Here is a 60948-nt window from a genome sequence, read left to right as displayed (position 1 = left end):
TTAGGTCTGGATATTCTAGAATTTTGTGGAAACTCTCCGTCCTCAAAAAATTAGATTTGTTTTCTTCAGATCTAAAGAATTTTATTATTTGTAACATGTATATCCCTCTTTTTCTTCATGGTGCTCTTGCACCATCTTATTCTTATAACAATGCTGTAGGAAGAAGATGAAGAAAGTATGACAGCATTTTATTATTTATTACAGTATTTATTTAATATTATTGGTTCTGAGGTTGCAACACAGATGGGCCCTTATTTTACTTATTAATTAAATTTATATCCCAACCTTCCTCCCAAAGGAGCCCAGGGTGCCAACACCTAAAACAATAAAATTATAAAAAGAAATTTTCAAACATCCAGAACAGTTTTAAAAATTAAGAATTTCTAAAAGCATTGAAAAATAATCAAATTCCTTCATGTCTGATAATTTCAAGGTGGCTGTGGGTGATATCTTCCACCCATTGCCAAGTAATCAGGAATGTTTTAAATTTCCTCCTGAATGTTAAGAATGAGGGAGGTGGGTGCACCTCAGCAGGGAAGGCATTCCGCAATGTGGCCTGGCCATCTGGGAAAGATTTCTGGCTTCTTTGTGAATATGAAATAAAAAAGTGCAAATTCATTGTGCAATAAAATGACCATCAGATGAGGCACTGTCATCAAGGAGAGAGTGGTGTACGTGTTTGAGGGACAGCAACACACAGAGAGTGACCAAGACAGAAGGGAAAAAGAGCAAACCAGGAAGTGCATACAAAAAATAGTTTGTCCACAAGCAACTCAGCATATTAAAGCAACAAGGCAAGTTAGGTTGGTTATTCATTACCAGGAGCTACAATGTGTGCAGAGCCTCCCTACTGCCAGAGTACATTTAAAGAGAATAAAGGGAACGAGGAGGTGCAAAGATAGGGAAGTTCAGCTGGAAGCTCTCTCTGCTGTTTCTGTTTACCTGTTCTGTTGCTACAAGATTTTTTGGCCCCTAATGTGAGGATTCAGGTCTTTCTGACCGATCAGAAGAGGAAGTGAAAAAATTCCCCTGACGTGAACAATTGCACTTCAGTGCTCAGATTTCAGTCCTGATCGTGGAGCTGGAAGGCAAGGAGGAAACTCTTACGGTGAAGAAGACTTGGAGGGGGAGAAACAAAGAAGAGGACGCTTCCAGTGAGATCGTTTGCCTTTTGTACTAGAGGAAGGAGTCCTGGGACAATTTTTGAAATGACGCTGAATGGAAAAAATGGGTGTGAAGGGATCTTGAACGCTTCAGGGTAGGAAGAAGGGGACTGAAGGAATTCAGGCCACAAGCAAGAAGGGGACAGAATGGGGAACTGCTGTCAGAAATATTGTGCTTGTCTGGAGCCCTATATGCCTTGGCTTTTCAATTGTGGGACTGAGGATAAGTCTAACCCAACTACTACCAATACGACTGTGACGCCAGACTCCTCGGACACCACCGGTATACACATCCCAAACCCACCGCCTCTTCATCCATCAAAGCAGACTTGCAAATATGTAGCCCTGTTTGATTACCAAGCCCGTACAGAGGAAGATCTGAGCTTCCGAACTGGAGATAAGCTTGAAGTGCTGGATAAATCTCAAGGGAGCTGGTGGTTTGCGAAGCTGCTCGTGGAGAATGGGTCTGCTAAGCATGGACAGAAGCGGCAAGGTTACATCCCTGCCAACTATGTGGCTCCTGACCAGAGCATTGAAGCTGAACCGTAAGTTCTGAAATGTATATTGTTACATGATACAGCTGACATATAGCAATAGCTAGACAGAGAGCTGCAGGGCGTGGGGGTGGGGAATGACAGCAACTTCAGGTAACAAGGAAATTTGGAGTAAGAATAGTTTCTGTCATACAGACATAACAAATCAACATACTGTAGGTTGCTTCCAGATAACCTGTTTATTGAACCTTCATTCTGATTTGTATGCATGGAGATTGCAGACAACATCCTATCAAGCAATGGTTATCCCACATTTCCTAGTGCATTTTCCCATCACATTCATTGCCACAAAACCCTTTTTTAAAAAAAGCAGCACGTTTGTTGAGCAAAAGTGTCAAATCCACTTTAAGTGTATAAGCTGGTTTTGCCAATATGCAGTTGCATCCCACCTGTTAAATAATGACAATCTGAAAGTGGTAATTTAGTAATATCTTTTAATTAAAGCAACAGAGCAAAATAGTGACCTAGGTCAGATGTGATAATAAACCATGATTTATTGTGATGGGAATGAGCTGCAACAAGTCTTGGGGTTACACACTCCCAGATCCGCCTCTGGCAAGACTGTGAGGTGGAAATTTGAGCTGTTCACTTCCTTTTTAAAAAAATTAACCATAGGTTGTCATTTCATCCAAACCTGATAAACTGCAGTAAATATTTATTATGGTTTATTCGAAACAAGCCAACTTCAAATGATGGGATACAAAGCTGTTTTGTTCAATTAACCAGTTAAGAATAACTACAGTTTAGGATTTCATTGCGCTGCTAAACTGCAACTTGTCAAAAACAGAAGTGAAACTTTTGATCTCTACACGGCCACACCAGTACGGCGGAATCGTCTGAGTCAGAAGTTCTCTGTGACTTGTTTCCATCACAATAATGAAAGCCTATTGCCTACCAAGCAATGCTTAAGCTTTTCTTATTAACATATAAAGTCCTGAGCAACTCCGGGCCAGTTTACCTAAAGGACCACCTTCACTCTCTGTAAGATTGATTAAGATACTCAGAGGAGGCCTGTTGGCCACATAACAATCTGCAGATTGTCGTCTAGCAAAAACATATACCGGTAAATGGGCCTTTTCTGTGGTGGTGCTGTAGAAGCTTCTCCCACCCTCATTATTTGGGCAGCATCAACAGTAGCATGCTTCCAATGTTTACTGAAAACACATCTCTTTGCTTGGACATTTCCTGATCATCAATACTAGATTCTACAACCGTATATTTCTTGATATTCTGATAGCTGCATTTTGAAATCGTTTTAATGGATGTTTTCGTGTTGTGAACTGCTTCAAGATTTTCTTAGCAGTAAGAAATATAACACTATTTAAAATAAATAATAATAAAATATTAAGCCATGGTTTTTCATGACTTACAAACCATCACAGCACTGCTGAAATTGTGAAGTGGTGCAAGCAAATTGATAGGAGTTCATAGGATTGTATGCAATGCTGCTCTTCTTATGACAGAAAGCCCTTTGAGCCAGTGGAAGCTTCTAGTCAGCAGGCAAGAGGGGGAGGGGAGTGATATTTTGCATATTCACCCTCCATACCTGCATCCCCATCCCAAAATCTCCAGAGGTTTGAAACAGCATAAGGAGGTGGGTGCAGCGAGAACAGCAAATTGACAAAAAATAGTCTTCTTCTATACTTCTTGAGTATCACCCTTCATAAATAACATGGAGTTCACTTTAAGAGGTTTTATGTGCTAGAGCAGGGACAGCCTCAATATATGGTGGACTCTGACTTCCATCAACCCCCAACAACCATGGCCAGTGTTTCAGGGATGATGGGAGTTGTAGTCCAACAACATCTGGAGGGCAACCCATTGACTATCCCTGTGCTGCGGATTGCAAGAGCAGAGCAGGTGCAGGATTCTCTATAAGTCAGCATACTCGGAAACATCTGGGGAGAACTCATCAGTGTGCAGATTCAAGAATTTCATCTTAATATAGGGTTGCTATTAAAGGAATTAAAATGATAACTATCAACCTTAGCAGCTAAGCCTATCTATTTTAGACCTATAAAATATGAGGATTGTTGCTGTAGTTAAGAAAACTATAAACACACCACTGTATATTATTACACTGGAGAGATTTAATTGTAGCTTTATTGCAGCTTGTTTACATTACACCAAAGACAGTGTGTGATTTATATTTGCATGAAAAATAAATGCTGCAGTAGCTTCCTTAATTCAACTTACATTCGCAGTGGAACTCAGAGGTATGTACTGAAAGTGGCTTTGGGGGAAATACTCCATGGAATAGCAAGCAGATGTGGTGCCATGGCGCTGACACATGTCTGCTCTCTGTTTGGGCACATGTTACGTTGCCGTATGTTTGGGTAAAATATATTAGGTGCTGCACAAAAGCAGTTAACTACCATGGGGCCCAGCTTTCAGCTTTGCAATCTAAGATACAGGCTCAGGAGAAAAGAGGAAGAAGTTATGTCATAGAAGCTGCAGACCTTTGGTGAATCCTACTCCAAATTAATTTGGCACAAAGGTCATCTGAACTAGTAAATTGAATAAGGAACTGAAAAATACCTAGAAAAATTAACTGCCACTTTCTTTGTACAGCAGCTGAGTTGTGGGGCATTTTAAGGGCTAAGAGGATAAGCAGTGAAACTGGGTTACTCCCAAGAAAATGGGTACATAGGATTGCAGCCCCAGACAACAGTCCTATATCCAGAATCTTTGAATTAAGACACTTTGAATTTACAGGAAATTACAAGATACACACAGCACTGTCCTGCGAGTAAAACATGCTTCCATGGACCAGAGACCACTTTATCAGAGTAGCCTCTGGTCCCCTTCACCCTAATAAATCTGCTTCTTTTGTGTGCTGCAGAAAGATGCAGGTAAATGGACAGATGAATGTTGGCAATTTGTGGGCTGGGGATCTCTATACTTTTTTCTTTTTTCTTTAGTTCTGCAAAGGAAAAATGAACAGGCTTTCAAAACGTTTAATCTGGCATAATAGCTGGTTGGCACTGAATGCTATTGTCAGTCTCGGTGTGTTGCGACAGCTTGTTCTACTCCGTGCATCCAAGCTGCAATTCTGCAAGGCAAAAGTGTTTGGCCAGGAATGGTGGTGGCTGGGAGTGGAGTACTGGGCCTTGCCAACAGAAGGTTTGACTGCATGTGGAAATTGGGGGTTCTGCTACACAGTGCTGGGTGTGAAGGGTGCTAGAGAGCAATACAGCCTAGAAAAGACACATTGCTCACATATGGCAAAGGCAGGGAGAGATGGGAGACAGCTGCAGAAGCTATGTTTTGAGCCAAGTATAGTTTTCCATTGCTTACCTGAGTGGGGAGCTGACTAGGCACCTGACCTATTACCAAGGAGTGGGATTTGGTGCTGGATATTTTGAACTGGAGACCCAAGAGGACTTGCCAGAGATGTAGTCAGAGAAGCGTTAGCAACATGCTCAAATTTCTATGTGTATCATAAGGCCAGTCCATTCTTGCAAAGTGCTCCCTTCGTGTGCAATGTGACCTCAAAGGGGTTGCGTGTGAATCACAAATTGTGTAGGCTTGATCTACATATAAGTTCTGTACACCTTCCTAGATGAGAAGCTTAGGAAAAATGTAAAGCAGGGATGGGGAACCTGTGGCCCTCCAGATGTTGCTGGAATACAGATCCCATTATCACTCACTATTGGCTATTTTAGCTGGAGCTGATAGGGAATTTGTGGTCCCCCAATATCCAACTCCCATCACTAGTATAAGGAATGAAGCACATTTCAGTCTCTTAAATTCATACCTTTAAACATGAGTATGGGGTACATAATAGGCTTGTTAACTTTAAAGGCAAAGAGCATCTAAGGTAACTGTGCTCTTCATGCAGACAACATCCTGTTGGTCTCAGTAGCATGCTAGGGTGTTCTTGGTGCTGCCAGAAACACACCAGGTATGTATTGCTGGGTATTCCTGCAATGCTTGATACCAATTTGTGTGTGGGCTGATGATCACTTCATTATTTAGGGGAAAAAATGCTCATTTATGGGTGACCTTTTCGGTGGGAAAGAGGACCTTGCATTTTTTGAGCTCACCACTTTATTCACATATGGTATGCAGCTTTAAAAACACAATTGATAGGCAGTAAATGACTTTCACAAACTACACATAGCACTTGTGTGACTGTTTTCTTTGAAGGTTTTTTTCTAACCCAACTTATCAATATCACCTCCTCCGAGCTGCATCCCCTTGCGGGCAAAAGACAGCTTATAGAAGGAAATTCTGATTAGGTTTTTAAAGTTTGACCCTATGGTGCTATATATATATATAGAAAGATTTGTTGTTCTGCCAGTAAGCTTGTTTCCTCTCCAGTTCTCTTTCTCTGTATCTCCTTGGCAAATGCTTAAAATGATTTGGCCAATATTTTCAGCTTTATAATGAAAACATCTAGAGAGCTTATTTCTGAGCAATATGATTTTCTTTTTAATGACTCGAACTACAGTATAGTAGTTTCCAGCTCTATTAATACATGTAGTTTTATGATATAAATTAACTATTTGGAATGGTTGCCTTAACTATCCTAACATGCCTTGAATCACCAAGTTTTAATTTTAACGAGTAGTACTAGTCACACAATTTAAACTTTTGAGAATATGCTCTCTCTGCTTCTGTTGCTTGTCTATGCTTTGCTTTCGATTATATTCAGCACTGCAAACAGGAACCATGGAAACCAACCCATCACCTGTCCTTGCTCTTTTAGTGCCAATTGTTTTGCCTAAACACGAAAATGTCCTTCTGCCAATGTATTATGGACAACAAATGTTAGCCAGCTGTACTGTTAATTTTAATAACCTAAACCATGGAGGGAGGGCTGTGATTGAAAACAACCCCACTTTTGTTTTCTAACTGGCCACAAAAAACATAGTATCCCTTCAGGCTTGCTTTGTAATAAAGGCCTCTTTCACTGTTTCAGCCAACATTCACTGAAATATGAGTTTAAGTATCAGTTGAATGTTACATGTCAATGAGAAGGCAGCACAGGGCATGTGCACTGAGAATTAAGGTTGCAAAATCCTACAAGAATGTACCTGGAAGTAAGCCTCATTTATCTCAGTAGGGTTGACATCTGTGTAAGTAACACAATGATCTAGGGTGCAGACACACTGCACATTTAAAGCACGTTATACCCCCTCCCAAATAATCCTGGGAAATTTAGTTTGTCAAAGATGCTGGGAATTTTAGCTCTGTGAGGGGTAAACTATGGTTCCCAAGATTCGTTGGGGGAAATCGTGACTCATAAAGTGGTATAAGAGTGCTTTAAATGTATGGTGTGGACACGATATTTTACAGCAGAATATCGGCATTACAGAAAAGGAGAGTTTTGAGGAGGGATTTGAAGGAAGTAAAGGAGGCAGATCAAGGCATAAGGGTAGCAGAGGAGAAAGGGCAGAGTTATTTTGGGAAGCAGTAAACCTCTTAGTGGTGGAGCTGGATATGCAAATAACCCAGGTAGGGATGCACCATGATTTAGAGATAGCAGAGTGAAACAGCTGTTCCAAGGAAAGAAGCAACTTTGCTCCAAGTGAGTGAAATTCTGTTGTGTTAATTGTATGCATTATATAAAAATGTTTAGACTGGATAAGCACTGAACTTGTTTTCATTGTCCTGCAAATAAATCCTTTACAGCTGTGTGTCAACAGTGTATGTCAAGTGCTTCTTTCCATGGAAGCGTGTTAATATTCTGGTCATTCAAAGATTCCCTGTGTGGGCCACTCTAGTTTGAATATCTGGAGATAGGAAATTAAATGCGGGAATTAGAAGAAAGACTATGCCAGTTTAAAGAATTGACTTGTGTGTTTTTTCCTGGTGACTTCAGAAAAACCGAGTATTAAAAATGTTCAGATAGGTTTTGCTCACAGTAGATCAAAGAAATTAAGGAACTTAACTTAGTAATGTTCATTAATTTCAAGGAATATACTCTGAGTAAAACTTAGTTAAATACCACCCCAAATATTGTTGTTGCACTGATAAATAGAGATTGTGAAAAATAGGGATAACTTGGATCCAATTTGTAAGATAGTCTTAAATCTTGATGTTTATGAGAATTTCTGGAAACAGTGTCAACTTCTTAGATTGTATGTGACCTAAGATCTAGTTATGACTAAACGGGTCTGAAACCTATAAAGAATTACAGGTAGTTCAAGGACCTGCTATGCTGTAACATCAGAAAGAGAATCAAGAATGTTTTTTAACCAAATGTGGCATTTTCCAAATCTAAGGCTTTGTGGTTTAATATTAACAAGGCAATAAAAAGATTGCTTGACTGTAAAATACCCCTTGATCTTCTGTTATTACAGTGACATATAAAATAATTGATAGGCATTGAAGATTGTTATGCTACGGTAATTGCTGCTAAAATTATCTATGCTAAGCACTAGATGGACTGGGAGTTTCCCACCACTGCACAATGGAAAACTAAAGTGCACAAAAGAACAGGTTTTGAAAGATAAAGAAAAAGTGTAACATTTTAAATTAAAATTCACATGTTTCTTGATTATTGGTACAACAAAGCACGTACAGCAATTCACAATAATCATGCATTTAGTTTGTTATAAATCAATATTGATGATTTTTTTTGGTATATGGATGTGTATCATGCATATGTATGTCCCTATAGATCAGTGTTTCCCAACCTTGTGCCTCCAGATGTTTTTGGCCTACAACTCCCATCATCCCTAGCTAGCAAGACCAGTGGTCAGGGATGATGGGAGTTGTAGGCCAAAAACATCTGGAGGCACAAGGTTGGGAAACACTGCTATAGATTACACAGTAATGACAAAAAGAAAAGAAAAAAGAGTGACATTTGTATAATTTAGTAGCAATAAATGTCAGCTCCTATCTTCAACTGGAGGCAATATCTGTCATATATCCAAATGTACTTTGCCCTGCCTTGTAAACAACGATTTAAAGAAATAAAAAGAAATCAGCTGCATATTGACTTTAGGAGCATGATAACACCATCCTATGTATGTCTACTCAGAAGTAAGTCTGAATGAGTTTCATGGCGCTTATTCCCATTGTAGCATGAGAGCTTTTAAATCAGATGAAATTGCACAAGAAATTACTCTTTGAAAGAAGGCAATATGTTAAACCTGATTACGCCAACAATTGCAAGCAGGGCATTCAAAAAGTGATTGTCTGAAGAAAAGGATAACTTATGAATTCAGGTTGATATAATGTGATATGCTGGGCAACTTTTGTGAAGGAATTCAAGCTTCAAAGCATGTACCATTTGGATAAAGATTGGAGTAAAGCTATGAACGAGGATCTCTGTATAACTGGCGATGGGTGAGCACTGATGTGCCCATGACGTGGCCCTCTGAAAGAAAAAGTTGCCCCAGGACCTCTGGCCTAAGCTTTCCAACACTCTAAGAGGTACTTGAAAGAGAAAAATATCTCCAAAAACACCCTGTTGCCCACCACTGCTTTCCAAGATAGAACCTGTTTCCTCAGATCTCTGTTCTACATTCTAGCCCCAGGCTTGAACTGGTATTTTAAGGGGAAATATTTTTTTTCAGATGGAAAAAGTGAGATGAAATATGGAAATATTGAAGCCACTGCTTTTCTCAATGACTAGCATTGCCTCTTTGTGGATATGCTCTCCGTTTCCCTTCCCATACTCTTCCTTCTGTTTTCTGTCTTCACCTACACTGCGACCAAAAATAACTCTCCTTTATTAAGAAGCTTAAGTGGGTGGTAGTGATTAATAGTCTCTAGATGTCATACTTTAAATGCACAGATACCTCTTATTTGTTGTTACAATAATTAGGTTATTCAGCTGCATGGATTGGACCAAGAAGCATGATTCATAACCTTACACATCAACTGGATTATGTACAAAGAATAATAAATTATGCAGGCCAACATAGCTGTCTCTGAAAACTTGAAGGACTGGTTTTCTGCAGATCAAAAATGGGTTTTGATTATAAGTGATCAAAATAGTGTGTGATCTGTTTGCATACTTAAAAAAACACACCTCATCTTTAGTGGGTCCCTACTTCAGGCTTTTGTCTTTCCTCTGGTAATACTAAATGGCAGAAGTTTTCATAAAAATTCTGAAAAAAATCAAGTGGCATTGCTTAGTGGGTTTTTTTTTTAACGTTTTGCTTAAATCAGACTAAGGACTGATTCCTATGGTTCATGCTTTTTTGAATCAGTGATGACGCTACAGGAAATAGATGAACAAAGTTCACAATGAAATGGAAGGGCGTAAATTACCTGCAAATAGAGGTGATAAGTTAGGATAGTGCAAAGGTATATTGGCACAATTAATGGCATAAGATAAGAAAAAAGGGGAAGGATTACAATGTCATTCCATAAATGTGTTCACATTAAAAAAAATTTCCCCTAATTACCTGCATATGGAATCCTCCCTAAAATGAGGAACAATCAAATCTAGGGATTCTGGAGAATCCATTTTTCATTTCCACCCTAGACTCTTGAACTCAGTCCATGAATCTAGTCAAAATGAACTCTTGGATATGGGTTGGTGTGAAGGTTTGGGTTTAATGCCCTGCCTTGGACCACTTCTCTATCCAGGAACTGACTATTCACTCGGCTATGTTTAACAACAGCAGTGCGATATCAGGAATGATGGCGGTCGAGACAATAATCCTAAGGATTTTATCTGAAAATTATTTCACTTTGGGACATTCCCACGATGGATGAAATAATTTTCCAACTATCCTGCAGCCCCTCCAACAAGTTGAGGACAGAAGATTATGGATCAATGCAAGGGGGGGGGGCTATAATGCCATTTGTGTATCAGTTTCACTTTCTCTTAGGTTTGAGTTGAGGATACAGCCATTTGAAGTGGCAGCACTAAAAGCCCTGTGCTACATCACCCTGTAAAACTGTGGAGGCAAGTTCTTCCATTTGGAGTCCTGCTATATATGATGCCAGTGATGAGGTGCCCTGGATAGAGCAATGAGTAAGTGTAGACATCCTTGGCCTGTGTCCCTTCTGCTAGCAGCCACTAAGCATACAACATAAAAAATACTGCTGGTTCCCAGATATCCAGTCACATTTTAATTACTGCAGCTTCCCATTAAAAAGGCAAACCACCCTGTTTGTATGTAGTCACCAGTTAAATATTCAGCTGAAACAATCAAGAAAGAGCTGCAATGTGAGTCAGAACAATACACTCAACTAAAAACAAAACAAAAGCCATAACACCACAAGCAGTTCTTGATTGTTGGATTCCTGTTCAAAGAGTTTTGACTGGTGTGCCAGCTTCTAAGCTTTGATATACAAAGGGTCTCTCTCCGTCTCTCTCTGCCTCCATTTCAGCCACTTGACTTATAAATGATCTCTTTTTCTGGTATTAGAAGATAAAAGAAAAGCTGTAATGAAAACTCCCCCTCCCCACTTTTTTTTTACTTTGTGTACGCTTTGGTGATCCAATTTTAGCCGTGCAATTACATTTTATCTGTGTGAAGGCAACCCTACCATTAGCTGACAAAAATGTTCCCTGTGCTAGGCAAACAACGGCTCTGTTATAAATGCAGTTAAGATAGTACCTTTAGATTTCTGTTTGCGCCTTCTCCAAATATGCGTCAAGCCCTTCGAAACTGAATTCCAATACTAACAACTCCCTTCTCCTTCTCTGCATTGCGATTATGTTTTTGGCAATCACAATTTTCATTTACATTTGGGATGCATTTGTGTAGGGATGCCATTGACCCTGTGAAGGGCTAGACAGTTTCATCTTCGTTCCTTTAAAATGGGATGCAAATCTGGGACGCCATCCTTCAGGTTCACACTGCCATATGAGTCACGTGAACCACACAAGATTGCAGCCCCCCAGAAAAATGCTTTATCAGGCACAGCACACCAAAATGTGCATCCCAACCTCCTCTTTCGTGTGTACAGTGATGAATGAAAGCCACTTGAAACTCTACAGGGGGAAATTAGCAATACTACTACTACTACTACTTCTACTTCTTATACTACAGTGGTACCTCGGTTTAAGTACTTAATTCGTTCCAGAGGTCTGTACTTAACCTGAAACTGTTCTTAACCTGAAGCACCACTTTAGCTAATGGGGCCTCCTGCTGCTGCCATGCCGCCGGAGCACAATTTCTGTTCTCATCCTGAAGCAAAGTTCTTAACCTGAAGCGCTATTTCTGGGTTAGCGGAGTCTGTAACCTGAAGCGTATGTAACCTGAAGCATATGTAACCCAAGGTACCACTGTACTACTAATTTATTCTTTATATCCCACCCATCTGGCTGTGTTTTCCCAGCCACTCTGGGCAGCTCCTAACAGAATATTAATAATAATAACAAAAACATCAAAAATAAAACATCAAACATTAAAAACTTCCCTAAACAAGGCTGCCTTCAGATATCTTCTAAAAGTCAGATAGTTGTTTATTTCCTTGACATCTGACGGGAGGGCGTTCCACAGGGTGAGTTCCACTACTGAGAAGGCCCTCTGCCTGGTTTCCTGTAACCTCACTTCTTGCAGTGAGGGAACCGCCAGAAGGCCCTTGGCGCTGGGCCTCAGTGTCCGGGCTGAACATTATCATCAAGTTGATAAATGTGTACATAGCCATAGTTTTCGTGCCCTCATATCATCTTGGATCATCACATTACAGCATCCTGTTTGATGTATTGACTTGTTACCCTCACATTCTCATTGAAAAAATAGATACTCTTTCGTTGTTCGGTACCTGTAGGTACCAGTTGTATGAAGCAGTTTCTAAGAACACACTGATAGTCCTGCTCTCTGGATGTCATAGGCAGATAGGGATCTGTCCACTGCAATGAGAACTCTAGCACTTCTTTATTCTAGCGCCTCTTTCATCTTCCCTGCTCCATTTCTCTTAAAAGGGTGGTGAATATGACATTACTATTATAGACTGGCATCTCTGCAATATTATGGAGAAAACAATGAGGTGTTTTGTAGATTATAGTTTTGCGTGTACTAATAGAAACTGGATCTATAAATCAATGTCATGAGAGGTGGGAAGCTGAAAACTGTGAGTGAATCATGTAAAACTATTTCCTATTTGCTAAGAAGGCTGGACATGCCCTTATACTGAAGCCAACATTCTTCTGACTTCACTGAGCCTGTTATTATTTCCTCATTCCTCCTAGAAATGTTACTCATAGTCGAATGCTTGTTAAAATAAATAAGTCACTGTTGTTTCAAAGGCTTCCTTTTGGAATCCACTTTACTTCCTGCTATATAGTGTAAATTTGTCAATCAACTTTTGACCTTTACATGGGAAACTCTCACAAGTTTCACCTGCCTATCCACCTGCAGTGCCAGAATAACGCCATGACTTGTGATGCCCTGATCTCTAGTAGGCACCTATTGCTGGTATTGGGCCAGTTGGCATAATACAGCGAGTGTGCAGTCGCTGCAACAACTCATATTTTCCATGATTGTGCTTTTTCTGGCAAGGACAATACTTTAGTTGGGTATGGGGTGTGCTGATGTTGCTGCAGCTTGCCTGGATGTATCTGAGGAAGGGCAAGGTGGCAGCGAAGCTGAAGCTGTGCAGGTGCAGATATGGGAATGTTGGATTGGCTTTGCTGCTGCAACTTTACCGGGGTGTAAGAGGGCACTGGTTTCCATTCTGACCTGTATTTATCACACACAGCACTGTTTCCATTCCAGTTTGGCTTCCAACAAAAACAACAACGATGTAATTCACCTCACTGTCTTTTGTGGCAGACTTTTCTATATTTAACTATGTAATCAATTACTGCATTATAATAATAATATAATAATAATTTATTCTTTATACCCTGCCCATTTGGCTGAGTTTCCCCAGCCACTCTGGGTGGCTCCCAATAGAGTGTTAAAAACAATACAGCATTAAATATGAAAAACATCCCTAAACAGGGCTGCCTTAAGATGTCTTTTAAAAATAGGATAGCTGCTTATTTCCTTGACTTCTCATGGGAGGGTGTTCCACAGGGCAGGCACCACTACTGAGAAGGCCCTCTGTCTGGTTCCCTGTAACCTCACTTCTCGCAATAAGGGAACCGCCAGAAGGCCCTCGATGCTGGACCTCAGTGTCCGGGCTGAACGATGGGGGTGGAGATGCTCCTTCAGGTATACTGGACCGAGGCCGTTTAGGGCTTTAAAGGTCAGCACCAACACTTTGAGTTGTGCTTGGAAACATACTGGGAGCCAATGCAGATCTCTCAGGACTGGTGCTATGTGGTCCCGGTGGCCACTCCCAGTCACCAGTCTAGCTGCCACATTCTGGATTAATTGCAGTTTCCAGGTCACCTTCAAAGGTAGCTCCATGTAGAGTGCATTGCAGTAGTCCAAGCGAGAGATGCACCACTCTGGCGAGACAGTCCGCGGGCAGGTAGGGTCTCAGCCTGCGCACCAGATGGAGCTGGTAGACAGCCGCCCTGGGCACATTTCACACCATTCATTTCAACTCCATGGAAACACAAGGCAAATGGGGGAAAGGGCGCTAATTGCACATTGTTTGCAGACTGAAAGCAGCAACAGTGTATATTAATTGTATTCACTGGACTGATTTCCGTTCTAGACGTGGGACAAATCGGCAAACATCGACAATTGGCACTCTAGTTTCTGTTCGAATTCCCAGCCATTCCTAACCTGCACAGTCCCAACCTCACTGCTGCACTGCCCTAACCCTGTCTAGACAGAATGGACCTATGAAAGAACCTATGTGAAACTGGCATGGATCAGAAAAAGGCTAATCCGTCAATTCCTAGAGGATGGTTGGCTGAAGACATAAAAAATGCTTAATGGCTTGGTTTGTTTGATAATAGGAACCATCAGCCATGCCGGCATGGAGGGGGCAGGTGCAGGATGACAGGGCGGAAAAATGTTGGGGTGTAATGTTTGGCACTCCCTCCTGCTAAACTCAGGTTGTAAACGTGTAGAATAAATCAAATTTCTTAAAGACACTAGTCTCCACTGGGCCTCATTTTAAAAGAACACAAACCCTGGTTAAGTTCCAATTTTGCTATCACTCAGCAGAGATTGAGGTGACCCCAATACCATTTGGGGGTATGGCCTTTCTCCCTTACTTAGGCCATACACTAATAGTCATCTGTCCCATCAGCAAAGAAAGAGGCAGATAAGGTACAATCCTGGTCCACCACCATGTCCTGCTTGTTTCTCTTTGGGCTGGTTCTCTCCATCACAAAAAGAAATATTATATAAGAGTGATTAGGTATATAATTTGGAGTAAAGCTTTGTTCTTAGGTCAATATTGTTCTTAGGTCAATAGCAATATTTTGTACTGTCTAAAAATGTAGTCAAACTTTGTTTAATCTGTTTTGTGATTTGTTTGGTTGTGCTACTTTGTAAATCTTTTAAATCAACTACCACATACCCAGATGAAAATCAGCAGTGAGGCAGTAGCCTTTTTCTGCTGCTGCTGTTAAATAATAATAACTCAAGGCACCTTACAGATAAAAACAAGAATCTCTAAAAACATAGAAAAAGCAATCATTAAAAACACTGAAACATTAATAGAATTAAAACTGTATCCATTTTACCTGATCTCCTATCACTGATGTCACTGAAGCTTAACTTGCCCATGGGGCAAATGTACCACTGGGACTGTGGCATTGGCTCTGCTACTGTGTTTTCACCACGCTGGACCTTGCCCCTATCCCTCTAAGTAATATGTAGTGACACTGGTGATGGGAGTCAGGCAAAGTGTCATCACCCTGCTGACCACTATTGATGAAAATTAATGCATTACCCAGCATTCCTCAATTACATTTATGGTTAATAGCAGCTTCATAACTTTAGTATCCTTGAACTCTAAAATCCCTCTCTAAATTTATTAATGGGGCTTGTTACTGATGAGCTTTGTTAACAGATTCTAAATTGGTCATTTTAAGTATTGTTTTTATTGCAATGTTTGTTTTCTATTATAAAGGTACTCTGGGCTCCTCTTATGAAGAAGGGCAGGATAAAAACCAAATGCATAAAGAGTAACCTTTGCATCCATTCAATAATGCCATTCGTTTTGTTTCCAGCTGCTCTTCAAGTGCCCAACACAAACATAACTTTGGCCATTAACTAGTTCTATGGCTTTCTTTCTGTTTTAGGTGGTTTTTTGGTGGTATTAAACGAGTGGATGCTGAGAAACGGCTGCTATATCCTGAAAATCAGGATGGAGCTTTCCTGATCAGAAACAGCGAAAGTCTAACGGGTGAATTCTCCCTTTCAGGTATGATTACTATTTTCTCTTTCTTCTTTCTCCTGGTGTGTGTGTGTGTATACACACATATACATATACATATACATATAGACACACACACACACACACACACACACACACAGAGAGAGAGAGAGAGAGAGAGAGGAGTCTTGATCTAATTTCTCCTGGGTTTGTTCATGATTATTTCTTTCACAAAGGTACATGAACTGGCAATAACTGCTAGAACTTAATAACTTTTTAAAAGTATTTTAAATTGGGGGGTGGGGAGAGGTTTGCTTATAATTGAATATGTGAACTAACAGTGCCAGCCTCTACTTACCTGCTCTTAAGTAAGGGCTCTGTATAGGGCTCACCCAAAACATTTTGGTACCTGCAGTTGAGGATAAGATGGCAGCTTCAGCTTTCCATCGGGAATTTTTTAATGTCTAATGTTTTACTTTTTTAATGTGCTGTAAGCCGCCCAGAGTGGCTGGGGAAACCCATCCAGATGGGTATGGTATTATTATTATTATTATTATTATTATTATCTTCCATATACTGAAGTCGACTAGACTAACATTTGAAACTTATTTCAATCCATCATAATCTGAGTTTGATACTCTGAAGTTGGGGGAAGGAGCAAAAATTCTGATCCAAAATTAACAAACTCAGTGAATGATACATTTTTATTGGTAGTCTTTACATCTCCCCTTAATATCACACTTGCCATAAAGTAGCAACAGTGGTTCCTCAATTTGCCGACTGTGGTGGTGTCTGAAAGTAGATATAATTCAGTAGCACAGTGTTTTTCAACCACTGTTCCGTGGCACACTAGTGTGCCGTGAGATGTTGCCTGGTGTGCCGTGGGAAAAATTGAAAAATTCGAAAGATTTAAAAATAAAGTATTTTATAATTTTTCATATTTCTGTTTACTTACTATTTCATAATAAATTAATTATAAAATACTTTCTTTGTGTTTATTTGATTCCTATTCAAGAGAATTACTTTATATATAGTCAATATAGGCACAGAGTTAAATTTTTTAACATTTTCTAATGGTGGTGTAACTCGTGATTTTTTTTCATGAAACAAGTGTGCCTTTGCCCAAAAAAGGTTGAAAAACACTGCAGTAGCAGAATCAGGACCAGCCCTACCAATAGGCAGAATGAGGTGACCCCCTCAGGCAGCAGATGTTGGGGAATCGCAGCAGCAGCTACCTGACTATGTCCTAGGGCAGAGCTGTGTGTGTCAGGTGGTCTGTCCTGAACCCCTACAGTTAGTTTGTGGACTCAAATGTGGTAGAAGACACGCTCCTGTTGCCAGAATTGAAATAAGTTTTAAATGCTAGTCTAGTCGACTTCAGTAGATGGAAAGGTGAAGCTGCCATCTGATCCTCAACTGCAGGTAACAGTTGAGGGTGAGGCCTATGCAGAATGACTCCCATCTGTTCTTCCACTTCTCCTCATGCACCCTCTAGCCCCACCATCCATATGGAAAAAGACCCCTAACATACGTAACCTTCAAATTTGATCTTCATTCAGATTCTCTGTATAACAGTACCATAAAAGCATATGAATTCAGTGCATGACTAAAGACTTGGGGGATAATCTAAAATAATATACTCCGTATGACACCTATACACCCTCTAATGGTAATCTGAGATAACTGCAAGCTTGATAAAGCTTGACTGCTTAAGGAAGATAGGGCTAAATATTCATTTAATATACAATTGCTGGTGGTTAGAAACTCAGTTTACATGAAGACCCCTAAAGATGCCTGCCAGCTATATGCAAATAGTATAGGCTGCCAGTTGGGCACATGTAATGTGGAATGAGAGCTCCAGTCACATAGACTCCATCTATGTGTACACCCTGTACCTTTAAGATACATTTGAAACCCATTTTGTCTCTCAGTGAATTCTGGGCAATGTAGTTTATGCCTCATAGAATGAAAATTCCCAGCAATCCTTCACAAACCACAGTGCCCAGAATTCTTTGAATGTGCTTCAAAGATATAGTGTGTACACACCTGCCACTCCTCTACTGGCAGTCATCGAGGTCCGAGGTTACGATGAAGTTGGAACTAAACATGGCATTTGATGCCATACATTATGCACATTGCCCAAATAGTGCATGGCCCTTAACAGCTATGACCTCCTGGCATTTGGGAGCTTGGGTGAGCATAAAGCCACAACGCATAAAGATTTTTAAAAAATTGATTTAATATTTAAATCTATGAGTCCTCTTTGGGTTATAAATAGGGCTACTGTACCCCAGAGGTGTCTAAAAATAACTCCTATTGGAAGTATAATGTGCAGTAATGGTCAGCTTGCCATTCTATAATGACAGAATCATGACATTTTCCTCATCAGACAAGAATATACACATGTGTGTCTCCAAGATTAGTATGCATATAAAATATTTTGTACTATTTTATTAAGGCACCATATGGTACCACATGCAAGTAATACATAATGGTAAATAAATAGGGATATAAAGGTCTTACAGAGCAAGCAAAATTATAAGAAGTCAATGTAATTTTATTCTGGGGTAAGTTATCCTTATTTCAAGCTTCATTCAATAGCATGGCTATTTCCAACTGAGGTAGCCCATGGCTGGCAGAGGGAAAAGAAACCTTTGAAACAGAGTTTAACTTTGGTGGGGGGTTCCCAGTTGCATCCACTAGAAATATATGTGTATTATTATTATTATTATTATTATTATTATTATTATTATTATTATTATTATTTATTCACAATGCCTTCCTTAGGGGAAGGGTTGTAGCTCAGTGGAAGGGGATCTGGTTTGCTTGCAGAAGACTTCAGGTTCCATCTCTGGCACCTGTGGGTGGAGTTGGGAAAAGTTCCCTGCCTGGATGCTGGAGAGCATCTGCCAGTCAGAGTAGACAACACTGAACTAAATGGCTCAAAATCCTGACTTGGAATAAGGTAGTTTTTCCTCTGTTCCTTCGTTTTTATTTTTCTAGTACGGGATGGGAAGGTTGTGAAGCACTACCGAATCCGACGTCTGGACAATGGCGGCTTTTTTGTGACGAAAAGGAAAACTTTCCCAACCTTGAATGCTTTTGTCAGATACTACAGTCGTTCCAGCGACGGGCTGTGCGTAAAGCTTGGGAGGCCATGTGTAAAGGTAGAGCTAACTCAGGACATTTTCCTTTCAAAATGGAGTGAACTTTTGATGATTGAATTGATAAGTACTTAACCCTCTTTCCAGCCATGATAATAGTTTAAGAAATCATGCATAACTGCACCGTGATATGGGATGGCATATCAATGATAATGAAAACAAGAGAGCCATGCAATGTTCGAGAAATAATTGTATGGCCTGGGGGAGCACATGCCAGCATGTTACTTATGAAGTCACAGTATAAACTCATATTGAGATGGAATCGCCACCCTCATAACTCTAGCTGTCTATAAGTACTGACTGAAAAACAAGAACTCAGAACCCCATCAGATTCCTACAGGCAATATTTTGTTATTCTAAAAGCTTGCCTAGTTCTCTCTATCTCTTATAATAATCTTTCATATTTTAAAAGAAGTATCAACATTGTCCTCCTCTGAACCCATTCCAATCTGTCTACAAAGTTGAAGAGACCACAACCAAAAGCAAGCCCCCCTGAGACAAAAAAACAACAACACAACTCTGATTCACATCAGAGACCCTGCTATGTGCCCATCTATGAGAGCCATCAATTTGGGGGGTATGGGGAAAGGGCTTCCTTGGCAGTGACCCCACAACTGTGAATTGGCTTCTAAGCAAGATCAGGCAAGCCTCTCTCCACCCACCAGATTTTCAAGCAGCATCTGAAGGACATCTGTTCTCTGCCACTGTTATGGAGCAGTTTTAAGTGGGCTGCTAATGTGGCAATGTTGTTTTATGCTGTTTATACTGTGTTTAACAGCTGTGCTGGGCAGACTGTAGCTTTCATGTGTTGGCAAATGTTAAGGTTTGGGGCTGTTTTATAACTGAAAGTTGAAAAATTGCACTTTGCATTGTTGCTCTATGCTATGCTTGCTGCTTTGTGAGGAGATCCTTCTAAAAGCAGAATTAAAATATATTTTTAAAAAGTAAAGAAATAAGTCAAACTAAGATGGAACATACAACAGTGTTGCCTATGATTGCACAGCTTTTGCTTATCCTTGACAAAAGGTCCTATCTCCTGAAAGCAATACAGATTGCATGTAAGTGAAAGAAACATTTTCAAATAATGTTGATTTTCAAACAGTGTTAATTAATAATAAAGGTTTTGTAACTGTAACTTGGGCAAGTACCCCTTGATTTCTATGGACTGTATTGATTCTGCTACACAAGCTATGCATTTGGATCCATACATTATATCGGGGAATGGGGGACACAGCAGAATGGACCCTACCCTTTCCTGTCAACATGTAATGTAAGAAGCTCCCAGAGTGTGCAGGTCTGTGCCACTCCCTACAATAACATAAGTCCTCAGAAAATGGGCCAGTACTGGCGTATCGCCAGTGTGGTGGCACAGGAGAAGGGATGGTGCCGTGGCTTCTGTGGTAATGTGAAGAACCCAACGGTAAACAGTGACAGTCCATCTGTCACTGCCTGTTTCTGCCAGTTCACACTGCAGGGGACCATTGTGGAACCAGGAAAAGGTACCAGCTCTTGATATCTTTTAAAGTGTCAAAATGATGCTTCCCTGTTTTTTTTAATTAAAAAAATAACATAGAAAATGGAAGTAGCTCTGGCCTTTAGGGTCTGCTGTCCGAAGCAATAGTTTCCCTCTGCTTCATCATTAAGACCGGACTTTCCTGTTTTCACAGAAGGAAGTGTCATATAAAGAAGCACATGGCTGCTTGTGGAAGTTCTCTTTGGTTTACTGCCCCCCGCATTCTGTTTAGCAGACACCCTCTTAAATCGGTATACTTGCATAGATACAGTTTTTTTGGGTGTGTTTTTTTAAAAGAAAAGCACATAATTTATGTGTGCCATTTTTAATCCTATGCAGACAGAAGTTCCAGCAACCTATGATTTGTCATACCAAACTGTGGATCAGTGGGAGATAGACCGAAATTCCTTACAGCTCTTAAAAAGACTAGGTTCTGGCCAGTTTGGCGAGGTCTGGGAAGGATTATGGAACAATACCACACCGGTGGCAATTAAGACGCTAAAACCAGGTATGTCGAAGAACACCTCTGACTATTTCGCCCTCAAAATCTGCATAAAATCTAAATATAGTCTTGATTTCAGCAAGATTTACTTCAATGTATGGATGGTTGAGAGCACTGACAAACAAACTGAAAATGCTATTTGTAGCCTTCATTGTGTATACTGCCTTTCCTTCTCATTCAAACATTGAATTCGATTATTCTCCTAGCAATTTTTATTTTGTTTTTGGTGCAAAAGATCTTACACAATCAAGAACGAAGGACAAATAGATTTACTGTGGGAGTAGATGATGAAAATAAAACTGGTTCAACTTCTGCTCATGGCAGATATTATTTTAAAGCATATAATGGTTCTTTTTCTTTATGTTCTTGAAAATGCACCCAGAATCGCAGCTATTTACTGTTAAGATTAATTTCCATCAGTCTATTTCCTCCATTCTTTTAAAAGCTCTTATGTACAAGGATATCAGTCTGAAGTGCCTTCTTAGATATGTGCATGAGCTTTTGCAAAGCCAGAGGGTCTTTTTCAGTTCTCTATCCAAGCAACAATTTTTCCTTCTTGCCTTGTGTTGTGAGTGCCTTTTTAAACTTAGGGGAGTGAAAGCTTGTGATGCAATATGGCGTCTGGAAAAAATATCCACTACAATCCTTTTTAAATTTATTTTAGGGGATTTCTCTGAACCTGGTGGGGCGAGGGCTCATTTGGGCTCTTTTCACCTATTTGATAATCATACGTTTGGGAAATCTAGTTGCTTCATTGGTGGCAATTTTCTGTTTTGCCAGTTATTTAGCCATGCACTGAATAGCATAAAGCAAGCCACTTTCCCAGTTACGAAGTAACAATATACCACACATAAGGATAAATGAGAGAAGCTTGCAAACACCATGTGGCATTTACTAGGACTAATAAGGCAGCTGTGATCATTTGCACTTACATAGCATCAGTATCAACAGATAATGATTTTAGGAATGCAGTATAATAGTGTTGTGCAATTGTATCTGCATTCCCTATTCAACAGACAACATCTTCTATTATGTAGTTACTTATTCTCGAAAACCTAATAAAAAACATTCCAAAAAAGGTGGAAATGGAAAAACAAATGCTAATGTAGCCATTTCTAGTGGCATCCCTAAACACGCCACCCATCAATCATGACATTGCGCACTGATGTTGTTCCCCATGCAAATAAGGAACCAATCAACACATAGCTGCAACATCATGATTATATTGGCCTAGAGCAGGGGTGGGAAATATCAGGCCTGTGGACGTCTCAGTGTGGCCCCCACAACTCTCCCCAAACCACTCACTCCAAACCCTTCACTGGTACAGCTTTTGCACCCTCCAGAATTGCTTATGCTGGAGTGTGTCATTGAACTCTGATAATGCTTCTTGTTTGCCTGGATGGTAAGTAGAGAGGGGTATCTGGCTGTATGGAGCCCATTATAGTTTCCAATTCCTCTCAATCATAAATTCTCTTAGATCTATTTGCGGTGCTAAAATCTGATTAGTGACATGACATTTTAGGCAGAGCGATGGTGCAACTGAAGCTAGTGGCCACAGGATTTCACTTTAGTTTTTATTAAAGAGAAAAGCAAATAGCCACTGTCCTTTGAAAAAAAAATCACCTGAATACTGACAAGATTTACTTAAATTCTCCTGGCAATATACGGTACATGGGGGATTTGAAAGTAATATCAGACATATTTGTTCAAACCGTGTATATCATGTGTTGTCTTTTTAAAATTGATTGCATTAACAGGCCTGAGAAAAACATCTATTTGTTTTAATTCATGTCTTTAAAGCACTTAAAGCACTTTATTTAAAACTTATCATAAACATTTTCTAAAATTTATTTTCATGTTGGCAGATGATTGGAAAGGCACCTGTCAAAGACTTGTTGAAATATATGCCCTTTATTGTACACAGTGTTGGTCTATTATAGAAGTGTAATAATAAAATATTTATTGTGAGGTAGTAGAGGAAATAATTTATCCATTTAATAAAAGATAGCATAGGGAAATTATTTCTAGGAACACTGATGGTTGCAATGTTGTACAATTAAAGAGTTTCATAAGATAAAACTGCATTTACTCCAAACCATCCTCCCTACCCAAGATTGGTTAAAAATTGATCTTTGATCCTGCAAATGCTGGATTAAAAGTCTAAATGATTAGTCTGCAGCCTCTACATTTCAGAAAGGGCTTCAATTAACCTCACAGAGAGAGGCACAAGATTCCTAATTAAACTGGCAGCAATCTTCATAAAAGCAATGCAGTCCCATGAAGCATTAAGATATTTTATTAATACATCCATGTTGGGTTTGGATTCCCCCCCCCCCCCAAAAAAATGCTGCCAGATGAATTTGTAAGACAGGTTCACCCATCATGTTGTAACAGCTATTTATATGTATGTTGGCACCAACTCTGCTGCTGGATGCAATTGCTGTTGAATATTTTCCAGAAACCCTTTAATTTTCCAGAAGCTCTTTTAAGAAAGGGGTGGATGGGTTTCAGACAAAATAATGCCTTGCGAGAGTAGGCTGCATTCCATACTGACTGTCCAATGGATATTTAGCTAGAGACATGACCAAACAACACTCTCCTTCTTGTGTTACCCATTAACTGGTATTTAGACTGCCTCTGACACTGGAGCCAGTGGTGCCATCACAACTAGTTGCCATGAATATCTGTATCTGTTTAATCCCCCTTTAAAGCTGTCCAAGTGATTGGTGCTCACTGCATTGTGTAGCAAACTTCCCAGTTTAATTAACTGTGCTGTGTGAAGAACTAATTCCTTTTGTCAGTGCTGAATCTCTATTCACTTTTATTGGTTGATCCCAGGTTCTAGTAGGATGCAGAAGGGAGGAAACAATTTCTCCCTACCAACCTTCTCCACACTTTCCCATCATTTTATATACCTCCATCATGTCCCCTCCCTTAATCACCTTTTCTTTCTGAACTATAAAGCCCCAAATGTTACAGCCTTCCCCCATAATGGCGTTTTTCTAGCCCCCGATCATTTTGGTTGCCTTTTTCTGCTTTACAATATTCTTTTTGAGGGGCGGGGACAAGAAGTGTACAGTTTTCTGAGTGTGGTTGCACCGTAAGGCAAATTGGCACTTTTATTTTCTATTGACTGCCAGCATTGAGTTTAGTATAGCATTGCATTTTCCCTTCTATAGCTGCACTACTTTTGTAAGTCCTTTTCAAGTCTTAACTCCGTCTGGCAAGTTTACTGCATGATAGGTGCATCAGAATCTTGTGTTTTGCCCCTTTGCTGATAAGGTCAATAATTCTAAGTAATAAACATGCTCTATTCCAAGGTATAATGGGCTTCAACAATGTAGCTTGGAAGAAGCAAATCATTATTGCTTGGGTTTGTACCTAGAGGGATTGATCTGATGCAGGCAACTTAAGATGTTGAAATTATTGCACTGTTTCTAATCATGGTTACATTTCTAGTATCCGGGAGCAGCAGTTAAACCAATAAAACATTGTGACTACCATTTCAGTCATAAAATGACCAATAGTCTTTATAATGGGCAAAATAACCCGCTATCTACAGTTATTAGAGTTATTATTTTTGTATTAAAGCCAGGGAAAATTACAAAACCTGTGTTTTCCTTTGTCATTTCACTTGCATGAATTCCTTACTTGAATTTGCACTGATGTACATCGTACTTTGCAAAGCGAAAGGCAGCAGCACTCGTCATTTACACAAGACTGCGGGGCAGACAAGGATGGCCCTTAGTAACAGGGGCTAATTTTCTTTTGTTGCTGTTCTCATTTCAGGTTCAATGGATCCAAAAGACTTCCTCAGGGAAGCACAGATAATGAAGAATCTGAGACACCCAAAGCTCATACAGCTCTATGCTGTTTGCACTTTAGAGGATCCAATTTATATTATTACAGAACTGATGAGACATGGAAGTCTGCTCGAATACCTCCAGAGTGAGTAGGAAACATTTCATTTAGCAATACTGTGTACTGCTTGTAGTATAGCAAATGCGCTAATAAAAAAGAGAAGGAAAAGAGATGAGCAGCTCAATAAACTCTGACTGGCTGTAGCGATTGGTGGGGAATCCACAAAATGGCCAGGTGGTCTTTTTCTATGTTTAGATAGACTATTTACATTTTTAAATTTATTTATTTTTTCTTCACAGTTCTTACATTTGAAACAATAAAATAACTTTTATTCCAAAACATTTGGAATAAATCAATTTGTCCCTTTCTCTTACCCATCCATCCCTTTTTGGAGGGAATATTTTTTCATATGTGTTGGGCATGTGAAAAGATTACAGTCTCGGTCCAGTATACCTGAAGGAGCGTCTCCACCCCCATTGTTCAGCCCAGACACTGAGGTCCAGCTCCGAGGGCCTTCTGGTGGTTCCCTCACTGCGAGAAGTGGCAGAGGGCCTTCTCGGTGGTGGCCCCCGCCCTGTGGAACACCCTCCTACCAGATGTCAAAGGAAAAAGCAACTACCAGACTTTTAGAAGACCTCTGAAGGCAGCCCTGTTTAGGAAGCTTTTAATATCTGAAGGACTGTTGTATTTTAATATTTTGTTGGAAGCCGCTCAGAGTGGCTGGGGAAACCCAGCCAGATGGGCAGGGTATAAATAAAATATTATTATTATTATTATTATTATTATTATTATTATTATTATTATGATGGATACTGGGAAGTGATTTATAATGAGATGGAAAAAATGTTTAAAACAACCTTCCCAAAAAGACCGGAAGCATTTTTGTTAGGAATGGTGCAGTCAGAAGTTGCCAAGTGTTACAGAACCCTATATATGTACGCAACAATGGTGGTTTGCATTCTGTTAACCCAAAAATGGAAAGTGAGAGAGGTCCTGAGTAAGGTTGGCAACTTAAGCCGATAGAATATGCAGAACTAGCAGGTTTAATTAAGACTAAGAGAGCAAGAAACATATCTATTTAAAGAGAAATGGAATTTTTTTGCTGAATGTATGGAAAATAACTACACATTTGAAAACACTGGTAGCATTAAGATAGATTCAACAGTTTAATAACTAATTGAATGATGTAAAATTGGAAAACTGACAAAAATGGACATTGTAAAATATGCAGGCATAATAGGTAAACAAAATGAACCAGGGAAGGGGAAGAAGAGAAGTCATGGAATATATGGTACTATGTAAATGTTTATTTTGAGATGTTAAACGAAAACTTAATAAAAAATATTTTAAAAAACCAAATAGGGTTAAAAGAGAAGAGTGAAAGAGAGAACAGAAAAGCAAAATTATTTTATAAATATATATATGGATGCGGGTGGCGCTGTGGGTTAAACCACAGAGCCTAGGACTTGCTGATCAGAAGGTCGGTGGTTTGAATCCCTGCGACGGGGTGAGCTCCCGTTGCTCGGTCCTTGATCCTGCCAACCTAGCAGTTCAGTGGGAAGGTAAACGGCATTTCCATGTGCTGCTCTGGTTTGCCAGAAGCAGCTTAGTCATGCTGGCCACATGACCCGGAAACTGTACGCCGGCTCCCTTGGCCAATAAAGCAAGACGAGCGCTGCAACCCCAGAGTCGGTCATGACTGGACCTAATGATCAGGGGTCCCTTTACACACACACACACACACACACACACACACACACACACACACGGCCTGTTAGTCTGTTATCAAAATTCTTCATTAGCTGCTGCCAGGTAAACAGAAGTTCCACATTCCTTCTCAATCACCAAAGAACCCTGTCAAAAACCTCCAAGCTTCTCCAGATCTTCTGCTTTCATTTGGGCCACTCTTTCATTGGCTGCAGGAGTCAAAGACAAGTGATCTGTAGCTGGTCTTGTTCCATCTTCGCAAGATCTACCCCTTGGCCATCTGCACTGCCCTTTGAACCCAAGCTGCTAGAGTCTCACTTAATCCCTGCATCTGAGGAGTGTAGCTTACAAATACAGGGGTGGATTTTGAATATTGCATTAGGTTCAGGAGCCTGCAGACGTGAGCCCAAACTACACTGCTGTATGACGCTGGAGCTCTACATCCCCAAAGCTTACCTTTGCAAGCAAGAACTGCTCTTATTTCTTTTGCAAGCAGCATAACTTCACTGAGACTGTTGGAACGTGTTGTGAGGATGATATTGCACCTTGTTTGCTTTTTCTTTCCTGTACATGGCTATCCCATCACAGATGGTCTGTAAAATGCATGCAGGTTTAAGTACTGATTAATTGACTACTTTTCCTTAACATGCAGCAGATTTAAAATAGATTAACAGGAAATGATCTGTGGGGTAGTTTTCAAAGGCAAGTTAATGACCGATTTGGACTTTTCATTTTATTTCTTATCCACATTTCTGTATTTCTGTTTTTATATATTCTATCCCCACAACACCCCTAAGGTAGTTTAGATGAAGAAATTCTAAGAATTAAGCAGGGATTTGAACCCCGATCTTCCCGATCTTGAGTCCAGTTCTCACATCACTGCTTGCACCATACTTCTGCCTATCACTTGAACGTGCATTTGTGGAAAAAGTTGCTTTCATCACATGGAAAGAGGTGATGAGAGTGAAGCCTTTTCTTCATGCTGTGTTTAAAAGGTTTTGGATGGTGCACCCTTGTGAGTCATATTGTTTGAACTGTTTGTCAAACAGTGCTGTGAAAGTATCTGTATTATGGTGTGTTCTTTCCTTGTCACCGAGATAGCATAACTAGCCCCTACACACCTGTGATTAGGAATGAAGGCTTCCAAATCAAAGCATGTAACTTTTAAGCATGCTTGGGCCTTGTCAGCTCATATTTTAGATATCAAGGTCTTCTACGCTTGTCTGTCCTGTCAGAGAGGTGTGTTGTCTTCATAAGAAAGAGACGTGTGGTTGCCTTGAAAATTACAGGAGAGTCATTGTACAAACAAAAGATAAAAACAAAGACAAATAGCCTGTGAACAGATGTGCTCAGGAGCAGTTCTGACGCTGTTCTTTCAGAATTTGGATTAGACATAAATAGTAGTCTCTATAAAACATTGCCTTTTAGGACTTAAAGTTCATGTGTAGAGAAAATGCATGGGGTGGCAGCATGGGGTGTGCAAGCTCACCCCCCCCCCAAAACAATTGTTTCCATTGTCCTCCGACACGTGCAGGGTGACTGTGCAAAGTGGGAAGCCTTCTGAGTTTATGGAGGCCCTGCAACCATTTTAGAAGCCTGCTTCTCTAAAATTCAGGGGTTTTTAGGGGTTTTTGAATGTTTTATGTAGTTTTTATGTAGTTTTATGTATTTTTTGTAGTTTTATGTAGTTTTGTGGTAGTTTTATGTAGTTTTAATGTAGTTTTATGTAGCTTTCAATTTCATTGTTCCACAAGGGACAATGACAATAAATATATTGTATATCGTTTCATATATCATATATCGTAGCCACAAGGACAAAGGAGAGGCCTTGGGGGACCTGTCCTTAACTAGTAATTATGCTCCTAGACATGCTAGTAGCATCTGCAGCTTTCTGTGCCTTCTGAACTGAGCTGAGAAGCAGATTAAAAAAAACTTCACAGTTTATGCTCCTTGGGACCTAGTTCTGATTCAGGTACTGTACTATAATGCTCGGCAAGAAATTATTTCTGCAAATGGCCAGAAGCATAGCTTCATGTACTTTTCTTTGTGAAGTAAGTTCTGGTTATTTCTTCTCCCTTCTTAAATGCAAGTAATGGAGGGAATTGCTTGGGGATGTGGACATACCTAGCCAGAGAGGGAAGCTAGCAAGTGGGAATGGGACTTGCAGCATTTAAACCAGACCGAAATTTCCAGGACCAACTTGAACCAGGTGAAGAAGAAGAAGAAGAAGAAGAAGAAGAAGAAGAAGAAGAAGAAGAAGAGTTTGGATTTGATATCCAGCTTTATCACTACCCAAAGGAGTCTCAAAGCGGCTAACATTCTCCTTTCCCTTCCTCCCCCACAACAAACACTCTGTGAGGTGAGTGGGGCTGAGAGACTTCAAAGAAGTGTGACTGGCCCAAGGTCACCCAGCAGCTGCATGTGGAGGAGCGGAGACACGAACCCGGTTCCCCAGATTACGAGACTACCGCTCTTAACCACTACACCACACTGGTGACACTTTTTGAATCTGTGGGGCAATTGTATTCCATTGCCCCCATTCCAATTTTGTCCCATGTATACTGAAGAAACTCAAGAATTTCCAGACAAAGTATTTTCTCACAAAGACAAACTTCTCATTTACTGTAAGTCTCCACATGTGGATCCATGTGATAATGGAAGTAAAATGCAGCCCTGCTAAATTGCCATCCCGTTGTATGACTTTCAGGGAAATCTAACTTTCATGCTCAGAGACGAGTAATGTCGCAGCAGTGCATGCACATCCTGAGAGCCCATTTAAAAGTGCAAACCTTTAAATCACATAAGCAGTACTATGAAGCAGACAATTTTCTCATGAAGAGTTTGAGATCTGTAGGCTGGGCAGAAAGTAAATACATGAAACATCACTACTTTGTGGATGTGCAAACAGTTATGGATGGAAAAGCTACAGAGGAAAAGTTGCTTCTGCAGTGTGCAGAATGTATAGCAAAGAGTAAGTTGCATTTCAAGGTGAAATAAAATTGCCATAAGAAAGACACAATGATAGATATTTCAGGTTCTTGTTACAAAGGACAAATACTCTCAATTAGGTAATGGTTGCCAAGGAGAGCCTATGCAGGTTTCTGTTCGCTATGGAGACCTTGCCTTACATAATACGGTGTTCGTAATGTTTCAGCTAGACTTGAAGATAAATCTTAACAGTTGTTGAGCAGCACAGTCCTATCCATGCTTATTCATAAGCAAGTGTTATTTATTTCATTGGGACAAGGCTTGTAGTTTCCACAAGTGATGTTAAGGTTGTCAGTTTCCTCATTTGGTCTTGCAGTGCGCTACTTGTGCCTGCCAGAGAGAAATGATAGAAAATTGGCATTCTAGGGAATTTTTTTTCTTTGATTGACAGATGTGGCAAGGGAGACTCTAAATGTGTGGGACTAGTGCCTTGAGTGGCTGCCTTTCGGCACATACCAGGGGAAGGATAGTATCTGGGGGAATCATTGAGGATGGCATGAGGAACAGCAGGTGGAATATACTTGCTCCTGGTGTTATTATATTCCATATGAAATTTTGCATTTTGTACAGCCAATATTATACTGTATATGCTGCATTATAATTGCAATAGAAAAGTGAGATATAGGAGCCTCTATAGCCGCACGTCACCTCTCCAGCCGGGAAAGCGGCACGGGGCTAAAGCAGCCCCCCGCGACCCTCTCCCAGCTGGAGAAGTGACGCGCAACTATGGCAGCAGCCTCTCCGCTGCGCCTTTCCGCTGCTCCCTGACCTGCTCTTTGGGGCTGGTGGTGGGCTTCCCCCTGCCAGCCCCAAAGAGCAGGTCAAAAGGAACCTGAAGCCTGGAGAGCGAGAGGGGTCGGTGCACACCGACCCCTCTTGCTTTCCAGGCTTCCAAGGTAGCTGCCTTAAACGGCACCTTGATTTAGAGCGGGAAAACAAGAGGGGGAAATTCTCCCCCTCTCTGTGCAGCGCCTCCTGCCGCTTCGCTGAAGGGGCGCTGGGCAGAGAGGGGGAGAAATTTTTTTTCTTGTTCTCCCCGCTCTAAAACAAGGTGCGTCCTATGGTGTGAAAAATATGGTACATATTAAATCTAAAACAAAATTAAGGTAAATACAATAAAAGCCCAGCATCACATCCATGAGAGTTTCACTGTTGTCTTCTCTCTCCTGTGCTAATTTTAGAATGCAAATCTTTTCTCTGTATTTGATGGATAATGGGGGAAAGTGTTGAAAAGTTTTTCAAAGTAGCACTAATACAATCCTTGACTTTGTTTTCCGAAATCACATTGTCGTCCCTGCTGACTAGCTGTCTCAGGCCTTGGATATTCATAACCTGTGCATGCATAATCACCTTACAATTAATTCACAGATGATGCAGGAGCCAGGATCCGTTTCCCACAACAGGTGGACATGGCTGCTCAGGTTGCCTCAGGAATGGCTTATCTTGAATCTCAGAACTACATTCACCGTGACTTGGCAGCCAGAAATGTCCTTGTCGGTGATCACAACGTTTACAAAGTAGCAGATTTTGGACTTGCACGAGTTTTCAAGGTAGGCTGTAGTACAATTTCACAATTTACTTCAGTCACACTTCTGTATCCTGCTCTATGGTTAGTCATGATCCTGTTTGAACTAGGTCTTTGAGAACCCCTGATTTGTTGAATGGTCTATGTGAATGTATTTTCTTAATGTTGTTTTGTGTTTAAGTAATAGTTTTTTTGGGAGGTGTTGTTGTTTTATATTATTTGTTTGTCACTGTATATCTTATATTATTACTTGTGAATCACTCTGTGATTATTATTATTTTTTATGAAGAGTAGCCTGTGAATGAAATGATAATAACAGTAACATGGGAGTTCTTTTCTTTTTTAAAATCTGGGGATAAGTATACTCTTCCTTTGCTCTGTGTTTTTTTAAAAATTGGTACACTGTGCTCTAGCCAGAACGGTCAGCTCTGTATTGGTTCTGCTCCGTGATTTCGCTCAGTGTTTCAGCTCTGTGATTCAGCTCATCTCAGAGGGTGGCCGCGTCTGGCTGTGCTCTGATGTCCATCGATCCCACCTTCGTCGCCAGTGTTAAGTTGTGGGTTGACATAGTAGACGACACAACGACTTCTCCAAGTAGCTCTTTATTTTGTAAGCTGGAATAGAACTGAACAGCAAACAGCTCAGCCGGCCTGCTTTTATAGGCAGCTGGCTGTCAACATTGTAGCAAGAACAACCCAGGGTTTCCCGCCTAAAATAACTGACGTGGACCTGAGTGAAAACTACATACACAATACTCCTGGTGGCCTGGGTGAGAACTTCAATACATAACACCTGGAGATCAAGAAAATGAAATAAAGACATGCTGTTTGCAGCAGCACCTGCAGTCTTCATTTAAAAATTGAGAAGCATCCTAATGTGCTCCCAACTCTCAAGCAATAAAAGTCTTAGAAAATGGGTCTCAGGAAGGAAACAGACTAACCTCTGAAAACCTCAATTACAAGTAAACAATTCTCCATTTATTCTCCAATGCCTGTCAGCTTACTTTGCCTAAATTAATTGGTGCCACTCTGAACCAATATATTAATTTAAATCTTTCCCAAGTCTCAAGCAATAAAAGTCTTAGAAAACAGGTCTCAGGAAGGAAAGAGACTAACCCCTGAAAACCTCAATTACAAGTAAACAATTTTCCATTTATTCTCCGATGCCTGTCAGCTTACTTTGCCTAAATTAATCGGTGCCACTCTGAACCAATATATTAATTTAAATCTCTCACAGTCTGTATTTTTAGTCCTGGAACTGTTTAAGTGATGATTATCAAAGTCAATGGCCCTTTGGTGCCAGCAATTAATCACAAAACAAAGGTTCCTGAATGCATTAGCTCTCGCTGTCGCCTTGTCTTCTCACGGAAGGCCAGACATGAGTCCTGTGCCTCTGGTGCCAGCAGGAGGCTTGTGCTGCTGTCATTGCCAAATTCAGGATTCTCAGTGGTAGGCCCCAATTAATGACGGGCGTTTCAATATTGAATGTATGCTTGGCAAAACAAGGCTTAGGAATGAATGAATGAATGAAAAATTTTGTCTCCCTAGCTCTGGCTGGCAAGGCACATCTTTAAAATCCCATTGATTTTTGACATTGTGGTTAACAATGAATGAACAATTTTGCTATAATTAATATGAGGTTTATAACCTGTACTCTCCATGGAGCCCTAAAAAGGAGACAACAGCTTTTTAAAACAAGGAAAATGCTAATTTTTGGGTTCTATCCAACACTCTGCAAGCATGGTTCCACAATGGGGACTCCCCATCACCTTCTGGAATTGGTTTTGAAAGTGCGCAGGTAGCTGGATGGGGCGGGGGGGGGGGAATCATCGTGTCCATGGAAGTCTGGCTAGGAAACCTAGCCAGATGGGTGTGGTATAAATAAAACATTATTATTATTATTATTATTATTATTATTATTATTATTATTATTATTATGGAAGTTCATGAAAAGAATGTTATCCATCCCCTCCCCCTGCTTAAAGTTGGCTACTTCCCCCCATTCAAGGTCTATTTTCTTAGGACCCAAGCAACAGGTTTTTTAAAAATATAAATTGCAGACAAGACCAAAAAAGCTTTTACTGTCACTGTGACCATCCTCACTTACCTCAGGAAGTGCCACTTATGGGCCTAGTCCCCTTAAAGCATATACACCAGTTTGCCAGATTCCCCATCCTTCCATTCATTCCTATTTTCTATCTTGAAAATCTTTTCCATCTCCCATTTGATGGGCACAGCTCCATCCATGAATATTTTTAATCCCTCCATTTTTTTGGCTGTTCCTAGAACTGTATGGCTGCTAAATACTGCAATTTTTGCCTCAGTTTTCCTTCTCCCACATTCTTGTGCCATTTTGATTGCTTACAACCCCATCCCATTTCCCGGTGTCCTTTTCTGAGGAACTGTACAGTTTGTCTTACTCCTTTCGCTATGTGGGGGTAGGAATATATTGTGACTTACGCAACCTTAACACCAGCAGTGGTGATTTCTTTGAGGGAAAGTGCTTCAATTGTAGTTTTTAGGCATCACAAAGAGGCATTAGGAAATTGAAGGATGTGTTTGAATCCATTTCAAATTTCAAGCTCCCTTGTCTTCTATGCAAAACAAAATGTATATAGAACCAAACATCCCCCCCCCCCCCGAAAGTACCTACCTGCTACACAGGCAGCTGTTGAAACCATCTAATCCTATAAATTCACTGTTTATATTCTGAAATTGTTGTTGTTGTTTGCATATGATAGCTAGGAAATGAAAATGTGTACGAAGCCAAACATGAAACAAAACTGCCTGTGAAATGGACTGCTCCTGAAGCAATCCGCTCCAATAAGTTTAGCATCAAATCTGATGTCTGGTCATTTGGAATACTCCTGTTTGAAATAACCACATACGGAAAGATGCCTTATTCAGGTGAGTGCTCTGTTCAAAAGCAGTAATTGCAAAGACCCTTGGTGGGTCTTTCTAGTCCCCTCCCCGCCCCACTGAACTGAAGGATCCAGTCTTCCATGTTTTTGCTTAGCTGGAACCAATTCAGTTTTCTGTGATTTCTTAGCCAACTGGCTGTGCACCTAGGCTAATGTGCTAGGAAGGAAGGAAGGAAGGAAGGAAGGAAGGAAGGAAGGAAGGGAGTTAAAGATGCTGATTCTAGGTTCACACAGAGATTAAAAAGAATTAAGTGGAGGTTCCTATAAGAGAATGTATTATAGATTGATGTTGCTTGTAGAATCACCACAGAGAATTCTCTGTATGAACTATCACTTTATACATGCTTTAGTTTCATCATCATCATCATTTATTATTGAAAACCATTCTGTTTTAGGTTTGACAGGCGTTCAAGTACTCCAGAAACTGGATCAAGGGTACAGAATCCCTCAACCAGAAAACTGTCCCCAAGAGCTGTATAACATCATGCTGCAATGCTGGAATGTTGAGCCCAAAGACCGACCCACCTTTGAAACGTTGCATTGGAAACTGGAAGATTATTATGACATGGATTCTACGTCCTATGCAGATGCAAGTGCTTTCATAAAATGAATGACACAATCTTGCTGCTGGTCATTTAAGTGAGGATGACACCCCCCAACTGTGTTCCTTTAGCAAATACGTTCCTTCTACATTATAATGTCAAATTGTAAAACATGTATTCATACACACAGACACACAATGGACCAAGGTATGCCTAACATCTCCTCAGTCTGTTTCTTCCATTGCCAATGAGAGCAATTCGGTTGTTAGGCTGTCAAGCCATCAATCTATGTAAAGCTGCTATCTCTCTGCAGCTTTTCTGAAGTAGCTTTGGGAGCATTCTAACCTCAAAGTAGATGAATGGAGAGGTTAAAATAGTGATGAATAGTAAGGAATGAGTTCTTATTAAAACCTGTGACAATACGCCAAGATCTTGATGGCATCAGCTTGTCTTAATAGATTAAGCAAACTGAAAGGCAGGATTTCTTAAAATAACTTTTTGCTGTACAATGAAGTTTCTCTTCTATTTATTATTTAAACAGGAGATGGCAAAAAGCAGCAACAACACAAATCATAAACAGATAGCTTCTGCACAATAGGCAATAAAACACTGCACTTTTTATGTATAGAATTTGTTATTTGTTACTCTTCAGATTCCACTGCTTATCTGCTAAATCCCATCAATCAGTGATTATGAAGGAATGTGATTGCTGTTATGCACAGCAGGACCTGTGCATCAAGATGTTTTCCTTTTTCTCCTCTGAACATCCCATGGCTACAATTTTGGTAATGTTGCCTTGAGCGGCTTCATCGTACATGGAATAAATGTATGTTCGCTTGAGAGGGGGGGAAACTGATAGTACATCGAAAATATAAACATTTGTCAGAAATAAAGTGATTCTTGAAAGAAGGTCTGCGTTACGGTACGTTGATGAGCCAAAGATCATAAATGTATGTTTTCCTGTGAATTGCTTTTGTGATACATGTGAACCCAGCATATGCCACTGCAGTAGATCCTTTATTTGTTTTAGGGCTCCATTCATTCATTCATTTTTGCATTTCTTCCAAGCAGTGCATTGAAATACTATGGAAGAAGTCCAATTGAACCCACTGATTATTTTGCTTTTATCTTCTCCATAGAACGCTATCCCTGTGTGGGCTTGCTGTGGACACCAGCAATACAACAGATCTGTTGGTGTTTGCACCAGTGTTGAGTGGTTGGGCCCTTCATCCAAGGCTCCTATTTTATGCAGTGGCTATGGATAAAATAGACTGTATTTGTGGGAATATGGTAGCTCTCGAGTGCAATACTGATAGTGACATCTGTTTTGTCCTGCCGTGGATGCCATTTGTTTAGAATGGTTGCCTATAAAATGTCTCTCTCTCTGTGTGTATGTACGGTATGTATGATGTGCTTACTTTTTAAAGAAAGGAAATAATTTAAAATTGTTTATTGTTTACATCTTTGGGTGTTATTTTGGGCTGGATTGTTTTCTATACGCATATGCTGCAGTTGACGCCAAGGGATCCTCACACAACAGGGTTGATGTTGCCAGCCTTCATGCAACGTTTGCAGACATCTTTATAACACAGACGTGGTCTGCCAATGGGCCTGGTGCCTGAAGCCAGCACATCCCTGGGGATCCTGCAATCTTCTGTTGTATGTACACGACCAAAACAGCATAGACGTCACCCAGACAGGAATGGGAAGATGCTAGGAATGTGGACTTGGGAGAGGACATCCTAGTGGGTGTCAGTTGTCTATGACTCACTTCCATAAAGCAGTGTGCTCAGCATGAAAGCCTGATAGAACTTTACCTTGGTATTGGACTTCAGCATCACATTCTCCCATACCCTTTTGGAGAGGTGAGCCATTGCCGTAGCTGCCTTGCCAATACGCTTGTCCAGCTCAGCATTGATGGAAAGGTTGCTGGTTATGGTGGAACCCAGGTAGACAACATTGTGTACCACTTCAAGAGTGTGGTCACCAGTGCTGATGTGTTGGTGATGCTCTGACCCAGGATGTTGGTCTGCATCAGGCTGATGAGGCCGGATTCCATGCAGGCTTGGGCAAAACAGTTGATGAATCTCTGTAGAGCTTCCTCAGAATGTACTGTCAAGGCTGCATAATCTGCAAACAACATCTCTCAGATAAGAACCCACTATCCCTTTGTCTATGACCGACAGTTCTTTTAATATGTTGTATCCTTTTCCCCCCTGTGGCACTTGTCATTCTCTGACCTACTGTTGAGATATCAAAAGCTGATAAATGATGCTTTATGTTAGAAAGTTTTTATCCTTACAACAGCAAAGAATATTTTGGTTAAAAAAAAGGAAAAGTAAGAAAAGAGCACCATTCCTTTAAAACATTGAGGCTACTAATCTAAGGATGATGAGTCATCTGGCCAGTAAAGGTCAATATTTGAAGCACATGGTCAAGAAAACACAGCACTAGAAATTGCCTCCTAGGGGAGGTTTAGAAGTGGGGACTTTTGAATTTATAGTCCAACAAAAATATAATAGTATAGGTTTTGATGAACAGAAATAACAGATGAAATAACATTAAGGTGCAATCTAGCAAAAGCAATGAACTGAAAGCAATGGAATGGGATTTAGTCAGAAGTAATTTCTGTCCCACTCATTTTAGTGTGAGAATCATGACTATATTTCAAGGGCAAATTTACATACAAAAATGTGCATATTTGAAGAAATGGTGACGAGGACTGTAAAAAATCACTGTTCGTGTGAGAACAGCATTTAAGACTGGAAAAAGGAGAATCTGAGAGACACAGAAAATGATAGTTTTGCCTATACCCAGTTACTGAGCAGTATCCATGGGGGTGGCTGAAGTCAAATATGTGGATATATTTTAACAGACCCTGCAAAGTGTAGTTCAAAATCCTGAACAATGGCAGGGATCACTTATTTTGCCTTTCCCACGGCATATTCCTTAAACAAACGTAAACATAGCCTGAAGTGTTATTTAAGTCCTATAAACAATTCTGAAACTCCCCAGCAGGTGGAGGTACAGATTGCTGCCTCAGTTCATCTTCAAAGATTACTGAACAATCCAAGCAGGCCTGGTTCATTTAGGCACCATACTGATATGTTTGCTCACTTATAATTTCAAACCTGGCAACTGCAGAAGGTGTAACTACTACTTCATGAACTGCATGAAGACTTTATGTTTGCACCACCAAAATCATCCATTCAGGAAAGTGAGTAGCTACCAAACACATTCTAAAACCATCCAGGAAATTGAGGAATTTTCCCACACAAAAACCAACATAACAGATCCAGAAAGAGAAGCAGCCCTGCATGCACACAGAGAACAGAGGTGACTGCAAGGGAGCACAAGAAGGGCTTTGAAGGTTAAAACCAGCACCTTAAACCTGATCCTGTACTCCACCGGGAGCCAGTGCAGCTGGTATAGCACCGGATGAATGTGATCTCTAAGCGAAGACCCCGTAAGGAGTCTCGCTGCGGCATTCTGCACCCGCTGGAGTTTCTGGGTCAGTCTCAAGGGCAGCCCCACGTAGAGCGAGTTACAATAATCCAGTCTGGAGGTGACCGTCGCGTGGATCACAGTGGCTAGGTCAGGGCGAGAGAGGTAAGGAGCCAACTGCTTAGCTTGGCGGAGATGAAAAAATGCCGCCTTTGTTATAGCTGCAATCTGCGCCTCCATGGAGAGGGAGGTATCGAAGATTACACCCAAACTCTTAACGGACGGTGCTGGCACTAATTGCACCCCCGCAAGAGATGGGAGTTGCCCCCTCAGTCCCATGTCGTCCCGTCCCAGCCAGAGGACCTCTGTCTTCGAAGGATTTAACTTCAACCGGCTCCCACGTAACCATCCAGCCACAGCCTCCAAGCATCTGATCAGTGTGTCTGGGGGCCGAGTCAGGGTGGCCGTCCATCAACAGATAGAGTTGGGTGTCATCAGCATACTGATGGCAGCCCAGCCCAAAACTCCGGACAAGCTGGGCGAGGGGGTGCATAAAGATGTTAAAAAGCATCGGGGAGAGTATTGCACCCTGGGGCACTCCACACACCAAGGAGTGGCGGGATGACAATTCCCCCCCAAGCGCCACCCTCTGTCCCCGACCAGAGAGAAACGAGCGCAGCCATTGAAGGACTGTGCCCTGGATCCCCACGTCGGCAAGGCGGTGGTCCAGGAGTTCGTGATCAACCATGTCGAAGGCTGCTGACAGGTCAAGAAGAATCAGCAGCCCCGACCCGCCTCGATCCAGCTGCCTGCGGAGATCATCTGTTAGGGCGACCAGAGCCGTCTCGGTCCCATGACCAGCGCGGAAGCCGGACTGGAATGGATCCAGAGCTGATGTTTCATCCAGAAACCTACCAAGCTGTTCAGCAACCGCTCTCTCAATCACCTTACCCAGGAATGGAAGATTCGAAACTGGGCGGTAATTGGATAGATCTAAGGGATCTAATGATGTTTTCTTTAAAAGCGGACGCACCACTGCCTCCTTCAGTTCCCCTGGGAATGTCCCGGTGCCAAGGGACAGATTGATGATATCCCCCAGGGGGGCCCGCACCTCGTCTGGACACGCTCTAATCAGCCAGGACGGGCACGGGTTGAGAGGACAAGTGGTGGGCTTTCCAGCTCGGAGGAGTCTGTCCACATCGGCTGGGGATATCCGGTCAAAGTGGTCCAATACTGAACCCGAGGACAGTCGAGGGGCCTCCAGTTCCTTTATTGTATCCAAATTGGCAGGGAGGTCATGGCGGAGCAACAGGACCTTCTCCGCAAAAAAGCTCGCAAATGCCTCACAGCTGTGTGTCAAATTATTATTTAAATTTGCCTGTCCTTCGAGGGACGTTAAAGACCGAATTATACTAAATAATTGCGCCGGGCGAGAGCTAGCGGATGCAATGGAGGCTGAGAAGTAGGACTTCTTAGCGGCCTTCACTGCCATCTCGTAGGTTTTCATAAAAACCCTATAAGATGTTCTTGAAGCTCCGTCACGGGCACCCCGCCATACTCGCTCTAGCCGTCTGAGGTCCCGCTTCATTTTCCGGAGCTCCTCGGTAAACCAGGGAGCCCGGTTTCTGCGGGGTCGCAGAGAGGGCTTAGGTGCGATCTCATTGATGGCTGCCAGAAGCTGGGTATTCCAGGCCTCGACAAGCTCAGTCAATGAGTCGCCAGGGGGAGAAAGGTCCCGCAAGGCTTGATGGAATCTATCAGGGTCCATCAGCCTCTGCGGGCGAGCCCAAATCGGCTCGCCACCTAAGCAGGGTGGGGGTGGAACGTCAATCCTGGCTTTCAGGGCATAGTGATCAGACCATGGCACCTTCATCAAAGGAAACATGATCACATCTATACCGATGCCAAAGATCAGATCCAGCGTGTGGCCTGCTTGATGTGTGGGGCCCGAAACAAACTGGGAGAGCCCTAGTGTTGAACAGCTCTCGCTGCCATAGTTCTTCCTGATGTTTCTTCCCCCCCCCAAGAATATTTATTAAAGTTTTCAATAATAATACAATAAAAATCAAAAAGAAAAAAGAAAAAAATAACAAAAATACAGAAATAAAAATAATTAAAAACACATAAAGTTTCCATTACTTATTTTTCATTAACTTATTTCCCAGACCTCCTCATACCTCCCTTTTTTGTATTCCAATTTAAATTGTTAGTTCAGCAAATCCTTATCAATAAGTTTTAACCTATTTCTAAACCTTTTTTTCCATATTCTCTTAAGGCATTACAGCTGAAAACCACTTAATTTCTGTCCGACATCATTCTAACATTCATTAATTTTGCAATATTTCTGTAAATAGTCTTTAAATTTCTTCCAATCTTCTTCCGCCGACTCTTCTCCCTGGTCTCGGATTCTGCCAGTCATTTCTGCCAGTCCCATATAGTCCATCACCTTCATCTGCCATTCTTCCAGAGTGGGTAGATCCTGTGTCTTCCAGTACTTTGCAATGAGTATTCTTGCTGCTGTTGTAGCATACATAAAGAAAGTTCTATCCTTCTTTGACACCAATTGGCCGGCCATGCCCAGGAGAAAGACCTCTTGTTTCTTCAGGAAGGTATATTTAAATACCTTTTTCATTTCATTATAAATCATTTCCCAGAAAGCCTTAATCCTTGGGCACATCCACCAAAGGTGAAAGAATGTACCTTCATTTTCTTTGCATTTCCAACATTTATTATCGGGCGAATGATAAATTTTTGCAAGCTTGACTGGGGCCATGTACCACCTGTAAATCATTTTCATAATATCTCTCTCTTAACATGCCGTAAACTTCATACCTGTGGTCCATAACTGTTCCCAGTCAGCAAACATAATATTATGTCCAACATCTTGTGCCCATTTAATCATAGCAGATTTCACCGTTTCATCCTGAGTGTTCCATTTCAACAGCAAGTTATACATCTTTGACAAAATCTTAGTTTTAGGTTCTAACAGCTCTGTTTCTAATTTTGATTTTTCCACCTGGAAGCCAAATTTCTTGTCCGAATTGTATGCCTCCATTATTTGATAATAATGAAGCCAATCTCGCACTTTGTTTTTTAATTTCTCAAAACTCTGCAGTTTCAATCTATCTCCTTCTTGTTCCAAAATTTCCCAATATTTCGGCCACTTGGCCTCCGTATTGAGCTTTTTCTGAGCTTTCGCTTCCATTGGTGACAACCACATTGGGGTTTTATTTTCCAATAAATCCTTATATCTTATCCAAACATTAAACAATGCTTTCCTGACAATATGGTTAGTTCTTCCTGATGTTTCGTCGGAATCTCTTTTCTTGTAACTTGCAGCCATTGGTTTGGAGCCCTTCCTCCAGAGCAAGAGAACACAAGCTTGCTCCATCTTCCACAAGACAGTCCTTTAGATATTTGAAGCCAAGTTTAACTTCCTGTGCAACTTTTTCTGAATGCTGTATGGAAAAGCACATGAATCTGACTTGTGGAGAATTTGTAAGTAAACCATTCTAACTTACCAGACATATTATTATTTTTCTATACTAAGGGAAGCGGAAAGTTTTGGAACCCACAAGGGCACAACCTATATTTCCACACTTTACTTTGCTGCATGTTTCGTGATTTAAAATTTCTGCTAGGGTTATTTCACCGAAGCTTGGAAATTGGAACTCTGCATCCAGGGAATTCTCTTTTCTATATGCCCTTTCCCCCTTGAACCAACACTACCATCTTCTACCCCCCACCCCTTGTTTGTCTCAGCCAGCCACTCAAATCCTGAGCCTGGTGACACATCATGACACTCTAAGGCAGCGGTTCTCAACCTGTGGGTCCCTAGATGTTATTGGACTACAACTCCCATCATCCCTGAGCTCTGGCCTTGCTAGCTAGAGTGATGGAAGTTGTAGTTCAACAACATCTGGGGACCCACAGGTTGAGAAAGGCTGCTCTAAGGAAACCTACAGAATGCTTGATTTGCAGTGCTAACTTGGTTGTACCTCTCACACCTGTGTATTATTTGTAACATTAATATCAGAAAAATGAATCGATTTTATTTTATCATTTGTGACCCACTTTGGGGGAGATACAGTACTTTTTTCCAGGGGTACTTAAGGGTACACAATACTGGCAACCCCCCATTAAAAAGTGTGTCACTTACTGTAACAATTTCCTGGTGAGTACCAGCACCTTTTTTCCTTAATAAAAAAAAAAGCACTGGGGGGAGATATCATTTCGGACAAAAGCTGGCATGGGAAAGCATTATAATATATCATAGCTTGCATTTGGATGTTCATTTGCACCTGCTTCCTTGTACTCCTGATTCCCAGGGCTGTCTGAGGCAAAGGACAAGACACCAGTTCCATATATAGAAGCCAATTAGACCACAGGGCAGTATTCTTTATGACACCAGAGGCCAGCAGGCTCACTTAGGAGGTGCAGGACGGCCATCTGGCACAGACTCCTCTATCATCCAACATCTCACCACCACTTCCTGCCCACCAGCATCTGCCACCTGAGGCAGCTGCCTTACTCTGTCTAATGGTAGGGCCAGCCCTGCTGAGTCACACTGGAATTGCTGGATATATCTATTGATGTAGAAGGGAAAGCACATTCTCATTCAAGTTGCTGGGCTAATCAGGGCTGCTGAATTTTATATCAGTTTTCTTACAAATGGGAAATGAGAATCATATTCTTTAGTAATCTGTTGCATCATGGAATGTACCCAAAGGGCACAGCTGAATTTTTTTTAAAAAACGTATTTGGAAGGTATACATTGTTTATTTCCTGAATCACTTTTTGGTTTCATAAGAGGTGTCAGGCTTTTTTTACCATTAAATTTTTAATGTACTTTTCAGCACTGTAATTTAAATACAGTACAAGCTTCAAATATTGATTTTGAGTTAACTTATGTCTGATATTTAAATCATAATGATAGTATTTCCTAAAGCGAAGCGCTGCTGACCTCCATACTTTATTGTCTTTTATATTTTATGAGTAAAATTAAACTGCTGTCCCAGAATGAAGGTGCATCGTTATATGCCCTGATTATCAATGCATTTCAACCAACATGAAAAAGTACCGGAAATTTTTCTTCAACTCTCTAGTGAATTTTTTCTTTAATAAATTAAGAAAAGTTATCCACTTCCCATTCTAAAATATTTTGATTCATGTATGGTGAAATGCTATGGAATTTAGCTTGGAATTAAATTCCACTATGTTGAGTATGGTTTATTCCCTGGTATGTATGTTTAGGATTACAGCTTTAGGAAAGAGATTTCATCTGGAATAGTCAGCTAGGACTGGGCAAAAGTCCCCACTATCCATCTCCACTGGGTCTTGTTCACTCTGAAATGGGGAGGGTTGAATATTGGAGATCTTCGGAGTGGGAAGGGGTGAAAGTTTGAGGATTTGGGGGTTGAGCAACTTACTGAAACGGGTTAGAAGGCAGTCAAACAATGTTATTTTCTTTTCTACCTTGCTTTAAAAAGCCAATGTATGGACTATTCCAAGCTTGGTAAAGTATTCTTGGTAGTCCCACTGCCCCCAAGATGCACTTTGAAAACAAAAACCCAAAATGTTTCTGGGCCACTGCTTGGAATAGAACATGCATGTGCTCCCTGATGTTGTTGGACTACAAATTCTCGTGTCCCTGATATTATCCAGGGCACTGATGGAGCCCCCCACCCCTTCAAATGCTCTGCCCCATACATTCACCCACTCCCAATCTCTGGGAGGGATTCTTTCCCACATAATGATCTCAAACTCGTCAGTAAAGGTTACCAATTGCTTCCATGCTTTACAAGTAAAGAACGCTGATATTCGGAGATTGCACAGAAGCAATGGCTGAGCACAAATTGAAAGGGACACGTTGATTTATTTCCAAAATGCATATCATGCCCACCCTCCCAAAGGAGCTCTGGGTAGGAAATGCTTTGTTAGGTTTGCTATTCAGAAAAAGATTACTAAGAAACAGTTGGGCTGTTAGCTGAAACATCTTCTGCATTACAGGGTGTTGGACTAGATGAGCCTCATGCTCCCTTCCAATTCTATGATCTATGGTCTCCTTTTACATCCTAGGGCAACTTGGTGACATTTCTGAAAGGAGCTGGCTAATTTTCAGGTTCATAAATTACAAAGGTTGTTTTCTCACTGTTGCCTAGCCCAGCAATCGTGGGAATCCATTTTGACTGGACAGCTTGTCACACCAAGAATAAAAGACCATTCCTACATTTAGTTCAGCATATTAATCAAAGGAAAAGAAAACTGGAATAGTAGGAGTAATTCTGACAACTCCCAACTCCTGCCATATACCTGGGGTCTCAGAGTCTGCTCTGCTTTTTGAAAATGAGTAGCAGGAGCAATCTCTGTGGCAGCTCAGAAGCTTCAACATAGCACAGTGCTGTTCATGCGCACAATTTTTTGTTTTTTTCCAGAGTCCAGGTGTTATTGTCATCTAAACAATGTTCCATATTATTTCCCCATTTAATCCAGATCTCGGTCTTTTAATGTGGAGACTGCAAAAACATGCTTGCAACACCAAGTCCATAATAAACTGCCCTCAGATTGTTTCTTCCCTCAAAGTGTTATAGATTATACCTTCTGATTTTGAAAACTTTCTAACCAAAACATTTCTGCAATGCTATTGAGCTGTTGTCTATTCTTTTACAGTGAGTGCCGGTCTGCTTGCTCTAGATTAGGATTTTTCCAGAGTATGTAATTTGCCTATTGCTGCTTGATTTTAACAGCCTGCAATTCTTTTTTAGGAACATTTTTTTAAGGAACATTTTTTTTTTGTTCATTTTCTAGATGAGGACTTGAAGAAAGGCACAGAAGTGTGCAGGCAAACAAATCACCAGGATCCTATCTGAATTTCTCTCTTTCCCCATTGCAGCCTAAAGGGGCTTGGAAAAAAGTAGAGCAGAAACACACAGCTGTAAATTATTCAAGTGATTCTGCCATTTCTAGAAGCAGGCAGGATGGTCTGCCCATAAAACATTAAAATGACATTTCCAAGTAGTGACAGGTGGTTTGGGAGAACGCTTATGAATGAACAGAGCAGGGCTTTGTGGGCAGAGAAATGTGTTCAGCTGTAAACAAAGTCATACCCCGTTGCTTATTTCCACACAAACACCCTATTGAATTTTGAATAAGGATGCACGATCATTAATGCACAAAATACTATCTTGTACATAAATTAAAGGAGGTTTGCTCAGTGGAACTCTGAGCTGCAAAATTGGGACAGAGTTTATATTCCATTATCCATGTCTCACCTTCGGAAAGGCAAGCTGTTTGTCCTAGTTCAGAACTGAAACATCCTGAAGAGTATTAAACACTTCTGACTGGAAATATAGAGACTTGGTTCAGTTATAACTGCCCTTGTTTTCCCTAGTGCCAGTTGAAAAGAACAGATGCAAGGAAAGTTAGGACTATTTTTTTTAACCTCAACAGACAGTGCAGGGTTGCCCAATTCCCTGACCGGATAATCACATTTTTCAAGAGGGCAGCCTCACGGCAATGTCAGATGCCCTTCCATTTAATGATGTTTGGGCTTTTTAGAACTAAAATATTACATTGGACAGTCTGAAGACAGACTTCCTGTCGAGCAGAAACTCTCACCGGGCAAGCAATATCAATGAAATCTGTTATCTGTCGAGGCTCGTGGAGTTGAAGGCTTAATAGATCTCTTCAACTTCATCATAGCAAACTGGTTCTATTTCCCACATCAAAATTCACTATGCTTTTTATAATTTCAGCTCATTCTACAATGATGGAAGACCTACAAAAATACACAGAAAGGAGGGATATCATACGTGCTTCTGTCCAGAGAGCTGGAAAGGGTGGTGGTCTTTACCTAGTGATGCTCCACTGGAGCTGTAGGGTTCACAAGATAATTACTAGCAGCAGGCCCATTAAAGCTACTTCCACTACCAATACAGTGGGACCTCAGGTTACAGACGCTGCAGGTTATAGACTTCGCTAACCCAGAAATAGTACCACGGGTTAAGAACTTTGCTTCAGGATGAGAACAGAAATCATGCAGCGGCGACGCATTGGCAGCGGTAGGCCCCATTAGCTAAAGTGGTTAAGAACGGACCTCCCGAGGTACCAGGTAAGTTCTTAACCCGAGGTACCACTGTACCACATTGGTATGTCAGTCCATTGCAATTAGAAGGGGGGCGGATGGTACTTCTGAAGCTGTTTATGTCCATCAGAATGAATGCCCAGGACAGATTATTTGACCGAACTACTGAGGAAATTTTGTTCTGGAGCTGAATATAACTTTAATTGGCGATACTAAGTTCTGAAACGGTGAACATGAAAATGCATAAAATCTGTGCTCTTTTATTGAGCTATGTAATGTCCCCTGATACAGAACTACCTGCGAACACATGTGCGTGCACACGCATGCACACACATGCACACGGACACACACACACATGCACAAACACACAAGTTTAGGAATCATCTGCAAAAGAAAACGAGGAGAGAAAGCATATTTTACTTTTGGTGTTCCAGTGCTATTTTTCTAGAAAAAGAGGTGCCGGAACTCACCATGAACACCTCCCTTGTTCTCTTAGAATGGCAATGGCACCCACCTGGGAGGTGCCGGAACTGAGTGCTGGTGAGTTCTGGCTGAAAAAAGCCCTGGTGTTAACTAAAGTTACATGACGGACGCGGGTGGTTCTGTGGTCTAAACCACTGAGCCTCTTGGGCTTGCCGATCAGAAGGTTGGCAGTTTGAATTCATATAATGGAGTGAGCTCCTGTTGCTCTGTCCCAGCTTCTGCCAACCTAGCAGTTCAAAAGCACGCCAGTGCAAGTAGATAAACAGGTACAGCTGCAGCTCTGTGCTCTGGCTTCCATCACGATGTTCCGTTGCACCAGAAGCAGTTTAGGCATGACCCAGAAAGCTGTCTGTGGACAAACGCCAGCTCCCTTGGCCGTAAGCGAGATGCGTGTTGCACCCCATAGTCACCTTTGACTGGACTTAACCTTCCAGGGGTCCTTTACCTTTTTACCTTTTTGCGTTTTTACCCCATGACTAGCATCACATATATCTTCTCAGAGTTCTAGACACTATGAAAACCATCAGCTCAGGGAATTGTCTGACATTTATGGCTTGACACCTTTTAATTTCTCAAAATGGACCTAGCTTCCTTCGTTTCCCCCTCCACCCCTAGAATAGGCCACTTCTTCCTCCGACTCATCTATCTGGCCACTGGTGTCTGCGGGTGCTGGCCTGCATATGCAGGTGATAGTTGAGAGAAATATTCAGCGGGTTTCTCTGGCATCATGTTGTGCTGGTTTCACAGCCATGTGCCAGCCGAACGTTGCCAGAGCGCTCCACCTGTTCACTGTCCATTTTTATCTTGGCTCATGGATTTACCACCTTCCTGCCATGTCTTCTACCTCCAGAAGTAATAATTTGGTTTACACCAGGATTGCAAAGTGCAAGCCAAGCCCAGCACTGAGGCCAACTGCATAATAAACTTGAGCAATCACGTTTATTCTGCATGGCTTTCTCCCATATACACTCTAATATTTATTTTCATTGCCACTCCACTATAAAAACACACACAGGTTTTATTTTAATGGAAGTGAATGCAGTTAAAAAACAAAACACCACAACCCTCATTCTTGAATTGATGTAGAGCTTACTTATTGGGGATAGCAAGCCATAATGAGAAAAGAAGGCAAGTCTATAATGAGTTCTGCCATTACTGGATGCATCAAAGCATGTTCTCATGCACGCATGAGCAAATACTATCCTGAGACCGGCTTGCTACTTGTAAACAGTGGGTTGTAGCATCTCATGGGGAAACCATGAGTAAGCTTGTCCCTTTTTTTTCTTTCCCAGAAGAGAACAGACATTGGAAAAGCCATAATGTGCTGAATTGTTGGCATGACTGAGTTGGCGAAAGCACTGAATGGTTTTTCATTCCCAGCTGCTGGTTGATTGATAGAACTGAATTGGTAATAACTCTGGAGGGAGCAGTTTGCCGTGTCTTCCATCTGGAGCTGCTGTGTTGTGAGACTCATGAAGATGGCGACCAATCAGGCCGATTTGGCAGCACTTCCCTGCCAAGCCAGACTTGTTTGCTGGGGAATAAGCAAGTTGTCAAGAGGTAGGGATCTGGAATGAAGGGAGTTTTGATGCATCTAATGGTAGTCTCTTTCATTAAAAAAAAACAAATGAAGTGACTGGAAATGGTAAAGGCAATCTAAACAAAGGCCCATTTGTTACTTGGCAAGCCAAAGGAGAACTTTATGTACTGAGCTTCTTCCTCGCCATATCTATTGCTTCCTAACGGGCCAAGTTCTGACCTTAGATTTGCACCATACACTGTCATTATGGGCATCAATTAAACATATGAGGAGCAAACAGCTGCCACTGTCTTTAAATTGCCATCAAGCATTTCTGTTCCATATGGCAAAACCCAGGTCCAAATGCTCTCCACAGTTGCTCCCCAATGAACTGTGTGTAACTGAAAGTTTTAAAGTGGATTTCTGCTACCACCTGAAACAAAGGAATCTGAAAACTGTTGTGACAAAGTATGTGTCAGTTGACCTTCAGTTGTCTTCCTATTGTTTTCCCCCCTGGATATAGACAGGAATAAATAATTCTTCCGATAGATGTGGGTAGATTTTATTTTGTGGATCCCATATACTGAAAAACATTTTGTTCAACGATCGAGCAATAAAATACCGGTAGATATTGAAGTTGAATAAGTATGAAGCAGCATATACTCTTATGCTCTTTCACCAAACTACAGCGCTCTTAATTTCTTGATATGACTATAATATAACAGACATTGCAAAACTTTAATTTTATTTTTTAACTATCTAGTGTGTCTGTGACTAGAAAAATTGGGAAACTAAGAACATGTGTTAGATCTGTGCCTGCACTGATTTCCACAAGTATTAGTAGAATTCCTTGGAAAGACTGAGAAGTTAATAACAAATCAGTTATTATCAATGGTTTGCTACATCTATGGTCTCAGCCATGCTTTTGCTTGACCCATATTATTGTTCTAATTGTGTACTGATTAATTCCCCCAGATCTGGGATTTCCTCCCTCATTGTTCCATAGCTGTGCCTTGCAAAAATTTAGTCTTACCCAGTGAATTGTATCTTATAATATGCACAGAAAATCCAAAGAGAGATTTTGCATGACTGAATAAACAGAAGTGTTTACACAGCCTCATTCTCTGTGTGGAGCCTTATGTAACCAGAACAACACCACTCAAGAGAACTAGGAAAGCATTAGCAAGCTGAGAGGAACCCTAAGGTTTGCAAAAGTACAAAAACAAACAAAACCCTTTAGGGAAAAGGAGAACATTCCCCACCTCAGAGTCCAAATGGGACTGAGCATGTTCAATGGACATGGAATGCAGACTGTTGAGAAGAAAAGAAAAATTGAGAAAAGGGATAACTAGCATGGCATGTCCCTGGATGTTGGCATGGCTGGCAGGCTGAATCCTTGAACAGGAGTATGCTGCACTGTAATATTTTGTTGCAGGCCCCATAAGAATGCACTTTATTCAAAGGGGACTGCAAGAGATGTAACACAGAAACATGCTGTGTATATATAAGGGGAGGGGATGCTGCATCCTTGTCTTCCTGGCCCTCTCACCTTTCCTCAGCAATGCTGCATCCTTGCAGCACATAAAAAACATCTCATCTACTGCAGATATTAGTTTTCTAAGATTATATATTGCCTCCTCAAGGTCAGTGTGCTCTTGAGAGGAAACCTTCTTGATGTCTTCCCATTCCCTGTTTTTAGAAGTAATTGCTGGGATGTTTATGACATAAATCATAGCCAATCTTAAGAGTCTTGTTTTCTCCCCGGTGCTACGTTTGTATATTATTTCTCTCAAAGAGAGAGAGAGTCACTGTAGTCCGTGGTTCTCTGTGACATGGAAGGTTGGCATTGCCACAAGTCAACTCCAAGCAGTTGCCAGGGACACATCTTTACAGGGTAACACTTCAGATTAAACAACAGAGGGAACAAGCAAGTGCTTTTCTTGCACAGGAAGAAGATAAATTAGACTAGGGGGCCTGATGATGCTATGAATAGGGTTCAAAGATGATTGGACAAGAGACAGAGAGCTCTTAGATTGTAAGAGGGGCATTTAGGGGCCAGGAGGAACATTTGGTGTTTTGAGGAGGCACTGCCACAATACTTGGGGCGTTAGAGTTAGAATCATACAAGAAGCATATGCTCCAACATGTCCAGGCCAGAAACTGGGATGCCCATCTTTTGGGATGTACTCCTGGGTGAGTTATATAACCCATGTGAGGAAAAGCATTTTTTTCCAAGGCCATGCTTTCCCACAAGAGCACAGTGTCCAAGAGTGTGTGTTCTGGGGGACGGCACAAGATCATGGTCCCAAAAAGTGCTTTGTTCAGAGCAAGATCATGGGAGACTATGGCGCTCAAAATGGCTGCTGTACTCCCGCATGCAAAAAATGGGATGTCTCAGTTTTCCGGGACAGTTGAGGGATATGCAACAAGTACACTAATCATACACATTTACCTGGAACATATTTCACTGAACTATCTAGAGTGAAGTTTAGGAAAAAGGAGAGCAAGATTATACAAGATGTGGAAAAAGTTGATAAAGAAGAAGTTTCCTTTCTTTTTCATAATACTAGAACCGTGGGTCAACTAGTGTAGTTCAGTGTCGGGAGATTCAGAAGAGACAAAATAAAGTACTTTTTCACACAGCACATAGTTAAACTACGGGATTTGCTCCTAGGAGCTGTAGTGATAGCCACCTACGTGGATGGTTTTAAAAGGGGATCCAACAAATTTATGGAGGATGAGGCTATCAATGGCTATAACCATACATTCAATAGCCAACAATAAAACTCTTTGTAATATGAAAATCACACATGGCTGAGTCAAACACATCAGAGAAAGTTAAAGTGAAAGAATGTTGTTGTTTTAAAGCAGGCATCTAAAACTTCTTACTGATGGAGACTGTTTAATAGCAATCAGAAGTGTCAGTACTGCTGCACAAAATTCCATATTGTGGGTTCTAGCACAGCAAACATCACACAGTGTTACTAAAAATGCCTTGCCTAACTATCTTGGTTACCATACCAAGAGCAAAATTCTAGATTTGTGCCCATAGCATACTGGCAGATAGAGCAGATCTTTCAGCAGAGGTGTTATATATTGTGAATGCCTCATGTCAAACTGGACCAAACTATGTAGCCCCACATAGAGTGCATTGTGCTAATCCAATTTTGAGGCTGCCATTGGCTGCACCACCACAGTTCGGAAATAGCCACAGCTTTTGTACCAATCTTAGTTGGTGGAAGACACTTCTAACCACTGAAGATATTGAGAAAGCAGGATCAAAGATAGATTCAGGAGCAACTCTTCGTGACCCCATGGACCAGAGCACGCCAGGCCCTCCTGTCTTCCACTGCCTCCCGCAGTTTGGTCAGACTCATGTTTGTAGCTTCGAGAACACTGTCCAACCATCTCGTCCTCTGTTGTCCCCTTCTCCTTGTGCCTTCCATCTTTCCCAACATCAGGGTCTTTTCCAGGGAGTCCTCTCTTCCAGTGTGGTGTAGTGGTTAAGAGTGGTAGTCTCGTAATCTGGGGAACCGGGTTCGCATCTCCGCTCCTCCACATGCAGCTGCTGGGTGACCTTGGACCAGTCACACTTCTTTGAAGTCTCTCAGCCCCACTCACCTCACAGAGTGTTTGTTGTGGGGGAGGAAGGGAAAGAAGAACGTTAGCCGCTTTGAGACTCCTGAAGGGGAGTGAAAGGCGGGATATCAAATCCAAACTCTTCTCTTCTTCTTCTTCTTCTCATGAGATGGCCAAAGTATTGGAGCCTCAGCTTCAGGATCTGTCCTTCCAGTGATCACTCAGGGCTGATTTCCTTAAGAATGGATAGATTTGATCTTCTTGCAGTCCATGGGACTCTCAAGAGTCTCCTCCAGCACCATAATTCAAAAGCATCAATTCTTTGGCAATCAGCTATAGGATTGCATTGTAGGAACATAAAAATTAAATAGCCATCAAAACTCACATCTCCGTATGAAAGGTGTAGCAGTACTAATGTTGGTGGCCTAGCACATTTACATGCAGTAAAGTTTATTTGGACTGAAACCTTGAAATTGGAACACCAGCAATGGGAATGTATGTAATTGGGGCAGGTGGGGATTGCATTTCAGGTAATTGCAGCCTCGCTGCCTCACAAATGTAAAATTTATATAGCATAATATCAGATTATTCCTATTTATGCATTCCCTTCGACTCGCATTAAGCAATGACATGCCAATTACCAACATTTCAAATCACTTAGTGTTCCAATTACTGCATACTCCAAAGTGTGTGGCTTTGATTTATGGGGCCGGATCACAAGATCCCCATAGGAACAATGTTTGACTCAAAGCCAATGACAAACTTTCTTCTCACCATTAATTCTCTCTGTGCTTCCTGCATGTCTTGATGGATGAATATTTCGGATGTTTAAGTTGGAAAAGGGTAAAGACAATGCAACAGTGACATGACGTTTATAGATTGCCTTCTGATCCCGTCTCCGTCCTGACTGGGAAATGGCACATTGTTAGATGCTTAAGTGTGAATAGGCAGAGCCCTCATCAGGAAGAAACAGTAACGAAATAAAAGGGTACTCTGTATTAGAATATATAGAGGGTGTATAGATTTAGATGCTGTGATTTTTCTATTGATATATTCACAATACAACCACATCCTGTTCACAGTCCCTAAATTTGACTATATATATATATATATATATATATATATATATATATATATATAGCTATTAAATGTTATATTCTCCCTTCCTCACAAAGTAGCCAAGGGTGGCAAACACACATGTAGAAAACCATCAATACATCTCCAAATGTCTTAAAATATTTCATTGCAAATTCAGACTGGGAAGATCTTCAGTAGGTGTCGAAAAGACAACCGTAGAGGTGCCTGTTCAATATTTATCGGGAAGGAATTCCACATGGTAGGTGCCACCACACTAAAGGCCCACTTCCTATATTGTGCAAAAAGATCTTGGGGGGGGGGAGGTATCTACAGGAGGTCCTATCATGCAAAGTGCAGTGATAGGTTGAGTATATAAAGGATGAGACAATCTTTTAGGTGTCCTGGTTCCAAGCTGTGTAGCACTTTATGTACCAGAAGTAGCACCTTGAACTTAGCTCAGTAGTTAATTGTCAGCCAGTGCAATTCTTTCAGCAGTCTTCTAACTTGGTTGTGATTTCCTGCCACAGTGAACAGTCAAGGTGCTTTGTTTTGCTACAGTTGGAGCTTCTGCACCAACCTCAGGGGCAGTCCCACATGGAGTGAATTGCAGTAACCCAGCCTGGGGTTACCAGCACATAGATGACAGCCACCAGGCTGTCCTGGTCCAGAAATGGCCATAGATGTCTTACTAGCCAAAGCTATTACAAGGCACTTTGACCCCTTGAGGCAACCTGGGCCTCTAGTGACAAAGAATCCATAAACACGCATCCACAAATCCTTTCATTTCTCCAGTCACCCCAGCAGAGGACTGTGCATGTATTCTTTGCACACAGAACAATACATGGAGAATAGGTTTAGATCCATGACAAAATATAATAATAATAATAATAATAATAATAATAATAATAATAATAATAATAATAATTTATTTATACCCCGCCCTCCCCAGCCAAGGCCGGGCTCAGAGAGGCTTTATTATTAGAAGCTATATTATTATTATTATTATTATTAGAAGCTATATTATGCATGCCCAATCCTATGCATGTCTACTCATCATTAATCCGCATTGGATTCAATAGGGATTTATGCCAGGTAAGCAGGTATAATTGCACCCTTAATATGAAGCCTGTCATTGTCCTCTAACAATACAGACATGGTTTCATGCATAAAGCTGGCTTTCCTGAAAGTAAATTGTTAAAATGCCTTTGCCTTGTAGTGCTCTTTGACAGGCACTTGATGGTGCCAGCTAGTTCCCAAATATTTGTCTGCTTCTGTGCCACAGCTGCCAGGGCTACAAAGCAAAATAGACTAATCATCATCATTATCATCATCATCATCATCATCATCATCTTTGTACCCCACCCATCTGACTGGGTTGCCCCAGTCCCTCCAATTGATATAAAAATGCAATAAAACATCAAACATTAAAAACTTCCCTGTACAGGGCTGTTTTCAGAGCAGCCTTTTGGTTATTGATGGACGTCACTACAAACCCTCCTCACCTAGTCATCTGGGTATAACATACTTGTGGGGAAATCCCACATGTGATAGCCTCCAGCATCTAGCAAGGCAACCATCTGAACCTACCATGATGCACAGGCTTTCTATACGAGTGGAAATGCCTTTCCCCCCTGGATTTCCAATAGGGCTATGCACAGCCCCCTCCCTCGTATCCATCTTATGGTCCCAATCCAGGGATCCTCAGTCAGATTGACCCACCATGGGAATCACCCAACCCACCTTGGATCTGGTCCTGAAGTATTGTCCTGAATATAAGCCTCATTTTCCCCAACAATTCTGACTGTGAAAAGTTAAAATGTGGCTTATATTCACGACCTTATGGTATGCAGCCAGGAGCGTGGGGCAAACAGTGCCAGGAGAACAGCAAAATGGCGCCCACCCCATGCATAGCCCCCCGTCCTCTCCCCCAAGGCTGGGAAGGGAAACAGGGAGGAAGGGGAAAGGCCACTGGCAATACAACATGGCTCCCCCCAGTATGCAGCCAGGAGCAGTGAGGAATGGAGCTGCTTATATCCAGGTATTTTTCTCTCCCCTCCCCTCCAATTTTAAAGGTGCAGCTTATATTCAAGTGCAGTTTATATTTGGGCCAATACGGTAGTTCATGGGCAGAGCTAATGTTTCACGAGGGATTTCAAGAAGCCCTAATTAAACATACTGCCGGGAGACAAAGATATTGCACCCTCTTCCTCCCCACCCCCTCTCAATAGTAGGGGGATCAATTTTGTGAGGAAGACTCATGGAAGTGCCCATCGCATATAGTTTGGCCTTCAGGGAATGGCAAGTCTAGTGTGCACAGCCAATACTGATACAAATTTTCAAAGTCACTCTGGGCATCTCCCCATATGGATCAAAAAATGAAGAGTAACGTATCAAAGACAGATACCAGAAAATAAGGACTGTCTCTCTTAAACTAGAACAGTTGGAAAGTCTGCAAGAAGCGCTATATGGGGCTGGAAGACAACAAATGTGGAATGCTTTTTTGCTTGGCAATACATACAAATTCAAGATGCTGTCAAGGATGGGTTCTTTTAAAAAACCTTTATATCAACATCTGACACCTTGAGGGTGGTCCTGACTTTGCAAATCAAATAGGTTGAATTAGCACTCCATCTGTTATTTGTATTTGTATTCACTTGCTGACTTTAGGAGAGAGAGAGAAAAATAACTTTTTCTTAAGAACCTATGGAGATGGGTGCTATGTCTATCTTTAAATAAAACAAATGAAATAAAAGTACTAAGATTCTGCAGGACTGTCATAAAGCAAAGACAATGACCTTGGCTTTTCTTTACCAAAAATGCCTAGGAATTTCAGTGTGTTTTAGAACTGCTTGGTCTACAGAGGCCCAAGAAGCCCCACCACCCACCATTTGTGATGCCCTCCTTTAGCCACTGTTGGAGAAAACTATAAGGGGACCTGCTTGCCTGTCTCTCTCCAGCATGCATCCCACTGACTATCTGCCTGAGGAGGGCAATCTCATCTCCAGGTCTGCATAGCTTTGTTTATTTCAGTTGTCTGTGTGGATCCAGCAAATTCATATCCTCAGATAGGATCTATTTTTAGCTGTCTATCTGCTAACCTCTTTTGGTTTGGTTTGCCTTAAAGTTAATGGGTGGGATACTGGAATGGATCCATAACTGGAAGATCTTATTTCAATGGTGGAGAGAACTGGGACCCAGTGGAAGCTCTCTGATAAAGGAAGGGGGGTGAACACCTTTTGTCTCCTGTAGCCCCTAGTGTCATCTCTCCCGTGCTGTTTCAGGCAGTCTCTCATCCAGACCAGGAACTTATCATGGCTTATAATGTTAAGGAATGGTTTTCATAACGTACGATGGACACATTACATTTGGGTTGTAATGCTAATAATGCGTTATCAAAATGTGACACCAGAGGGTGCTGCAGAGCAATCAGGAACTGGCAATAGGGGAACTGCATTGTTATGCACAAAACAAGGTAAGGAACGTTTTAAATTTACCAGTATGCTCTGTGACGTTTTAGAACAATATATCTAATATCATTCTAATAACGGTAAGAAGGTCATTGTAGATCCAGCCCGGCTTTTCAGGGATCTGCAAGGGGAAAGAGGAGTCAACAAAAATCTCCTTCATGAACTTTCCTCTAGTGTGAGCTGAACTGTGTTGAGTACATTTCTGAGCGCATGTCTGAGTGCAACTCTATGTACACTGGCTAAGATGGGTGGGGTATAAATATATTATTATTATTATTATTATTATTATTATTATTATTATTTAGCATTGATCATAGTTATAAAGCCTACCTTCTTTCTAGGATCTAAAAGAACCCTGACAGTATTTTAAAAGGCAGAAATGTCATAATGAAGTGAGAATTATTTGTGATTCTTCCACACTGTTTACTTTTCCCTGTGACTCTGGATATTTTGGACTACTATCAGCCCTGACCATTGTCCATGCTGCCTGGGCCTGATGGAACTGGAGTCCAACAACATATGAAGGGACCATGGGTTTCCCCAGTCCCTTTTATCCACATAATGAAAGAAACAGAGAAAATGATGGTTTTCCTCTACAAAATACTATGCTTTCCCCCTACCCTTACTTACAGGGATTCTATGATTATCACGCATGTATGAATCGTGATTCATGCCTCAGGTCTGCTGATTTTGTAGGTCAGGGTTAAGTCAGCAGAAGTTTGAAGGTTTATAGCCATTATTATTTTAATTGAATTTTAACAGGAAGTTTTATATTGGGTTTTGAGATCTATGTTTAGTCATGCTGATCTTTCAGGGTGGAGTGGGGTCCAAATTCAGATGAACAAATGACCAAAAATATTAAATGATTCAAATGCTTCTCCATAATTCTTTGTTCTGAAAATGCATGCATTCATTCACAAATGTTTTTCATGGGCTGGTAACTTTCTATTACTATTAATTTCTGCCTGCTGAGCTGCACTTGGTATAAAAGTTGTCCAAATGTAGTGAATGTTGGTTGTTACATTTGTCTTGTAAACAGTATTTAATGCATACAATTTAAACTCCTTTCCCATTATATTATGCTATCAGAGCACTGAATATAATTGGCTCTTTGGAGTACCGTTTTGTTTTTCTTTGCCTTAATTAACTTCTGCAACAAGAAATTAGACAAGGGGAAAAAAGGAAACTGTAGGCCTTTTCTAATGGGGGTCTAACCTTAAATGATAAAAACAAAAAGCATGGAAAGACTTGAAACTTTAGCATAAGAAATGTGTCTTCTTAGCACACAAAACAGCTATATGGCATTGATTTAGAATTTAGAACTCAGGCAGCATTCCTTAATAGATTTCAAGAGTACAGCATATGAATGATGAGTTTATGTGAAGATTTACATGAGAATTACTGTCGGAAAGGTAGATGCCATTGTCTTTGTAAGCTGTTAGTTTAGAAAATTTGTGTGCAGTGTTATTGTCTGGGATGTGCACAACGCCTCTCTAGGAAATCCAGCTAATCTTACTGACACTAGTTTAACTTTCTTTGAGGTTTGTCAGAAGTTTTCCCTAAGGAAGACCTCTCTCCCAATTTGCTTTGAATGTCACTAAGTGAAAATATGAGGGCAATTCTAAAATTCCTTTTAGATATCAAGACCATTTTGAAGCGTGACACTAAAAAATGGAAAGCAAGCTGCAGCTCACCCCAACACTTAGATTTGAGTGCTTTATAGATAATATTAATAACAGCAAGCACAGCGCTTGAGACTCTCTCATGCTGGAATACTACCTATGTGAATATTGTCCATACAGTATAGAGTGTGAAAGAGAATTCAAATATACAATCATGTCAGGGGACAATTCTGCTTCTGAGATTGTGCACAAACCAATTTAAGCCTTAGAAGATGGGGGAGCTCCAAGGTTGTCAACGAGAGATAAAATGCTGCTTTGAATTGCAGCAAATGGAAGATTTTAATGGAAAAGCAGGATTAATATATGCGCCTCAGATATGTTGGCACTGGATTCAAACTCCTACCACTGACAACAAGTTTCATTGTGACATTCTCTTCAAGTGTGCAGGGTCCACTTAGGCAGAGTTGCAAGCGGAGGTGTCCAACTGGAGTCAGTAGAAGTCTTCCCCATCTGTTGGGCCACAGCCACGCAGCACGGTGGTCAACAAGTTTGCTTTGAGGCAGCATAGCTGCCCACACCTCCCTCACATGAAATCTGATACACTTGTAATGGGAAGGCAAACCTACATCAAATGTGTAACTAGTTTTAAAAAATAGCCTTTCCCCTCTTTCTCATTAATATAATGAACACAAATCACAAAATAGTGTTTTTCCCCACTTCATGTGTGATTGATGGCATTTGTAACGTTATGCCAGATGATAAACCGTGTGCTGGTGCCGTGGGTTACCTGAGGCGAGGTCCAAATCCGGTCCATGGTCAAAGGTGCAACGTGGAGGCAGTCTGTAGTAGCTGAACCTGGGTGCAGGGCAGGAAGTCGGGTGAAGTTAGGAACAGGCTTGCAAGCAGGGAGACAGGGCGGGTCAGGAGCTCAGGCAGGAAAGCAGGACAGGGTTCAGGCAGGAACTAGCAACCAACAATGTTGCGCCCACAACTTGGGACTGGGGTTGGCCAGCTTTTATCTGCCCCGAGGCATAGGGCGGCCCTGATCCTCTGGTGACTCGCCTCTCCTGGCCTGGCCTCCTGTGGGAACTTAGTTCCCTCCGCCTCTCTGCCCTGAGCCTCTGCAGCTCAGGAGAAGCTGGAGGGTTACCAGACCCAGAGGCAGCCTCAGCTTCCTCTGACGGGGCTGAGAGTGGAGCACCTGCAGGCAATGGGTCCTCCATCACCTCAGGAGCCAGAGCAGACTCAGCTGATGCCTGCACCTGAGGATCCAGCACAGGTGAGGACCCTTCAGGCTCATGCCCCAGCCCCGGCTCAGCTGGTTCTGGAGTCAGGGAATCTTGTGGAGGCTGGGATCCCTCAGGTTCAGCATCTGAGTCCGAATCCCAGACCATCCCAAACTGTCACATACAAACCATATAATGTTGCCTCAAGTAGACACAGAGGTTCTCTAGTAATGCAATAAGGCTCAGATACTTCATAAGGCACTGCAAGACCAAGACAATGTGGGTCACCTCTGCTGGTCCCAGACATTCCTCCCCCCCCCCATCCAGATTTAAATCCAAAAGACCAAAGAAAAGTTTGGATAATAGAGTTTAAGTTGTAAGTAAGTGTGACATTCTATGACCTAATTTCTGATCATGGAACATGCTCGTGCAGACATCAAGCTTGGCTTCCAATTCTCCAGCTTTGTGGAACTTGAACCAACATGTCTTAGCCTTGCCCATGGTCTTAAAATGGCTGGTTTACGCCAACAAAATACAGTGGTACCTCGGTTTAAGAACAGTCCGCTTTAAGAACGATTTGGTTTACAAACTCCACAAAACCGGAAATAGTGTCCTGGTCTGAGAACTTTACCTCGGTCTAAGAACGGAATCCGAATGGTGGAAGGGAACCAGCGGTGGGAGGGCTCATTAGGGAAAGCATGCCTCGGTTTAAGAACAGTTTTGGTTTAAGAACGGACTTTCGGAATGGATTAACTTCATAAACCAAGGTACCACTGTAAATGAATCTGGATACAGCAACAATCAAAGGGGAAGATCAGTCTCCCATGGCAAACTTAATAATTCAGTTATGTGCTAATACAAGCTCCGTTGCAATGATTGTAGGAGTGTTAAGCTTAATTTCTTCTTGCTTCGACATTTATTTTGAAGTGTGTTTTACTATGATTACTACTGGCCTGAGGCTTACTACTCTCCCATAGACTCCGTTGCTTACTATTGGTCTGTTGAATTTATACCATTGCACATTAATGGAGATGTTTTAACAAAAAAAAATTCCTTCCAGTAGCACCTTAAAGACCAATTAAGTTAGTTCTTGGTATGAGCTTTCGTGTGCATGCACACTTCTTCAGATACTGAATCAGATACTTCAGATACTGTTATCTGAAGAAGTGTGCATGCACACGAAAGCTCATACCAAGAACTAACTTAGTTGGTCTTTAAGGTGCTACTGGAAGGAATTTTTTTTGTTTTGACTATGGCAGACCAACACGGCTACCTATCTGTAACTGGAGATGTTTTAATTATCTTTTTATTGTTTTTTAATCATATTTTACTATTGTGTGGAGCCCCCTTGGCACTTCGACAGGAGGCACTTTATATATGGAAAAAAATATATGACCATGGAGGCTGTGTTCTGTCAACCACACACATGTTAAGTGCCATTGAATCAATTGGTCTTTGGGGCATAACAGCGCTGGGACTGCAGCATTGACAAGCAGTTACTCATGCTTACGCCCTCTTGATTTCAATAGCTGTAAGAGCAGATTTGAAGCAGATAGCTGAAAGAGGGGGATTTTCCATAAGTTCCTAAGGCTGGCCACTCAAGACACTACAAGGTCCTTGTGGCAAGTCCCTGATCACCAGCACTAACAAGTTTGTTCTCCAAGGAAAGTGTTTATGGTGCCTTGGATAAAAAATGGTAGAGAATGAAATCTGTGCTGATAGGAGGTCTCCAAGGTGCTTGTATGTCTCTCACATACAGTATTGAAGGAGTATAATCTGAGGACTCTCTAACTGTATGGTGGCATGTCTCGGTCTTAACAACTCTGTGAAGTTTTTGGCTTTTTGCTGTTCTCCAAGTTAAGCA

At 41.3% G+C, this 60948-nt stretch overlaps 1 protein-coding gene across 1 annotated transcript; it reads left to right on the top strand.

The window, feature by feature from the left end:
• Nucleotides 1–774: 774 nt before the first annotated feature.
• On the top strand, nucleotides 775–36043 carry FRK (fyn related Src family tyrosine kinase). Its single transcript, XM_083731356.1, has 8 exons — nucleotides 775–1708; nucleotides 15789–15910; nucleotides 18866–19029; nucleotides 20879–21047; nucleotides 24831–24989; nucleotides 30966–31147; nucleotides 33863–34028; nucleotides 34438–36043. Exons 1-8 carry the CDS (start codon nucleotides 1311–1313, stop codon nucleotides 34650–34652), a joined length of 1575 nt encoding a protein of 524 aa, XP_083587482.1. The 5' UTR covers nucleotides 775–1310; the 3' UTR covers nucleotides 34653–36043.
• The last annotated feature ends 24905 nt before the right edge of the window (nucleotides 36044–60948 follow it).

This window comes from Podarcis gaigeae (assembly GCF_964106915.1).
Source record: "Podarcis gaigeae genome assembly, chromosome: 3".
NCBI classification, from domain to species: domain Eukaryota; kingdom Metazoa; phylum Chordata; class Lepidosauria; order Squamata; family Lacertidae; genus Podarcis; species Podarcis gaigeae.
Note: the sequence above shows the minus strand (reverse complement) of the source record. Positions and strands in the feature narration are given on the sequence as shown.

Excerpts from the sequence above, each read along its gene's own strand:
- FRK (XM_083731356.1), top strand. The coding sequence starts at position 1,311 with ATGGGGAACTGCTGTCAGAAATATTGTGCTTGTCTGGAGCCCTATATG. Across the intron at positions 15,911-18,865 it reads GGGTGAATTCTCCCTTTCAG|TACGGGATGGGAAGGTTGTG; the intron begins GTATGATTACTA and ends TTATTTTTCTAG. Across the intron at positions 21,048-24,830 it reads AATTAAGACGCTAAAACCAG|GTTCAATGGATCCAAAAGAC; the intron begins GTATGTCGAAGA and ends TTCTCATTTCAG.